The 69,429-nt window shown below is 39.8% G+C and overlaps 4 protein-coding genes across 5 annotated transcripts in view; 3 read left to right on the top strand and 1 right to left on the bottom strand.

Annotated features, from left to right (window-relative positions):
- Positions 1-442, top strand: part of LOC141940468 (cysteine-rich venom protein DIS2-like) — a 6,409-nt gene extending 5,967 nt beyond the window's left edge. Inside the window, exon 7 of the mRNA XM_074861367.1 lies at positions 52-442. Within this exon, the coding sequence (XP_074717468.1) occupies positions 52-179 (128 nt within the window). The 3' untranslated portion in view covers positions 180-442. The remainder of the gene's footprint in view (positions 1-51) is intronic.
- A 17,177-nt stretch (positions 443-17,619) lies between these two features.
- On the top strand, positions 17,620-36,175 carry RHAG (Rh associated glycoprotein). Of its 2 annotated transcripts, none has more exons than XM_074861372.1 (10): positions 17,620-17,817; positions 24,358-24,541; positions 25,783-25,933; positions 26,127-26,274; positions 27,024-27,190; positions 28,110-28,247; positions 29,070-29,191; positions 29,840-29,925; positions 30,559-30,632; positions 31,075-31,392. In XM_074861372.1, the coding sequence occupies exons 1-10, from the start codon at positions 17,682-17,684 to the stop codon at positions 31,081-31,083; spliced, it is 1,215 nt and encodes a 404-aa protein (XP_074717473.1). In that variant the 5' UTR covers positions 17,620-17,681; the 3' UTR covers positions 31,084-31,392. The 2 variants fall into 2 exon arrangements, with proteins under 2 accessions (XP_074717473.1, XP_074717471.1); XM_074861370.1 differs by lacking the exon at positions 31,075-31,392 and adding an exon at positions 31,444-36,175 and having other exon boundaries at positions 17,621-17,817.
- Positions 36,176-41,312: 5,137 nt separating this feature from the next.
- On the top strand, positions 41,313-54,228 carry LOC141940471 (cytochrome P450 2K1-like). Its single transcript, XM_074861369.1, has 9 exons — positions 41,313-42,756; positions 44,571-44,733; positions 45,831-45,980; positions 46,273-46,433; positions 47,298-47,471; positions 48,083-48,224; positions 48,913-49,097; positions 49,300-49,441; positions 51,212-54,228. The coding sequence occupies exons 1-9, from the start codon at positions 42,571-42,573 to the stop codon at positions 51,397-51,399; spliced, it is 1,491 nt and encodes a 496-aa protein (XP_074717470.1). The 5' UTR covers positions 41,313-42,570; the 3' UTR covers positions 51,400-54,228.
- Positions 54,229-61,025: 6,797 nt separating this feature from the next.
- Positions 61,026-65,177, bottom strand: GLYATL3 (glycine-N-acyltransferase like 3). The gene is given in 6 exon segments (XM_074864575.1): positions 61,026-61,254; positions 61,256-61,444; positions 62,338-62,464; positions 63,237-63,363; positions 64,547-64,654; positions 65,100-65,177. Coding segments are annotated over 6 exon segments (858 nt in total).
- Positions 65,178-69,429: the final 4,252 nt, after the last annotated feature.

The raw sequence follows: 69,429 nt of genomic DNA on the forward strand, positions 1-69,429 counted from the left end.
TTGTTTTATAAATAACATTTCATGGTTTTGTGTCTATCTTTTGTATTTTAGCCAATCCTTGCAAGTATCAAGACTTAGTTGGAAACTGCAGAAATCTGAAAAGCTTGTTTGGCTGTGGCCATCCACTGCTGAAGAAGAATTGTCCTGCTACCTGCAATTGCACCACTCAAATCATATAATGTCCTGGTGGATGTCATTATAACTGCTGTGAGACTTACTTATTAGGAAAGAGTAGAACTCACTGTGAAGTGTATTCACTTTCAGTGCAGCAGCTCAGATTGACCTATAGGTAACATTTTTTTCTGAAATCTCACCATTACTCCAGTCTTTGTAGAAATCATGCTTAAGCTACTAATGTGTTATTTTGTGGTTTTCCTTGCAGTGGATCTTCCACTGATGCATTTCTTTGTAATGGGAGACACACTTTTAACACACTTTAGTTTTTTTGCAAAATATGTTAAATGCCACTTAGCAAATATGTTAAATGCCACTTAACTTTCTTCTGTTACTTTTTCTTTGATTATCAATGGAATGTATTCCTGCTAAATAAATACATGATTTACCACTGGTTCACAAACAGAGCATTTCATTGAAGTTATTTATAAATCAGATTTTTTTATTTGGAAAATTCCTTATAGATATTTCAAGGCTCTTTGATACTTCATGTAAGTGGGAATGAGACAGGAAAAGAAAGACAATGTAAGAAGTGATGTGGGGGTTTTTTGTACGGTCAAAATAAGAGGCATGCGTTGAATCTGCCAAATTTTACTCTGTGACCTAAACATAAAGCTTCTGATACATCTGTGTATGCAGGTGAGAAATTTTTTTTTTTTTCACGTGGCACCAACAGTTGAGAAATATGAAGCTTTTTAAAAACATTCATACAAAGAAAGAGGTATATATATCCCTTCCCATCCTCTCTATAAGTAGATAAGGCCCACACTCACTTGGAATTCATATTACAGCATGTAGAAAAAAATGCTGCTGCCAAAAAATACCCTTGAAAAAGCAGTGGATCCAAGTTCCCAAAAACTTCCATCAAAATATCTGATTTATAGAACTTCCCAGGTACCATCTTTGTGCCAATTCCTAGCAGTGCACACCTTCAGGATCTCTCCAAGAGGATAAAGTTCAGCTGAAGGCCATAGATGTGCCTTCTCCCATCTGTTTCCAGGCAAGCCCCTATCTCCTGCCTAGGGGGAAGTTAAGCTGGATCTGCTGCACATGCTCACAGTAGCATGTTAATTTGTGTATTGCTTCTATTGATGCATTTCATTGAGTAAAGTTTTTAATTTCATATCTTTCCAGGCCCTTTGAAATGCAAGTCATCACTTCAAAGGACTGTGTATCTGTACTGACCCAGAACTGAGGACTTAGATACCTGTCGGTGGCATTGGTTACTTGGAGAAACTTTGTGACCCATTTAGTGAGGGGCATTATCACAATTATGTCTCTTTAGATACTGACAACATTATTACATTGATAAGACAATATTTCAGAATCATCTTAATCTTACAGCTTTTGGTTTTTACATGTTTTAGCTTTTACCTAATCTTTATATTTCTAACTTTAATAAAAAGCTAGATAGAGAGTATATAGAAGATCTTTGCCTACAGTTTATAAACTTTTATAGATGTTAAAAAATGAGCAGACACCTGGAACAGCAGCTTCTCTATGAATAAAGAAGTTCCTTCCACTACCCTTCCTCCTGACACATCTCCCAAGTGATACATCCTGGTGCCATGCAGGATGCATTAGGGTGTCCCACCAGACCTCCAGCTGCTCCTCAAGATGGGTGCTGGTCTCCCATAGGCCTTGAGTCACATATACTAGCCCTTAGCAGGACTGATCCCACTTACTACTTTCCCTTCCTATTTTAGACCAGTAAAAATCATTTTCTCAATAGGATTGCAATTCTGGTTAAAAACACAAGAGGGTGAACCATACCCAGACATTCAGCTGCATCAGTTTTTCATTTTGCTACCTGTATAAAGGGATAGTCCTACTATAAATTAAAGTTCTGGGCCTACCCTGGCCTGCTTTTAACGCTTTATTGCACAGAATTTCTTAGCTAATACTGGATAAATAAATAATCACTATATATAGAAACGATTTAGTAGCAGTTTCTTCCCCTCCTTTGTTTCATCCTGTCTCTGTTGGCCAAATTCCTATTATATTAAAGCAATTTATTCCATCAAATTAAGGCAATTTATGATTTCCAGGATATCAATGTCTAAGTCTGGTAGCCTTGATTTTCTACCTTCCTGAAGCTCAGTTTCAACATCATGACTGTGTGCCACTATTCAAGGCTCCTACAATCATAACAATATTTGTAGAAACTGTAATTCTAACCAAATCTGGGTGAAAATTTCCTGATAAACCTATGTTTTCCTCAGAAAATACTATTCTATAAAACCTCAGCTCTCTTACAGGGAGAACTCTTGGCAGAGACAGAACTTTTGGCAGAACTCTCAGGTGTTTTTTGGGATATTTTCCAATAGTTAAGTTCTGCTTATAAGCAAGGAGATGGGTGTTAACACTACTTCCACACATACACTTTCCTCCCTCTCTCTCTGGGACAATGAATATTTAAAGGGGAATGACTTTATTATCAGAGATTTCTGGGAGAGCTTCCTCTCCAAAGAGCCAGCTCTTGTGCTCTGGATATCCAGCATTTGATGGTGTTTGAGCATGGCAGCAGCAGGAGCTGGAAGAGATTTGCATCATGAAGTGCAACCCTGTAGGGTCCTGCATCTTTCTGGGCTACTGCAGGGTATCCAGGTGTTAATCTTCTTATTTTCATAGGGCATTTCAAAAGATTCTGCTTCCTTATTGATGTGGAATAGAAGAAATAGCAGGTGAGATAAAATGCTACCTGGATGATCTTATTTCTCAATACAGACTTCAAGGAGAGCTTGGGTAATTTCACTTACTTGTTCATGTCCCTGGAAAGGCTGAGATGCTTCTGAATATGAATTTCCCATATACAGGCAAGGTAAAAGCAGTATGACATTCACTGAGATCCAGCATGTCAAATAACATTTTTCAAAAAAACTTATTTTTTATACTGATGCCCTGAGAGTTAGTTTCTTTGTGGTACTAACATATGCTTTTTGGTATGTGCTGAAGTTACATCTATAGAATTTTTAGGTGTAGTTAGGACAAGAAGCTAGTAATGCCGAGAATTTCTTACAATTTCTGTTCTGGTTGCAGATATACTCACAAGAAGCACATATGCTGAGAGATGATAAGCACAGCTACCATGGTACAAGTCTAAGTCTTATCTGTGGAGAATGATGTAAGTGCTCTTCAGCAGTTAACTTACATAACAAGGGCTTTAAACACAGAGTGTTGAACAAATGTTATGAAGTAACTTCAATAGTCTAATGGCTTGTGAAGAAAGAATATTTTTGTTATTTAAAATGCACCAGCTGCAGTAGTTACGTTATCTAATTTGACTGTCTGAGAATCAGCCTCTGGGCTAAGCAAAATAGAAGGTCTTTCAGTATCACAAAATTTTTCTGAGAGTCATGGACCTAATTCTTCCCAGTTTTTCTTCATCTATAGGTATGATAGAAAGAACAACTCTTCCATGAATCTTGCCTCACTCATGTCCTTAACATTTCACACCTACAATAACATCAGGTTAAGCCGTTAAGGCTAAGTCTTTATACTAAATGGAAAGCAAGGCTTGGAAACCTTGACAGGCCATGAGAAATCCGTGTTGTCAGAATGCCTAATTAATGCCCAAGACACAAAACTATAGCAAGAAGCTTGAGCAAGACCAAACAGCAAAGGGCCATCAGAGTAGGGCCAGGATGAGGCCCCTGGGCTGTTCCTGGCTCTTCTAGGCCAGGTTGCAAAAACTGGATTCCTCTAAGTGTAAGGGCCGGAGTTAAATTGTGAAAAACAGGAGACAGACTTTCTCATTAAGAAGCTACTTGACAGCTACTGCCTCTGCTTCAGTCTGCAGGCAAGACGTTTAACCTCCATGCTTCAGACTCATCAACTACAACACAGATAAACTGACATAGTCAGGGCAAGGAAGATTAATTATTGAACGCTGAGAAAGAGCCTATGAAGCACTAAGACCTGTTAATTATAATATCACATCTGGTAGCCACACCTCCGGTATAATTCTATCTCAGTTCAACCACAAGTCAACGGGACAGAGGGCTCCAGGAGATAGAAGTGAGGAAATGCCACTCCCTCCTGCTCTGACCCTCTGGTGATGTCTGAAGGTTCACGGGCTGGTCACTGGCCTCAGTCCTCTGGTCTTGGGTCTGTGCAATGCAGACATGGGTCTGTTCCCTAGGAGTAACAAAGATATTCTGACACCCGCATCAATAACAAGTCTTGAAGAAAGGCAGTTCTTAGGAAAAGTTGAGGTAACAGATTGACATGGAAATACTCTTGCTGTCATTAAGGAAATGGTTCATGTTAACTATTCATTCTGTTACTGATGGGCAACCCAATGCTCAGAATGTGTAACTGAAAATGACTCTTTAAAAGGCTTATCATCAGATTTTTGTTTTTTTTCCACAGTAACAAAAATGATCATTTCAAATCAAATTGCATTTTTCTCTTTCTGTTTTGCATCATTAACACCCCTCTGTTTTCTTCTCTTCTCCCACTTCTGCATAAAGTAATGAAAGTAAAGGAGGAGAACCCAAGATACCAACCTAAAATCAAATTAAGGCTTTTATTTGTTTTGTTGACAAATTTGTTTTGTTGATGAAACACAAGTTTTTTTTATTTTATTAATTGACTTTAAACCACCAATTTTTATTTTAAGGCATGCATAACCATTCACCTATCTTCTTTAAAAAGTCTTTTCCTAATATAAAGATATTCCAGAAACCTATACTGAAGAAAACAAAGGAAGTATATGTTAAACCATGTTATTTTTATTTAGTGATATACAGCATTCTTTGTGTAGGCACATATGGTAACTTAAGTTTCCCACAAAGTGATTCCTGAAGGGTTAAAAGCAGTTTATTTTGGCAAAAGTTGAAATGTAGCCCTTGTGATTTTTGCATGGGATTGAAACACTGGTGAGTAAGGGAGAGTTTCTAAGCACTACTGTTTCTGAAGCAAAAAAAAAAAATACACAAAACCAGTAACTCAAAGCAAGAATGGATCCACCTCTTGTGCAGATGTGGTTGTGCAACTCTCGCCACATGATGAAGGAGACTTTCCTCCCTCACCCAACAATATCAGAAAACATGAATATCTTTCCCATTTATCTGAAGTAGACTCCTAAGTTAGTGCTTTGTTTTTAGGAGTGGTTCCTGTGGAGGTGTCACTGTTTCTTATGTCAGGAGATGTTCTTCAGGATACTGGTTTTACCACAAGTGACAAAACTGGGGATTTTTTCCTTCCTTTTTTATTGTACAGGGCACAACGCATTAGTAATGCAAAACTGTGTTTGATTAAAAGGAATAAATTTGAAAGAGAATTGAGCTTTCACATGAACATTTAATATCCTGGAAATATATCACATGGAACAGTTTAATCATTCAGTTTAAACACAAGTTCTAGATGTCCTTTGCAGCATCCAGCCCCAACTTGTGGCTTTACAAGCAAGCCCCCTTGAAATTTTTTTCACGCCTATGCCTGACTGCATACATATTTCCTCAGCCTGATGAGGACCACTGTTCAAGCACTGTGCAATGTTAGAATTATTTATGGGAATATTTCTGTCGATTCAGAGGCCTGAAGAATTCTCACCTTCCAACATTTCTGTGTTGGCAGAAGTTTTACTTCACAGAAGCTTATATCAGCAAAACATGTCTTTCATCAGAGGTTCTTTTTTAATATTGGAAATGTCATCAAAACAGCTCTTTTGTTACTAAAAGCTGTGATTCCAGCTAGGAAGGACTTGGCAGCATGCTCCACTGGTATATGAATACAAACTTCTCTGCAGATAGACTACCTCAGTCAAGTTCTGTTTTCACCACCTTGATCCATAAGGCAATGAAAGTTTAATGATACAGGATTCTAGCCATAACACTTCCAGTAAGTAGAAGAGCCTACTAACTGGTTGTGACAACAGTGTATGTCAGAGCAAGTCAGTTCATATCTATCAAGATTCAGATGAAGATCTGGGAGCACCTAGTTTGTGCATGCTCTAACTCTTCTGGAAGTGTAAGGACAGCATTCTTTCTCTTGGTTCAAGACAAAATCTGGGTAACCAAAACAATGGCAGGAAATGAGGCAAACATCTCATGTCTGAAAGTTTGGTAAATCTGGACACATTTTAGTCACAAGCCTTTCCAGATCAAAATCAGGTTTTGAATCTCCTCCCTGCTATTTTTTCCAAAGCAGGCACTATTGTTGCAACTTGGTGGTTATCTGGCAGGCTTTCCTGGAATTCTGTGGTTTTGTGACTGTCTGGAGAACTATTGTTTCAGGTTAAACAGTTTTATTTACCACTTTATGTACACAGAGGAGGAAGCTCAACTCTTTACCCTCTCTCCTGTCTCAGGCACCTATACTAAGTGGATGGTTTGCATGCAGAAATGGTGCTATTTAGTATGTTGTTGTCTCAGCTAACCTTATTCCTAGGAGAAATTATATCAGCCCTTGTTTAAGATACCTATTTATTTTTATTACATATTTGTCTTAGTCTATAAATAAGAGGCACAGGACCATGTGATTATCTTCAGGATGTGCTAGAAGTATTCGTGCCTAAAAAGCTTTTTCCACAGCCCATTGGAGACCATGGAATGAGTGGATCTGATTGACAGCTTTCATTGACACAAAAGATGGGACATGTTTCATTTACCAAAACACACACCCAAGCTTCTCGCTGTCATTCACAGTGAATATTCTGATAAGTCTCCTTACTATTTTAAGAATGGTACATGACCTTGAAAACATAAGAGTAACCTGACCAGTGTCAGGTGTCCTGCAGTCCCAAAGGATACTTCTCAAAAGACAGGTTGATGCTTTGACATCTCTTCATATCACTCTCATCTCAGACAGTTGAGGACAAACTTTGTGGTTAAGGCACTGGTGCTGGACCATAGCAGACAGGAGTCCTGGTGTCAAACTTCTTGAGTCTCCCATGGAAAGGATGCTGGAATAAGTCAGGGCCTGATCCTCAGACTCCAGAGGATTCTTTGCTTCAGTTCCTCATTCTTGAAACAGAAATGATGTTTTCTCAAATTAATAGTCTGCTATGCAGCTAAATTAGTTAAAGTCTGTGAGAATTTCAGGTTTGATTCATCTCACCTGACTTTAAAGGCCTGTGGAGTTAGTCTTTTTTATATTTGAGAGAGAGGTAGAAAGAGGATGAAAGAGTGTTAGAGAAATATGTCATTTTTACCTAATTTGGGTATTAGGATATGTTTAATTACACCCCTCAGGCAGCTTTCTCCCTTATCTCTAATAAAGTGAACACCAGCTCACTGGGATACGTGTAGACATCTACAATGTAAACACTCATTTCTGCAGATGCCACACGGAATTAAAAGCTAGGAACTCCCCTTTCTCCCTTTTAGTAATACAGGAAATGTATTATCGCAGAAATCTTAAGGATATTTGAAGAGTGCTATTAGGTGTCCTCTTCATCTTCTCTTGTTCTAAATAAAAAGAAAACTTTCAATTGTTCTTTCTGGGTCATTGGGTAAAAGGCATATATGCTTCAGGTGGGCAGTGTACCTTCTTTAGATGATGACAAGTTATTTGTCCAGTTCTAAGCAGCTCAGTCTGGAGTGTTTTTGTGGTCAATGCAGAGGAGGAGAAAATAGCTCAAAACTAGTAGGATGAAGCATAGGCCTGGAAAAGCCGCAGGCCATAAAGGGAGTCATGATGATTAGTTTAGACCAGATGCTTAACTTTTGCCCAGTTTTCTGTGATAATGTGGGAGGCAGTCAACATGAACCAACTCTACAAGGGAAAACTTGTATATATTAATTGCAGGATGACTGTTAACTATGAAAGTGAAGTTGTAATCAAATGTCATCTTAGGATGTAGCACGCAATTCCAGGAAACAGAAGAGTTAATGCTGATTTACATGATATTGTTGACAATTTATTTGAAATTCTGTTTACAGCTCCAGTTATTTGTCATTAAGTGAGCTGAAATTAAGCCCCAAAAGAAGAGATCTTAACATATTCAGGAAAACAGACAGTCTGTAATATCAGAGAAAAGCAAAGAGCCCACCTGATTACAAAAAGAAAAAGCTGGAAGGAAATATGATTGCTCTCTACAATCATCAGAAGGGTTAAAAAAAACTGTAAGAGCTACTTAAAGTACCAGATATTTTTATCACAAGAACAAAATATATACACTGTACTAATAAATTTAGAAAATAAATGAGTTTCAAAGTGTTAAAACTGGAAACATCAACAACAGCCTTCCAACTGAACGAAGAAGGACATAAAAACTTTACAAAATGGAAGGGATTATGTGATAACCTACCTATAATTCCAGGAAAACTCCTCAATGACCCAAAACCCCTGTGTTTCTAAACAGACAAATGCTGGGTGATAGAAGAGGTAAAAATGTCAGTCACAATAAATAACGTGTTGGAAGCAGCCAATCTTCTTCCACAGATTGTAGCATCTCAGTGTTCATGAGGAAATCACCTTATAAATGGGAAAGGAGAAAGGAGACAATGGGAAAAAAAGAAATGTATCAAGAACCAGGAGCAAAAAGTGAAATGAAAGTAAGCAGTAGAATGTGAAGGCAGGGAGACAAACCATGAGATAAGGTAGAGGCCATCCAAAAATGTAGAAAGTTTGCTGAACAGGTAAAAATCACCAAAAATATGTATGACCATATAAGCCTAGTATTTAATAAGGAGCATCAAGGAGGTTTTAGGGCACTGAGGGCACTCACAGGCTTTAATGGCCTTTACCAACTTCCCTTGAAGCCTTTCCCACCATCTGCCCATGGCCTCAGGAGCCCCATTTTGGCTCAGCCTGTCTCATCTCAGTGTACCTGTCTCTAGTCTTGGTTTTTGCCCCGCCTCCTAGATAGGCCGTAGAACATCCATTATGTAATCAATAAACATACAGATGGGTGCTTTTGAAACACAACAATCCAGATCATTTTGACATAATGTTGACCATGTGTCATAAACCAAGTTTAAATCTCTGGAGCTTAGCTTACTCCAGTAACCTCACACTAACAGTCGTTGCAGATCTACCTAGACAGATCAGTTGAACTAACCTCTGTAAAATATTTTTATCCAGCTTTATATGAGCTTTTTAATGCTGGTAAGCATTTGTTTTAGATCCACCTAGAAAGTGTCTAAGAATGTGACATCTAGTGAGCTATGGCATGAAAACTTGTATCTTTCACAGGTTGGTATGAACGCTTCAAAGACTGGACTTTTCCACTGAAATTATTTTTCCTTATATGGCCATATTTATTTGCTCTCAATTCATTGTAGTACCTCCAGAGCTGGCTTGTCCCGGAAGGGGTGTTGTATTTTAGATAGTAAGTTGGGTTGCAGTTGTTCATTGAATTTGTGCTTGGCCCATTGCAAGGAAATAATAAATTCATCTTGTCAGTTCAATAGCACAGGACTACTTCTGGGTATTCAGTGATTTAGTACCTACTTCCTGGTAACTAAAAAACAGTAACGTAAATTAATTATGAAGGTCACAAATCATGTCTTCCATTTGGTCAGCATTCAAGCTACAAACAAAGAAGTCCCTACGTCCCTAATATTCAGACGACTGAAGGAGATGGTTGTTGTACACAGGAAAAACAAATATAACAGTTCCTTGTAGGAATTTTTTATGTACTGATTGTTCTACCTACATTTGCGACTTGTGCCGAGGTTGTACAGATTAGAACATGTGGATCAGTGTTAACACATGTACAAAGTGCACAGTTTATGTTGGGTTTTAACTTGTGGTGTGGCTCAGAGTTTAGAGCACTCATTGAGTCATGAAAATCAGATATTTACAACATCTCTGTCTTGACAAATCCTCATGTAGATCAGACCAATTATTTCATGCAATGACACTAAATGGCACCTTGCTACTGTGCCACTAAGAACATTACAGCTTGGCTTCTGAGAGGCTGATGTATATATATAAATGATGGAAGTGCCACACATAGCAGGAGGTCTTCAGGGATCAGCTCCCTGGAGCCTATTTCCTACAGTCTCAGTCTACAGACACCCTCTCCAATCTGTCTGGTATGGATGGATTGTTGTATAAAAGTAACACTAGGAGCTATATTAGCTAGAGAAACTGAAGCTAACACATCTTATCATTGAGGAATATTCCCTAACCACCCTCTTTGACTCTTCATGCATACATTGCAATTATTGCAGCTAACTTAGCATTATGTAGCTCACTTAGTATTTCTGTACCATTTGTGTACTTTGCAAGATTTAGTGGAGAGAGGAGTACTTAACCTTCTCAACAGGAGGGCACAATGAAGTGGAAGGGATGGAAACAGGCCCTCTTGATGAAACAGAAAACATACCAATTTTCCTGTAGTCATCACTCCAGTGATGTGGCCTTTCCTTACACAGGACCTTTGCAGGAATAGCACAACTGAGCAAAATTGTAACTGGGAGACACCATCAGTGGCAAAAAAAAAAAAAAAAAAAAAAAAAAAAAGAGGATTTATAAAGCTGAAAGGGTTTATCTAGTTTTCAGCAAACAGGGAAATAGAAATCATACACAACATTTACAAGCAGCGGAACAGACACCTTAAAACTCAGAAACAGAGTAAATTGGTAAAAAACATGATATGAGGAACAAAAGTCCCTGGGCCACAACACAGGGATTGTAAATCAACTTGTCACAGACAAGGCAAAGAGATGAATACACACCATTGCAGTTGCATCACCTAATATCATAGCTCTCTAGAGTCGCTATTTCTCAAAAGCACCTTTTTTTTCCATTATTCCTCACAGGGAAACAGATCCCCACACATGTGCAAACTGAGACACCTAAGTTGATCGTTTAAATTATTAAAATGGTACCTGTGATATGTGCATAAGCCCAGAAAAATATCTTGTATATGTCTAGAAAATACTTTCTACAATGTGGCATTTGGAAACAAGGGAAGCAAGGAGAAGAAACAAACAAAACACTGTAAATGAAATTGTTAGGGAAGAAATGAATTGGTAGAAAATATTCTTATTACTTGCTAGAAAGGGTGAAAATTGTAAGGGAAATCAGCGTGCTACAGACAATCAGAACTTTTACCCAGAGCTGAAAGTCCACTTAAATTTTATCTCAGCTCCATGATGCCAATAACTCTATAGCTAGCACAGCTAAGAAATCCTGTAAACAACATTGAAAAAGAATTATTTTTAAATGCATCTTTCCAGTTTTCTTTTTTAACAGCATCCCCACTACTGAGCTTCTACCAGAGCCTTTGCTTTGCTGGAATAAAACTTTCTGTTTCCATTTAAATATTTTCCTATGTTTTGGGAAATTTTTGTTCTGATTAACATGAATGTGACAATAACACATTGAAGGCAACAAATCTAAATCAAGTGATGTTGCAGAGTATCTGCAGCCCAAGAGAAACTTGGAGATTGCTCAGATTGACGTGCACGTGCATTTGCTGATGTCAGCAAGGAAAGCTGTAACATGAAAGGTCAGTGAGGAACAGAAGACTTCTCAATTTCCCTGACAAGTGCTCTTCTGGCAAGGTGTAAACAGTGAACAAAAATGCAGGGGTATTCAGAGCTCCAGACTGGATTTTAAAACCTAGAGGTTGTCCTCAGTAAGGAAAGACAACTGAGATGATACATTGCCATGTCTGAAGCCATCTCCTTGTGCTTTTTCAGAAGCCTAATACCTGCTTGTCTTTAGAGCAAGACTTAAATAAGGTACTTCACACTGGCAGGAACAGCATCTCTGTAAGAGCCACCTCAAATGCCCAGAGGCATTTAATTAAGCACAGAGGACTGAAGGGAAGCAAGAGAAACACATTAGCATAAGAAAGGACATTAGACATACATGATTTATCACTAACATCTTTTGCAAGTAGCATCGAAACTTAAAGCATTCATCTCATTTATACTATTACTGTTTTATCAGAATAATAGGTAGAGCTTTAAGGTGCATGTAAAGCATCCATCTTCCCTGCAGTCCCTGTGGTAGTCCCTTTTTTATCACAAGAGCAGTACAAACTGGCCCTTGTGTAAGGAAGAACGAACCCTGTTATCTCTTGTAAACAGCTTTCCTGCAACTTTGGGATACACCTCAACTAAAAGCTGCTTCTTCTGAATTTTATTCCTTCTTTCCAATACTCATGCAATAAAAACAGAGCATGAAAGGGTGAAGTTTTTAAGCCCACCATGCTCCTCTTCAACAAGGTATGCTTTAGCCAAACACAACTTAACTGGATGTAATTCTCTGGCCTATTTTATTTAGAGAGGAGAACAAAAAAACTGAGTAATTCCTTCTAGTCTTAATCTCTATCAGTCCTCTGTGTACTGGAGAAAGGAAAAGCATTGTATAGTAATCAAGCAAGGCCTTCCATAGAGAAGAGAGTCTGTGTGATTTCAAATGGAAAAATAAAACACAGTTATCTCAGCAATAGACCCCGTAATAATGAATTAAACTAAACCATCATCTATCTATTAAGCTGTGATTGCTATTTGTCCATTGTGTTTCCTCCCTCTTCTGATGGGCATGTTAACGTTCCCTGTAATAAATTTTTAGTAGTGCATTAGTGACCTTATTTTCCCCACATTTGTAAGAAATCATATAAGAGGCTTGTGGGGGTGACATGTATCAGGTCAAGACAATCTTATTGTTGCTGTGCAGAGTCAGAAAACACATTTATTGTTACTTCCCTCTTCAAGGTGAAGGAGTCTATTTAAGGACTGCATGGACAAACTGTGTCTACCTGGCTGAGCTTTCAACTTGAAGCGAGGTGGGTGTCTGCTGACTCAAAGCGTTAAAGTTAATGTTTAATGAAAAAACTCTTCTACCGTGACACCACAGAAATGGGATAAATGTCAATGTTCTCAAAAAAACTTATTCAGCTCAAAGTTCAGGAGATCTAAGAAATATTTCTGTCACAGCATGCAGGCTAGTTGCACCTTATCCTACCTTTCTGGTCTCTGTAGCTATGTCCACAATAAGAGCATACACCAAGTAGTAGCTTAAAGATTGACATGCACCCAGATCATGCTCCATAAATCCACATCATTGTCAGAGGGATATTCATAGCTCAGACTTCAATGAACTGAACTCAGAGTTTTAAATAGCATCACTCTCTTCAGCAGACCACAGGGGTTCTTTTCTAAGAGACATCCTGAAGCTGATTTGAGCCTGTGTCAGCCAACAAACATGACTAAAAATGCAGAGTGCTAGGTCCTTGCATTCACCTGGCCTATTTAGGCTGTTTGAGGTATCTTCCTTTACGATGTAAAGAATTGCTCTTGGAAGTTTCTATTTCTCTATTCTGACTTAAAAAGGAAGCATTACTGCTTAGATCAGATACAGAAATGTATAGCATATGTCTGGTCAGGTGAATGCCACACATTATTAAATGCAGCTTCTTTCTCATTCTTTAGGTAAGGATACTGCTAAAACTACTCCTTTATCTCCTATTTTTATTTGTCTGGAAACTTGAAAGTCTGCCATAACATTTCACATCTGTTTACATAAATGCTGTGATACCTCACCACCACCATATTTTTCTATCAGATGAAAAAGTAGGATGAAAAACTCAACGGCCATTTAAAAGACAAATACCCCAAATCAGTTAGTAGATCCAGGTGTGCAACAATATTTACCAAAGAACACCACTTCTCCCATTGTATTTATAGCCATCATGATTGGGCTGAAGCTAATAAGGAGACACAAGGGAATTTCCTAGACACTAAAGACCGGCAGCTCAAGACGTGTGTATTTTTGATTGCCCTATGCAGCAGTTGCATGGGCATGTAAAGGCTGCTGGCTTTTGAAATGAGATGTTGCAGGTGGCTGTTCCCCATCACCTGGCAAGCTTATGTCAGAAACAAGACAATCAGGAACAAAGATGGGAAAGACAGACAGCCATTGACATGGCAGTTGCTTCAGCTGGTAAATATATCAGGCCAAAATGCAGGACCTACTGACTTTCTCCTATGCACAAAGTTTCCACTGTGATGCAGGGCTGCAGGATCAAGACCTTGTTTTCATTATTTAGCAGGATAAACATGTTGTACTCTCCACAGATGGTATGATCGAGGGCCCAAAGACATCTGTAAAAGTTTTTCTATTTAATAGGGAGCTTCATTCATACACAAATTACCTAAAAGAGTGGGAATAATTTCTTTTTCTCTAGAGAAATTGTTTCTGTTTCGAGCTGTGTATACAGAGGACAGTGTTTAAGGATCACTGCCTGTGTGCAATGTTTCCCCTGATTTCATTTCACTTTTTTCTTTGAGAAACCTGCCCAGTGCACAGCAGATCTGGCAGACAGGGGAGTCCGCATGCTGCAAACATGCCTTTGTCCTGTCTGGTGAAATTCTCAGCAGGTTTGGATGAGCTACAAGGAGTTTAAAACTGCCATTTTTAGTGCTCAGGGTAGAGCAGCATCTTGCCACAGTCACAAAGAGCAATCCAAGCTTTTGCAGAGGAAAGCTGAAACTGTTCTCCTAGTCACTGCTGCTTCAGGCTCATGTTATGGCTATTTACCTTTCTTCCCTTGGAGAGGCTTGAGGAGAATGTCTAAATGACCTGCTGTTTCCAGACCCAAATGTGATACAAGCCAAAGCCCATCTCAATGGGCAAAAGGTGAGGCAGGGAGTCAGGCCAAACTGGGTTTTCCCAAAAAGTCCAGCAAGCAAAAAAGTCCAACTCCACCCTCTGGATAAAGCATGTTCTTCCTCCTGGCAGCTAGTGTTGTCAATCTTTTTTGCTTAATGTTGGCAATATGTGAAGTTAAATGTTGACAGATTAAGCCTCGTTAATGGTGAGAGACGAATGTTTAATTTATTTAGAAGAACAAATATTGGAGTACATAAATATTGAAATATAATTTCTTCCAAGTCCCTGTTTGCATGTAAATCACCGGTACATGTATAGCGGCCATTTGTCTGTGGCTGTTGGATATTAGTTCACCTCACCAGGAAAATAGCTAAGTTGCTCTTTCTGTCCAAAAAAAAAAAAAAAAGAGAGAGAGAAGAAAAAGGGGGGCCAGGAGGAGGGAAAGCTAGGCATTGGGCAGTCTGCTAAGAAGGCAATGTGAGCTTTGCTGAGTGTAATTCTTAAGGACTGTGTATTCCAGCTACACTGGTGCATCAGCTTTCTGACACATACATGCTGGAGCACAGCTTTTGTTTGTACTTTCAGGTAACAGATCCCCATCTCGTGCACTGCACAGGCCACGTGAATTACAGCAGATCAAATGAGCACATTTGGCAAGCTCTTGAAAATCTTGGGTGAAAAGCCTTGTCCTGAGTCAAGTTTCTAGAGTTTGGATGCTTAAATCTGAACTACTCACCAAAAGCTTGCATTATAATCAATGAAGGGAAATGAGAATCTCTAAAGTATTATGTACCTTTTCCTAAGACAACTGTATAAGAGAGTTAAGACTAATCATTTTCTTGAGATGTACATAATTTTGCATTAACTACAAAGGCAATATTAAAGTGACTAAGATATGCATGAATACTCTTTCAAGACATATTGTGTGCCTGCGTGTCTGTGTTTATGTACCTGCATGCAATTTAAGATATAAAGTAATAATCTCAGAGAAAGTCCTGATTGAATGAACTTGACTTGACCCATTTTAAAATTTAGACATTTATTGAAAGGTATTTTCCCCAATAAGATTTCAACAAGAAGCCTTTTCTGCACCTCTGAAAGGACTTAATATAACCATTGCACATATGTTATGTGGGATATTCACTAGGGAAAACACTGTGTAATGAATAACACAAGATATTCATGGCTGAGGTATGGGTGAAAAACAATGAACTTTACTTGTGATTTTGCTCTTTTTAATCACTTCCTGCACAAATGAAGGAGCTCACAGGTCCTCACAATCAAACATTGCCGTCTGTCTTATCCTGTGGTACAGCAAGGATGAACAATAGATTTTTAACAAAGCTCTGCTTCCTCTCTTTGAGCTGTTCAAATGAAATACAGTTGCTACAAAGAAAAAATATGTATATACTTATTTTAGCTTTGCCACTTTCAAGTTTGAGTCTGTGATAGACTGTTATGTTCTTCTTGCTAAATAATTTGATTTTCATTCCAAATCCATAGACCCATTTTCAAGGAGAAAAAGCTGAGATAATTTTAAACTTAGTTTGGACAATGGTCTAATCCTACCTTTATAATAGAAAACTGAACAGTGCCGGGGCTCTTCTCCTCCCTATCCTCCCACAACAGCAGTGTCAAACAGACTTAGTCCAGGAGTTACCGTGAACAGGGCACCATTCCTAAAAGGTGCCTGGTGTCAGCCACCCTGCTTGGCAAGCTAAAGATTGACAAATATGTAAATTGTCCTCAGGACCAGAGAAAAGGCCATGGCACTGCCTGGTCCACCAGTATAGAAGTACCCTAAAAAAAAGCTGAGTTCTTTAAATCTCATAGCATGTGAGCCATTCTCGAACAGTAGTCTCACCATGACAGCAGCCCAATGTAGCATCACCTCCCAGCATCTATAGATTATGCTGATTTTTATACCCAAGGACTGACACAGCATTTTATTGCTGTATCCTAGCACTAATACTTCACGCCCAATTAGTCTGCTACTGTAATATCATCTCTTTTTTAATAGATACCATTTTTCATTAAATAAAGGCTCCTACCGTACAATTTTGCCCTATCTTCTGAATACTGGATTAACAGAGGCCAAGTTAATATCACATCAATAAAATATTTTATCCACAAGACTTTTAAGAGTCAAAACAAATTTTGACAAGCAATGTGTGTCTCAAGAACAAGTGATCACCCAACAGTAATCTAAGTGAAATTTAATTTGCTCCTTCATTCATGAGAAAGTTTACAAACTGAGCTTTTTTAAACCATTTAAAAGAGATTTGATCTTAGACCTATTTTCATTGCCTGAACTACGGGAAATGAAAAAAACTATAATTAAATTAAAAAATTAAGCTGTTTCTTCAAACTCCTCTTTCAATAATCTGCAGCTTTATTTTTTAACAACTAGGAATACCGGGTGTTTTTTTATGAAGAAGTATAATTATTTTCTTTTTAAATAAGAGTTCACAATGAGAACTTATGCTCTGCGTACTTCATTCACTGTGAAATAGGGACGAGTACTTCTGCCTGCTGAAAGTTTCTCTTTGCTTATCATATCCTATATGAAGAGATAGGAGATTATCCATGTTTCAGATAAGATGAAAACTGAAAGCTACAACTTGAAGAAATTCTTGACTACAGGAAACACAACTGACTGTCACTGTGTTCCTTACGATGTGCAGCAAACCAGTCTCTGTGAGATTTACTTTTAGCCTATTTCCTTTTCAAAACATGTATAAGACAGTGAGAAGCGTATCTATGGCTAAATGAGCTGGTTTGCATTACAAATTGTAAAAATATGTAAGCCAGCATTTCATGCACAGAAATAGCCTGTGAAATAGAAATCACTATATTAACCCATACTGTTTCCCTCCCACAGTGGGTGTGACAGTGTGTTCGCCTGTCACCCAGATCCACTGAATTAGGCAGCTCTGCTGAAGGCAAACATCCTTTATCAGGCTCTGACAGCCTCCTGCTCTCCTGAGATGCCTTCAGCCCTTGACACCAACATGAGGTTCTCGTTCTCGATCGTGGCTCTTGTTCTGGAAGTGATCACCATTGTTTTGTTTGGGATATTTGTGGAATATGACAACAGCGATGACTCTCAAATTTTATACCCATGTAAGTGTTGCTGTATAAGGCTTATAGAAGCTAGAATTTCTTTAAAATAATCCAAAGCAAGATTTCTGAATAACTTATGAGACCTACTGGTATAGCTAGAAAAGAAAGGCATGCTTTGGGGAAAACAAACTTTTTCTGAGGTGTGAAAGCAGCAGGCTTCAAAGACAAACTCAAGTTGAGCACATATAAAATTCTGAAAGTGCCTAACTGCTGAGAAGTTAGCTGTTCTGGGAGAGAAGAGTCCTGAAAATAGTTCTAGTGTTTGCATAGCAGGTTAAAACTCAGAGAAATATGAATTGCTTTGAACAATTCTAGCATTTTCCAGAGATGGATGGTAGTGCTTCTTGCCAGACCTTCTATCTTGATTACTGTATCAAATAATGAAAATGAATGGAACATTTAATTATTATCATCCAAGTTTCAAAGGGTTGTCTTATGAGAACATGGAAATTGGCCAGTGTATTCATCACCGTTACAAAATATGTTTGCAGAAATTGGACTCCACAAAGGGCAATAGTCTTTGTCACAAGGTGGATAACCCCCTCCTATCTTTCGGAGCAGTGGCTCAGCTGTAGACAGTTATGGTTCAGCCTGCAAACGTTTCTGTTGATATGTTGTTCTGTAAATGCTTGATGAAGTTCAGGGAGAAAGCTTTTGACCGGAGTTTCTGACTTCTCCCACCCTCTTCCTCCTCCTCATGGAAAGATCAGACTATTGCAAATAAAAAGAAAAATAAGTCTGCAGAGGAGCAGCCTGTGTCTTGTTGGCAGTATTGAGGGTCTGTTGTTCATTTTCTTGGCTCTGATGTCTTATTGACCTGTAGCCCTGACTGCAATCCTCTTAATAATGATCATAACAGTACAGAACTCCTTTCCTGTATGTAGTACCCATGTAATTTTGAATGTATCCTTCTTTTTGTCTCATTCCAACTGGCCTTTCAGTGACTGTTACAGGGGAATGTGATCTCGGGGTCACTTCACTCCCTCACAGTCTTTTGTGGTGTATTCTCAGACAGAGCATCATGCGGTTGAGAGAAGGATGAATGCATGGTATTATTCAGCTCCAGATGCAAGTCAGTGTGGGTGCACCTGTCATGGTCAGCTGATGAACAACAGGGGCTAATTACTCACATTTGGGTTAACTCCACCAAGTTGCAGCAGTATCCTTAAGAGATAGTAACTTAGACTATGCCAGAGACTGCTCTCTTTCTAAGACACAACTTGGCCATGTGCATGATGTTGAACTATCCCAGTTCCTAAATGAGGTGGTCTTATCTAGATGGTGTATTGGGAATGACTCTTGGTCCACTGTTACCCAGGAGGTAATAGTTGGCCTAGGCAAAAACTATGTCAGAGACCACACTAATAATTTAACAGTACAGATATTCTACTCTGGCACTGTTACTTTATTAACATAGCTATCGCCTAAAACACGTGTCCATCTACCTCTTCTCTGACTCTACGCCAAAAGAACAGACACAGACACAGAACAATAGTGTTTTGGGCATCTTTGTATAATTTTGTAAGCCAGGAAGATGCTGTCTAGGACATGGATCCTTCAGACTCAGATTAAGCTCTGTTTGCCCTGCAAGAACAGAGATTAATTAACTTCTCCAGTCTGAATATCATACATGCTGTCTCTGGTACTAAATTAACCTGCATTTTCTTGGAGTTCCCTTATCAAGGAAAATGAAGAAAGGTTCATGGGATCCTCATGCTTATGCCAGTAATTGAATAGTCTTCAGTGGCCCCTTAAAGTAAGTACAGTGGTGCATTTCATAGTAAACCTCAAGTCTTCTGGATGGAGATTGCCTGTGCCACATGCATTACCATGGGTACTGTGTTCTCTGGGGAGCTCCTGGCATAGGCTGTTCTTGCACTTAAAAAAAACCCTCTTCCAGCTCTGTGTGGAGCCCTGGTTTTTTTTATTTAATATCTCCATTTTAAAAAGGTATCAGAGAGAGGGCAGGAACCTCATCAACACCACAAAGAAAAGGATTCTTCTCACCAGATGTTAACAATACAATATAGGTCTTTAAATGTAATCTATCCAGTTGGGGATCACCGATAGTTATTTCTTCCCTAATATCAGTGTCTAAAATATGTGGGAGAATTGCCTGCTGTCTCCCAAGCCTTCCTGCACAGGCAGTGTATGACTACGCTATACCTGCACACTGTCCCCTAGCCGTCCACACTATTGTACTGCTAGCAAGCTTCTGGCTTGGTTTTGGCTCATGCAAACTAGCACCTTGACCTCCTCCTAGGTATGGCTTTAGGCATAGCATAGATAAGGGCCTACTCTCAATAAGTAGTACAGGTGGGAACAGCATTTTGGGAGAGAAGAGCATGTAGCTGTGCAACTGTGAGTCAACCTGTGCCATTTGCCTTTTGGCCAGGCTGTTCAGTTTACCAGTAGAGATATAAACTAAGTAAACATTGCAGATGTAATGTTGGACTTTTAGATGCTGACCTAAGAGTTGATGGATCTCATTCACAGTAAAGAACTGGAATAAAGGCAGGATTTCCTCATACCTGTGCTTTCACTTTTAGGCCCTCTTCCTCTCAAACTTCCCTGACTACAAAGTGCACACAAGAGCACAGTTTGCCTGAGGACCTGGCAGAAAGTTAATGCTATGGTTGGATATGTATATTAGTTCATATCCTGAGCCAGAACTTCCTCAGAGTTCACAAGATGATGGGTTCAAACTGCTTCCCATGCTATCCCAGGGGTGTTAACCCATCTGTACATCATAGATTTAGTTTTTTCATCCAGGAGCCAATATATTTTCTCAGAACTTCAGTGCAGGGCCTGCTTTTATATGCCTTAAACACCTCAGCACTGTGAATCCAACCCGTTTCAGTATTTTGGGACTGAGGAAAGATGAAAATAATAATTGAGGATCACCATAGTTTTGCACTCAGGTAAGGAGTGCTGAGTTGAGATCGTTCCCAAAGCACTATTTTGCATTATATTTATTTCTGGTGGATGCAAGTACAGGCATGGCAAATTGGATGGACAACTTCAGGTGTGCCATGTCACTGGAATGGGAGGTCAAGGGCCCATGATGGCTTTTCAAGCACTCCTAGAGGATTTCTTTAGTACTGGTATCCTGTATGTAATGTCCTGTGATTGATCCATAACTCATGGTTTAGGAAAGCTTATGTGCCCCTCTTGTTCAGGGTTCTATGGCTTACTCTTTTAGGCAGAGCAAAATCACTGGTTTAGTACAAACCTAGATGGTACAAGCATCTTTGTGTTGAGACTGACCACCATGTGGAGACCTTGCAGTGGAATTAATATGTTGCTCCTGGGCAGCCTTACAGAATCACGGGCAGTGTTTTTGTTCAGGATCTGCTAGAGTATTTTTCCTAATCTTTATGTTCCTGTCTCACAGAATAGAATTGTTAAACACAACTAGATATTGAAACAGTCTATTTTTAATCATCCTGTTTTCTCCATCATTTGAAATAATTCCAGATCTACTTTTCTTTAAAAGGATGTGTAAGAAGTAGTTAAAGCACAAGGTATAGGCTAGACTAGTTGAAATTTGTCCTCAACATCCATGAATTAACCTAGATTTAACCAGGACTTTTAATCTCTTGTGTAAATAAATCCAGACAGCTTTAAAACATTTATATGAATCCTGGGTAGCCCTCAGGAGGACCCAGGATTAAATGTCAACCAGCTGCTTGTTTCAAACAGAATTGGTTCTAATCTTTGGGGCTGGGGTAAGATTTCTAAAAGCAACTTTCAAAAGAGACATGAGCATGCAGAAGTCCTATTGGTGGACACTGAGAATTAAACTCCTCAGTCATCAACGTGCTTTTTAAACCTCTTCTTTTGGTCACATGTAGTCAGGTTACTTAAGCAGTAAAGCACCTTCTACTAATCTAGACATGATTTACTGAGATGTTGTGTACATGAATGGGACTGTTTTGATGAGAACAATTTACTTGCTTTGTCTGCAATGATTTAACCAGAAGATTGCAAATAAGAGCAAGTAGTACACTTAATGCTAAAAAAACATAATTTCCTCTGGGAGACTGGAAAAATTTTCTTACCTAGAGCTGACTACCCCGAATGGGCAAAACTAAAACTTTATTGCAAAGTCCATGATGTAGGCTAATTAAATAAGAAAAAGAGCAGAAGTAGGTAATTTTCAAATGTACCCTTCATTTTGTGCGTGAAACTCAAGTGGGATATAAACTGAAAACTGTTGAAGTCATATATCACTTTGACTTGTCATACTGTTTATTAAATATATTTATTAAATAAGTTTCCATTTTCATCTTGTAAAACAAAAAAGTTACTTTTGTAGATGCTGCTGTGCAGCTTTTATGGATTTGCCCTCTAGCTCTGCATTTTTTTTTTTTTGTAACATCAACAAGGTTTTTATAAAATAGTTTTATAAGAGCTAGACAAATAACATGGGCCACTTCTCACATGTGAAGGTGCTGATCCCACAGTTTACTGGGTGAATGGTCACTCATAGAAAATTATTTTTAAAAGGGGAGAAAAAGGCTCGTTCAGCATCCAGTTTCCACTTATTCTCCAAAAAGAGGGAAAGAGATCTTGGGTTACTCCTTCCCGTATTTGAAAAGAGCCTTCTCACGTGACCTGCCAACATATTTTTGTCCCACTCAAAAAAAACCCCAAAACAGTGGGTGATCACCTGTACCTGAAATCATCAGGACGGTGTTAGAGGAATGCTGGGAAGGCTATCCACTCTCAGTCCTACCAGCATTAACCACTGCTACATGTTTTCCAAGACATTTGAAGGAAAGTTGCTCTAGAAGTGCAGTCCACCACCAGTCAGGTTAGGTGTGAAGACACAGTTTGTGTTGCTGTGGCACAGGCTTCTGCAAGCTGGGAGACTGCACAGAAAGAGGTACCCATCAAAGGATCTTGTATTTTAATATCCTTTTCCTAAACACCCCCTGCTGACTCCCTCTGACATAGGAATATGGACAAACTAAGCTGTGTTTTGTGTTCTGCATCCACAAAGACGCTAAAGACTTTGCTGCTGGTAGGCTCAGGAAGGTCATTTTAGCATGGTTTGCATGGTCCCCAGCCAGATCTTCTTCATCTCTTGCCAGGTCCTCTGAAGAAAGGGAATACATTTCTCTATCTAAACAAGACTTATTTTTACACAGCATTGCAATACAAAATATGCAAGTATATCAAAAGCAGAAGCCCAAATGGGGAAGTTATGTTAATTGGTGTATCTTTTAAAATAAGTAGTAAGCACAACACAAGAGTTCGGATAGTAGTTCTGGAAATTAAGTAACGTGGATGAAAATGGGAAACTTCCAAAGGACTGCAGGGGCCTCAAAAATCCTATCACTGACTGTTGAAGTCAGGAAATAAATGAGAAAATGTCCAGCCTAATGAGGAAGCAAAAGAGTTGGGATGCCTGCAAACCACCTGCATCTCTATGCTGTTTCTTTGACGCGTGCAGCCCAATATAAAGGATCTCACTGCATGAATGTATGTATTTCAGTGCTAGGTCAGGCCTGGAATATGACAGTGCAAATATAATAGAGTTTATTAGGAATCTCCAGTAACTTATTGTACTTCTGGGCCCTCTTTTGGCAAAACATGGTAATGCATATAGCAAAAATAAGGAATGTTGAAAGTATGTAACTGGGAAATGTAACTTCAAGCCATATTATTATACTAACCAGGTCAAAGGTTTTCCCACATATTTGCATGTAAGAGGCATTGATATAGAAACATAAAGAAATAGTTTCTCTATACTGAGATTCTTACCAAAAAATCAGATAAAAAACTTTAATTACAGGACCCAAACCTGTTTGGCATAGACTCCATTAAATCACATCAATCACATCAGCGTAACAAAATATTTTAAAGTGTAAAATATCCATGTTGTGATGATAAACACAATTTTTATTAAAAAGCCTAAAAAAGGAAATTAAAAAAAAAATTAAAAAGTAGAAAAAGTACTAGCCATATTTTAACAAAATTCATATTTTTAAAAAACATATATGAAGGAGGGCTAAGTATATGCTGATTAGCAATATTAATTTACTAGTTTAATGCCTTGTTATTCAACACAGGGAAAGAAATCAATCTCTTGTACAGTAATTTTTAAGGATCACAACCATATCTTTGCACTGGGCCAACTAGCACTCTACCAGACAAATCCCATGTACAGTTTTGGAGTTAGCTAGAACACATTGGATGTGACAATCTTTATTTGAGGGGGGAGAGAACTTTTCTGTAAGGACATAAAGCTGTGATGTTCCAGGTAGCTTCACAGGCAAAGAACAGTTCCAGACACATTAAATTTGCCAGTATAGAGGTCTAGTGTTCTTTCCATAACAAGATAGCAAGGAATAAAATCAATAATCGGGTCTTGCATTTTCCAGACACTCAGTCTTCAACTAGTGGACTGGTCATGAAGTAGGGAAAGATGGATAACACTGATGACATAAATTTGGAACTCTTTTCTATTAAATCCTCATTTTTCCCTAGTTTTCCACCCTTCATAGTCACTACACAGACATGTTTTCCCTTCAGTCTTTCAGGATGTCCATGTAATGATATTTGTTGGATTTGGTTTTCTGATGACCTTTCTGAAGAAATATGGATTCAGCAGTGTTGGTATCAACATGCTCATTGCTGCCTTTGGTCTCCAGTGGGGAACCCTGATGCAAGGATTTTGGCACTCCAAAGGAGGGAAAATTCATGTTGATGTTAAAAGGTATATGTGAATTTACCAAAACTGATATTTCTATCTCTTAAGACATCAGGAGAAGCCATAAACTACATCTGTGGTGTCACATTTCTAAGTTCACTGAAACTTAATTGAACCTTCCCATCCACCTCTCAACATCCATCTGCCCTTCACTTCTAAAGGGGCAACACCTGGTGCACTGGGCCAAGGGAACCAAAGGGTAGGATGAAATTTGAGGTGCTATGTTACATGTGGGCCATAGGTCATATAGAGAGACTGCTTAGAATCTTTGGAGCTGTGGAAGCTGGAAGATTTCCAGCAGTAGCTCAGCATCTTCTGCATCCAACAGGCATGAAAGGATCTGTCCTTCCATGACACATAGGGTCACAGAAGAAAGCCTGGCTCAGTGTGTCTATCCATTCATGAGGTTTTCTCCTACTTCTCAAGGAATGATTTGCATGAGAACCGTAGCACAGTAGGTTTTGGACCCCATGAGCAATGTCTCCAGATACTTTTAATCCCCCTCCCATTCAACTGTCCTGCTTCTACAAAAGTCTCAGAGTGTTTTCTACATCTGCAGTTCTGTTTTCTGAGACAACTTGTAGACAATTTTGAAAGGAACAGCATCCAAGCATTACTGAGGAACAAACAGAAATAATATAAGTAGCTCTTTAATGCTTACAGACAGGAAATTGTAGAGGGACCCATAAGTTAGTGCCCCTCTGTACTGCAAATTTTTGACCAATTTGTGGTTTTATTTATCTTGCCATTCCCCATAACCTGTTAACACTGGTCCTTCCTGACAGCTAGTGCAAACGTGATGCACAGTGTTAGAAAGGCATGCAAGGCATTTGAAATGAGATGAACCATCTGACCAAATCTAAGAGTTCCTTGTCATCTTTGGAGTTCAAATGACAGTCAGAGCTGGAAATATCCCTGCACATCTGCAATACACATCTCATCTGACTTTTCACTATAATTTCAACCAGCTAAGCACATATATTATATAAGCAGGAGGCAATCTTCCCACACTTTTTCTTCAGTAGCTGGCAAGATCCTTAGAAAACCCATCTGGAAAGGTTTGATTTAATTTTCATCCACAAAGATGATCTTGATAATTTTATACCTGAAGAGTTAAAGCTCTATCATTTTAATAATACAACAGGTTTGATATTACAGCCTTATTTCAGATCTCTTTAAACTGATTTTCTTTTTTCCTGTGTTTTTCTTTTGCTTTGTTTTGGTTTTATTTATTTTCTTAACTCCAGCATAATAAATGCAGACTTCAGTACAGCAACTGCTTTGATTTCATTTGGAGCAGTCCTGGGGAAAACAAGTCCTGCTCAGATGCTGATCATGACAATTCTGGAGGTCACAATCTTTGCATGCAATGAACATCTAGTTACAGAGATACTTCAGGTATTCTTTAGCAATAATTGTTTTCTGTTTATAACAAATGTTTTCACTTTGTAATACTTTCAGTTTACATATTCTTGATTCTAGTTTCTACCATAGAAAATAAACCATTAAAGTCATCCAGACTTGTCCTTCATCAAATCCTCATCTTTATGCTCTATAAAATCTGTGGCATTGCTTTGGGTCCCTATTACAGGCCACAGATGTCGGAGCCTCAATGACTATCCATGCTTTTGGAGCTTACTTTGGTTTGGCTGTGACACTAGTCTTGTATCGTCCTGGTTTGAAAAACAAACATGAAAATGAAGAATCTACCTATGATTCGGACATGTTTGCCATGATTGGTAAGTGAAGTAATTATGAGTTCTGATCAATTGTTCATCCTTCTTTCACCCCTCTGTTTTAATTATTACCCATTATTACGTTGCATCCATTTTCTTAAGTACACTCCTAGAGGCATACTTTTTTTGTCTGATGCATGCACAACGTTTTCAGTGACACACATATTTTTACAGTTTTTACTTGGTTAAAAAAAGGAAAGATCAAATTAAAGACACATTTCACTGTGCATGGTGACTCCCTTTTTGTTAAACTTTCTGTTATAAGCAGCATTTCCATAGAAATTGGCCATAATTAAAAGTACTGAGCTGTGTCTCCCCTGCTAATGAATGCTAGAAACAATACATCTATCTGTCCATGAGATCTATTCATAGATCAATTTACCAGCTAAACTGTCAGTTATATCAATAGATGATAAAGGATTTGCATGTGAACCGTCTTGCTAATGTCTCATATTCCAGTATGGTTTTCACATGGTGGAGAGCTCTGACAGGGAGTGGGCCATGACAAGGAGTCCAAACATATTAAAGTCTTCCAGTAAGATTTGACAGGGACCATACATCAAAATCCCACGTGCCAGTGTCAAAAGCTTCTGCATAATCTATTATTTCTTCCAGCGTTTTGGCTGTTTCATCTTTCTTATTGATCATCTTCTTCATTTCTTGTAGCTAGTTCTGTTGTGTTGGATCTTTCACATTGAAATATCCCTCTTGACTGAATAGTGTTTGTTCTGTTTTGACTTATATTCATCCAGGTACCCTGTTCCTTTGGCTTTTTTGGCCCAGTTTTAACTCTGCCATTGCATCTGAACCACGTTACCAGATTAAAGCAATTGTCAACACTTACTATTCCTTGGCTGCATGTACTGTCGTAACATTTGCCCTCTCCAGCCTGGTGGATCAAAGAGGCAAATTCAGTATGGTAAGAATCACATTGTAACCTCTGTTAAATCAAATAACCTCCCTATAATAAGGATGACTGGGCAGATTCCCAATATCCATGAGCTATCTGGAGCCTTTGCTCATATCGTGGACAAAAATAGAGCTATTATACTTCTAAAAACTATAATGTAAGATTAGGCCCTGAGGCAACCCACCCTGCTTTAGATATGTGCTGATTCCTCAGTGGGGTCACTACATCTGGAGAGTGAAAAGCTCTTAGACATTATAGTGGTGGTCCTGCTCCCTTGTTCTCTCTTGTCCACAGAACCTGCTGGACCAGAGAGACATTAGTCCAACATTCAGGTGGACTTTTGGGTCTTATTTGAATCTTCTCAAAGAAGATCCCATGTCAGTTACTGTATTGCAAAAGCCAAAGTAGTTGTCTCAAGGCAATGACCTCTTCCTTGGCAATCTTACAGCGCAGCTGCACAACAGGCAAAGCCAAACTGGGTTGACTGCCAGACTGTCAACCCTTCATCAACTTGGCCTAAAATCCAGCCCTATGTTTTCACCCACTTCTTTCCAGCAGTTGCAGTGTTTATCTAAGCCCAGCGTGAGCAGGCACAGTTCAATGACCTTGCAGAATTTGCTGCAGTTGTAGGAGACAGTCCTCACTGGTTCAGCCTGGCTTCTCAAGAGGTCATATGAGTTTAGTGACTTTGCAAAAGTTGGACTCCATTAAACTGGCCTCAGTTAAACTGGCTTAGACCAGCTTTGAACCAACACCCTGAACATGTAACAGGGAGCCCTGTTTTAAATTCCTGTTCATTCTTCATTGGAAAAATCCCACCTGAAGAACAGAAAAACTTCTGTGTGCAAAAAAGCCTTCAAAGTCACTCAGCCCTAAAACAAGGCTCTGTTCCACGTATATCATCTCCACTTCTGTATACTCTTTGCAGGTTCTCATTCAAAATGCCACCCTGGCAGGAGGAGTTGCAGTGGGTACCTGTGCTGACCTGTTAATCCACCCTTTTGGTGCCATGTGCATTGGGGGCATTGCTGGAATCATCTCTGTGCTTGGGTTCCACTTTCTGACTGTAAGTGTTGAAGCACCACCTCTGCTCTCATTTATTTATTTATTGTTTCATTGACTTTACTGGAGTTCTCTTTGTTTGCTAGAAAGGGAGTTTAGAAACTGGCTGATACAGTATAAAGAGTAAGCTCTAGATAACAGTTATTTTTAAATCAGTTTGATTCAAATATATGCTTATGCACTAACTTCAGTCCATCACCTAGCTAAAAATAGAGAAGGATCACAAAATTAGAGTTCATTAAAGTTGGGATTTCTGTTCAAAGACCTGCCAGAATTTTGCTCCAAGCCCATGGTTCTGTGAAATAACACTAATTACATTTCAATCTTCTAAAATTTCTAAGTCAATCTGTAATCAAAAAATATTTTTGAATTATAAAATGGAATTGCTTCATATTCAAAATGTAGTAAAAATATATTCTGACTAAAACTGTTTAAACTGGCATTTTCTGATTGATGGAGAAACTTTCTGGAAGAAAATACTTGACTAGCAGACACAGAACAGGCGTGTCTGTGTTACTTAGCCACCTCTTTCAACATTTGCTGCAGTGCCTGAAATGATTAGGAATATCAGTGGACTGTTTTGTACCATTATACATACGATAGTAGCTTGGACATTTGTACCATTATATGTATATACTTGGTTTTCTCTGCGTATAAACAATTTCACCATGAAGGGAAAGATAGCAGGTTTTATAGCTAAACTTTGTGAACATGAAATAAGTTAAATTGTTTCTTGTACTTCTGCACTACTTTCTTCTGCATTTCATTCTAGAGGTGATAGAAGACTATAAAGTCACTAAAAACTTTGTATTTCCCCTCATTTTAGCCTTTTCTGGCATCCAAGCTGAACATTCAAGACACTTGTGGAGTTCATAATTTACATGGTTTACCTGGAATACTGGGAGGTATCGCTGGCATCGTAGTAACTGCGATAAAAGAGGAAGATAGGTGAGTTATAAAGAGAAGAGAGAAAAGCGCTTATTGCTTTTTGAAGGTCTATCCTAATTTCCTGCCTTCTTTGGATGAAATTATGATTTTTTTTTTTTCAGAAAATGCATCTTTGATTTGATGTCAGAGATCATGTTCTGGTTTAAATATGAGCCTTCTTGATATCCTGCCTTTAACACACTGTTTATATGCCAGGCTTGTTCCAAATTAAAAGCTCAAGTAAAAATAAATAAATTAAAAACACCATAAAAAACAGCATAGAGAACCTTTCAAACATATAAGAATCTTTATTATGATTCTACAATTACACTGCTGGTAACTGTTAGATTTCCAAGAAAATTGGCAAAATGGGCTATTTCCAATATCTTAAAGATTCCGAGAAGATGAAATGTTGATCTTTTTGACAAAACGGAGCATTCTTTAAAGGCCTACGAGATACTAATAAACTTTTCAAAGGACTTGTTTTCATCGATAGTCTAAAACAAAACCAGAACAAAACCATGATTTCTGTCTTGTACACAGCAATGACAGGACATTTTCCTATGAGTCATCTTGTCCAGCAGACGGCAAGTACAATGTTATAAGACCAGTTAGCAGTCTCAAAGTATGACAATTTTTTGATTGCCAATGGTTTGTTCTCTTTTTCAGGCAAGGTGTCCTCTTTACTCCTGGCATGCAGGCTGCTGCCCTGGGCAGTACAATCGGAATTGCACTGGTGGGCGGAGCATTGACAGGTCAGTATGGTGCATATAGCAACTGAAATATATGTGAATTTAGAGGTTTACCCATGGCGAACTTCAAAGTATCAACAATTTCATGTGAATAATACAAAATGAAAAATAGAAATAATGCATGATGACACACTGGAAGAAACTTATATATGGAAAAGCAGTTTTCCAATAATTTTGTCTTCAAATTAAAACTATATATCTTACTGAATGAGTGCTTCAAAGATACTGGGTTGTATATATAGAAATAGTAAGATGTTGTTCTGGATGAAATTCTCTAGATTGAGACACTAAAAATTCTGAACAGAAACTAGTTTGCGATTAAGACATATTCATTTAGGTATCACATGTTTCCATGTGATTGTGGATACTTTCCAAACAAAAATTCAGGCTGAAATAGAAAATTCCAGTCTGAAATCTGGGAAAAACCTGAGCAATTAAAAACAAGATCTTATTCATGTCAACATGAAGAAACATGCATCACCTCTCATGAGTGACCTGATGTCCCAAGATGGTTGGGCATTTCTGTAGACTAGGAAACAAGTCAGAAAACTTAGGTGACTCCCTAGAGCACATCTGAGGAACACTTATTTGGGCGTTTTGTTCATTTTTTAACCTCTGATGCTGTTTTTCCTCTAGGTGGTGTTCTAAAGCTGCCCTTCTTGGGACAAGCATCTGACGAGAATTGCTTTGATGATTCTGTTTATTGGGAGGTAAGATACAACCTCCCTTTATTTTCATTATATTGCAAGATGTACACTGCAGTCCTGCTCTCCTGAGGTTTGTCGTTTGCACACATAAGTGAGCTTTCAGAAATGTTGTTCTGCTCAGGCTGTGAATTTATCAAAGCCACATTCAGGATCTTTTCTGGATTTGGTAGTTAGTCATGCATTTACATTGGACTAACCATGAACAAAAAGCAGAAATACAGCCAACAAATTGAGACCTTAGTGAAGCTCTTTATCTCTTTTAATTGCTTGCTGTGTCAGGAATCCTCTTTCTTTTTGTAGTTCATATACATGATATTTGCATTTTTAGCTAAATGGTACTTTCCTAGTGTCATCTAGAATTTCATACTGAATTAAATTTAGAGCACTTCTTCAGCATTTGTGGGTTGAGTCTCCCTAGGGTGAGCAGAAGCTCTTCTGCTTCCAGGTTGAATGATCTGACCACTGAGGTTATCAGAAGAAGATGGGCCTCTGGCACTATTGTTCTATGGATGAAGACACAAAAGAGGGGCTGAGAAACAAGTACATCTGAAATAGCCCTGCTAGGCTCCCTTTATGCTCAGTGAAGAGATGACTCTATACTGCAGTTCATTTGAATCCTTCCAGTTATTAAGAAAACCCTGAATTCATCCCTCAGAATTCATAACTGGTGGTTTATGTCAGGCTGGGTCAATGTTAATAAATAGACACATAATATATACAAACAGAATGACGTTCTCAATGTACTTTAGTCTCCTTTAATGGCAAAGGAAGTCTATATCTCATCAGCTGAACTCTTCTCTGATTTTTATGGCAGGTTCCAGAAAAGGAGAATCCACATGAAATTCACTCCAACAAGTATGAGGAACACAGCAGATTTGATGCCACTATGTAGAAAAATAATTGTAATATTTGTCCTAATAATGCTCTTTTCAGTTTATAATGCTAAAAACCAACATTAAGATATTGTTCTAGCCACACTAGGTTTTCAGGAAAGAGATGTAGATAGATATATTTTTGTAATATAAAACAAGCTTGTTTTTAGAATACATAGTCATTATGCCAAGCTCAGGTGAATTAATTAGATTCTTCCAATATATTTGTTCATCATAAAAACCCACCACAAACTGATCTATAAAATTACCTGTATTTTACCTTTTGTCATCACTGAGTCAATATATCCATTGAAACAACCTTTGTGTTTCAAGCCTATTACAGGATACCATATTTGACTGTAAGATTTCTGAGTTACCATCACATCCTTCAACTGCACAGGGGTAATCAAGAAGAAATAGTGTGATATTGTTTATTTGGATTCTAACATGCTTTTCACCAGAGCATCCCAGATTAACTTTTTAAAAAAGTGTGTTGTCCTGGTTTTGGATGGGGGAGAAAATGTGCTGTATTTTGAAGATTGGTTATGACAGGAAACAAAATGTTGAAATCATTTCCATGGCAAAGCACAGAATATAGTGATTGATGAGGTATACTAAGTGGTAATATGAGTATCAAGATTCTTTGTTAATATGTTTATTGAAAGGGAGAGGGAAGTGAATTCATAGTGAAAAAATTCATTATTGGCATAGATTTTTTAGACTGTTGACTGTTTCAAGGACACAATAAGGGAATTGAGTAGTAACTATGACAAACAGGTAATTACGTAATATGTCTTCTTATGTCCAACAGTAATAAGTGGTTAATAGCACTGTCAATAGATATAAACTGAACTAAATGTTAGCTCCAAGGAAAAGCGTGAGTTGTTAGGAACTGGTCAGAGAGCAACTATGTTCAAGCTACAGAAGACTCAGTGAGGAACTTCCATGTGGTGAGTCACTACCTTTGAAGTCACTGCATCCTAAAACAAGAGAAAGCAGAAAGAAAAATACTAAAGCTAAATTAAGGTAAAATAACTCCACCTGAGAAGTGATGATAAAGGCTGACAAAAACAGAGACCAAAAATGAGGTATCTGAAGGAACTCTATGAGATGACAGTAGCTAGGAGCAGAGTCACACATCTGTACCTACCTACATGGAGTAATCCATTGAGAGGCAATGGATGGGAGATGAAAATCGAACACAAAGATGCCTCTAGGCTTTAATCAGATGCAGAAAGCTACCACTCTTGTGTCAGAAGGTCAAACTACAGTGGATAAACTTTCAAGACTTTTTTACATTAGCACCTTATTTAGAGTCTTAATTATCAGGTTTAAGGGGAAAACTCCCATATAAAATAGCACCAATAATTTCAGTTCTGCTGATGTATTTTTCGTTGAAAAACGTCAGAAAGATACTAGGCAAGGCTGTCCCATATGTTATATCAACTGTATACTGCTCTATGTGTCAGATTTCTATCTATGAATGAAAATACATTTGTTGTAGCACACTTTAGTTCAGATATGCTCTTTTGCAGATGTGCAATGAATGACTCTTTTCTACCTTGTTGGCTAGAAGACATCTTTTATTCTTCACACAATCATTTTTGTAAAAACTAAGAAGGTGTTTAACAATGTAAATATTGCATATGTAAACATTTTAGAAGTATTTTGTGCATAATATACAAGCACAAATATTGAAGTACTTGAAAAAGATTCCATATGTAGACAGACTGTAAAAGTCTTATCCTCAATACATGGAGCTTACCCCTCAAAATCCTACTTGGGGATTCAGAGGGTCTTTCATTCACCTACAGCTGCGAGGTAATTTCACTAATTGTGAGTGTTGACCACAAAGGAATACCTGAGTCAGAAAGTACCACTCACTGTGAGTAAATCTTTCAGAATGATGCCCTCAATAGTTATCTTTAGTTCTTTAAAACAAAAGGGGGGAAAATAAACTATGAAGTTTTGTTCACCAGTTCTCCTTATAATCTTTCCATAGTAACTTAGACCCTCATACACTAAGTACTCATTCTTTTCTTCTGCCTTTCTTTGGAAGATTGCTGCGCCAGAGAAATCAGTCCTTCAGGTTCTCTCAAAAAACAGAGCATGAGATGAACCCCTTTGCATGGAGATTTATTCTACCTAACCTAGCTATCATTTTCAGGAATTTATTTGTTTTCTTTTTGACAAAGAAGGACTCTAGAAGTAGGACCTGTAGCAATAGCGCAAGGGACCTGTAGAGATAGTACAAGGGGTAAACTGTTTTAAATTTAAAGAGGGTATATTCAGACTAGATACAAGGAAGAAATTTTTTATGATGAGGGTGGTGAAACACTGGAACAGGTTGCCCGGAGAGGTGGTAGATGCCCCATCCCTGGAAACATTCTAGGTCAGGTTGGACGGGGCTCTGAGCAACCTGATCTAGGTGAAGATGTCCCTGCTCATGGCAGGGGGGTTGAACTAGATGACTTTTAAAGGTTCCTTCCAACCCAAACCATTATATGATTCTATGATTCTAAGTCTAGCTTAACCTGGGAAACTATATTTTAGATGTCCAAAATCATGTGAGGAGTATATGACTTTAACAAATAGAAGAGGGATTACAAATGCATCTCTGAATATAACACTCTGACAAGAATTACAGAAAATTAAAAGTGAATTATATGAGAAATGGGCTAATAGCACAACATAATTATAGGGGAGAGAGAATTGGAAACCTCCTGAGGAGCATAACTTTGAAAAGCCAGCAGTTCCCCTGTAAGTATAGCTGAAATACCAACCTCAGGTACAGATGTAGCAAATCAGAGACCAAAATTTAATTAGGAGTGGGCAAAGATGGGGAAGCCAAAGAAATAGGAAAAGGGACAATGAGGCACACAAAAAAACCCGTAACGAGAGCTGTCTGGGATATCTGTCAAGCAGTCCTGAGATAGATCACTGTAGCCCAGAGCAAGACAATAAAACAGATTGCTTGTTTTGATCATCCATGTGTTTTTGATTTCCTCCTGTGGTCTCCACCCTGCTATGGTGAAGAGCTGCTGATCCCGCACAACCCAAAATTCATTCATTCGGTATGGTCAGAAGCCTTAGACAAGTGCCTCAGCTGAAGACAAGTGAATCCAGGGCTTACAGTTTGATCACCCTGTATGAATAGATTGGACACAGAATTTGCCTGGCATCTTTTGGACTTTTTCCAGCATGTTTCAGATGGCTTTTCACCCCAAATAGACTCTCTCTGTGCAACAGACAGTGCACAATGATGTCTGTGATGGTATCATCAGGAAATTAAATACAGCAGTTGTTGGCTTTCTAAATAACATTTTTTTAATCAGAGCTTTAAACATTACTTTCTTTTCAATGTACCTGTGCCCTTGAAGTGTATGATTTGTTTCTGCTAAGGTTCTTTACCCTAATCACTCACCTCCATACTTCACATGTCAGTGGCATTTGGTTCTCTGTCTTGGGGTATTTTCTTTAGTTGGTTATTTCCCAAGTAAAGCTCTGAATATGCTGAGTCAGTAGAGCTTCTTTTGTATATAGTTACAGTTTCTGTGTAATATGTTACTGGACACTATGGAGAGGTGTCCAACCTTACAGAAACTTAAAATGTTTTGCTGAGAACCGTTTTGCTTGTTAATGAGAAACAGTGGCAGTAAAGGAAAGCAAGGAGTTAAACTAGACACAGGGTGGAGGATAAGCTTTGAGGATGGAACTGAAAAGTAAACTAAAGTTAAAGTACAGATACTTTAAATTTGAGGTTCACAATTACTAACATTTCTTTTCTTTCTCATAAAAGACTGCCAATGTTTTATCCTCTCCAATAACCATTGAACACTCTTTCTGTTTTATCTTTGTTCTCACCTTGTTTTTACACAAAAAAGCTTAAATAAAGCTTATTTTTTTTAAGTGAGTAGAAACTCATTGAGTATTGACATTTATTAAACTGTGCATACAAATAGCTGAAAAAGATGAGTTAAATGGCAGCAACTGTGTGTAACTTTCCACTTGAAATTAGATTCCACCATCAGGATGCTGAAAGTTCTTTCTTAGATTTCTGTCATTCTCAGAAGAAACCTTAAGAGACTGTTCATATTTTTTAAATTAGTAGCATTTTGGAGGTTAGGTCAAATATCCTTTAAAAGGCATTTTCTATATCCAGTCCTAATCAGAAGACTATTTCTCTGTAAGGGTCAAACTGACAGAACCCACTTGGGATTCACAGTTTTCTAACTGAAAACTTCAAATTTAATGTTTCTAATGCAGTGCATCTCTTTTTTTCTTTTTTTTTTTTTCTTTTTAAGAGATTAAATACAGAGAGATTAAATTTTAATGAAATTAAACAAAGGAGTTAGACTTAAATAACTAAATAAATGGACTTAAATAAATAAAAAGTTTTATTCCCCTTTATTAGCAATTATTTCTTATTTAAACTAACCAAAGACCAAGCTTATTGACACTCAGCCCATTTCCAAAACACCTGTGGATGATTATAACTTCAAAGACTGTGTTACAGATATTCAGTACTACCTCTTTCAATATCTTTGTATTTCATAACTGAAAGGCAAATTTATTTTAAAGCCATTTACTGAACATTTACCTACAAAGTTTCTTTTAACATTTGTAATCAAATCTACTGCTGATTAAATGCACAAATTAAATGATCAGATTATCGATAGTATTGTTTTGATATTTCTTGGGGACATACAGTTTTCTCTCTCTCACTGGGATCAACCTGTTAACAAAGAATGTATGGTGAGGCTCCTACCAAAAGAGAGCTCTTCTTCACAAGCATCCTGCAGAAGTTCACCTTTCACCCTCCCCTAGGAGTTTCCATCTCAGACCTGGACCTCTTCCCCTCCACTGGGTTTTCTATCCACCCAAAGATTTATAAGGTCTACACTATACCATCTTTCTAGAGCTTTTCTCAGATGTATTTCTGACTCAGAAACTAAAAATACATACATTCAGTACAAAATATATTAACAGTCCACTGCCACATATGTATCCCTACACTTATGCATCTTCTCATCAAGCAAAGAGGCCAAGGGTCAGTCTCTGGTCCTGCACAGATCAGATACCCACACAACAAAACTTTCTTTTCTGTGACCTTCAAGGCAGGTGTTGGTTCTTTACACATTACTCCAAATACAGACACATACACAGAGATGCATACAAATACTAGTACAACCTACTGTGAGAAAATGATAGATGTAGTCCTGGTTCAGAACCACTGTGCAAACATGTTGAAGAGTACCAGAGGAAATCCTATACTTGGAACTAAGAACTAATTTACTTCAGAATAGTATGCCTATGAATGAGATCCACTGAACTCTTAAAAAAAACCCAAACCCAACTTCCCACCTTAGAATCAATCTGTCTCTACCATTGGCTTTAAAGATACAAAGTTGCTTACTTTATTATGAGTGACATAGCTAATATGATTAGATTCTCCAATTTTCCAGCAAGTTTGGCCAATGACACCTACGTCTGCATCCATTTTGCGTATTTTTTTCCTGGGTTCATGTTAGGTGAGGAGAATTGGGACAGTGAAAATAATGTCTCTTGCTCTATTGAGTTTTGCTCACTGAGATGACTAAGCACCACAAGAATTCTCTCCGGTTCCTAAAAGGACCTGGCCAAGTTCTCCTCATGCATCGTGTAAAACACCATAGACCAGTGAAGTATTTGACTATCATAAACTTAACAAATGCTTTAGAAACAACGCATATGGTTCAAGACATGTGTCTAGACATTGCCTGTCAGACTTTGGAGGAGCCACAAATATTGTCCCAAAGCAGGATTTTGAATCTCCACTTCAAAATAAGGCCAAGTGGGAATGTGTGCAAGCAGGGAAGAAACATTCACAGCGTGTCACTCATGTCTATGACCATCTCACCCTGCTCGGCTCACTCACTACCTGCCAGGATTGCAGGAACCAGAGATCTGCTGGAGGAAACCAGCAGGACTGGGCAGGCAAGGGCAATGGGGTGAAAGGGGTTGCCTCCTTCTCCTAGTGCACTTCAGGAGGTGCCCCTAGTTCCCACAGTGTCCTTCCAATAACACGGAGAGTCTTGTACCTGTAGGTACCTAACCCTAGGCTCATCTCTTGGGAAACAACTTAGAACTGCTCCTTCCTTTCATATCTCAGGAGTCAGTATCTGACTCATTCTTTGTTAATAATTAAATCCCAGATATATGTGGAAAGAATTACATTCTCAGTGCCTTTTTACCTCCTTTGGGGAGGTGGAGTAGGAACAGGCCAACTGACACACAGCTGGAAATAGGCCCTGGACTTTTTCCAGGACACTTTCCAGGTAAGTGAAATGTCTCCTCCAGAGACCCCAGGGGCAGCAGCAGAGTCGGGGCAAGCCAATACAAGAGCAGGTTTGCTCTAGCTCCTGTTCCAGGCTTCTGGCCAGATATCGGTGTTCTTTGCTCCAAGGTATCTGCACCCTCATCCCCTGAGGGGATGTCTCATCTCCCATGCTTTTGGTCATGTCTCTGCAGGGATTCTGATGCTTTAAAGAGTCAAGGACAAGGCCCTCAGCCTGGGCACCTCACCTCACACAGCCTTCATGTTCTTGCCTCAAGGTCATGTATAACTTGGTTCTCTACACTTCTGCTAGAAAGCTCTTCCAAACACTGTTCTGAAGGTTGACATTCATCTTTTCTGATCAGTGTCAATGAAAGCCCTGGATGGTTTCTCCTCCATGGTTTCTTCTTTTAACAACTCTTCTGCTGTTTACTCTCTTAGCCTTTAAGACACACTGTACCTCAGCACTCTTTCCTCAACAAACTTTCCTCAACCATCTTTTCTCAATTTTCCTCTCAGGTTTGGCTCCCCTTCAAAGATAATCATACAAGCTCTTCTCTCCTTCTCTCTTCCTGAAATGGTTACAGCTGGATATCTAAGGCAATAGCCACAGCTGAAGATACAGTCCTGACTGTACAACTGGCTCTAGGATGCCTTGCTTAAGCAGTAGTGTTGGATCAGATGACCTCTAGAGTTCCCTTCCAGCCTCAACCATTATGTGAAAATCAGGAACATGTAAGGCATGGATTATCTGACCAGTTTCAGCTGCTGGTTTTGAAAGAGAAGGTGCCCCTTGCCCTCTATTGACTTTAAAGGAAGCTGAGGCTGTCAGATCAGCGCAGACCTCACCATTTGGCCAGAACGGTCTGACCCTACATTTCACCCTGTTTGGACTCCTACTAGAACAAAAACGTGTGTACCACAATAAATTATTCAGCTAGCTCAGAGGAGCTTGGCACTGACTCCTTCCTCTTCTGAGTACTTCTGTTCAATGCAGATTTCCACTATAGGACCCACAACACATCAAGGCCATAAATCCACATTTAGACTACTCAAAAGGAATCTCCACAACTGTCTCAAATACCTAGTCAGCTGAGCTTCTGCTTTTATCAAGATTTGGTATCCGCAACATCTTCCATAAAGAGAGAAGAGAAAGTCTGAGCAACCAGTGGAACTTCTTCCTTCTTGTTCCACTTCCTCCCAGTCTCAAAGTTCAACGTAGTGTTTGAGTTGCTCTTTCTAAATTGGACTTATGCCCACAGAAATCTCTACCAACTCACAGGACTAGTTTAGACATCACCCATTAAACAGTAACTAACATAGGGTAAAGGGAATGGACACGGTCTTGAGAGTGCCTAGAAGGGATTCTGCAAGGGTAAAACCCCCAGATAGGCATTTCTACCATTTCTTAGAGATTAAGCTTATACCTCTGCATGTGTAGAAATGTCATTAACGCTTGAAACTCTTAATTTCTGACAGGAGATTGCACTCTTTGCCTGAATTTTCATCTTCTCAGCTAAGCTTTTGCTGAAAGACCATGGATTGGGTCAATCTTGCTCCTGTAGGGTTACTGTTTATACCCATTCGCCTGCTGATTCTGAAGAGACATGTCTAGAAGAGCCATGCAAGAGAAGACTTCCCTCCAGGATCCAGGCCTTTACCCATCATTGGAAATCTACACATCATGGATCTGAAGACACCTTACCTGACAATGCTAGACTTCTGTTGATTCTTTTCTTGGACCCCTCTGTCTAAGACAGTCACTAACCCCCCAAAAGGGGTATAAATTTTTCTCTGGACAGGTAGACGTAAATGCAGCAGAATTAATTATCTGCAGTAACTGCTCTTCCTATCATGTGATCTTGTGTCAGCGCAGGGGAATTGACATCCAGCCACATCAAGAAGATTGACCTATTTCTGTGGAACACAAGAAATGCTGGAGTTCTCCAGACAAGGGTAACTAGAAGAGAGGGGCCCTACACCTCCTACAGCACTTCCATCAGGGGTTGCTGGAAACATTTAGGGAGGAGACCAGAACATTCTGGAGGCTGTTTGGTGGAGTCAGACATCAGGGAACTGGCAGAAAACACTCTCCCTTCATCCTCACCATGAAGGAGGAACTTTCCTGGTTTCCCAAAGTGAAGTAGGAAACAAACAAACACTGCTTATTCTTTCATATCTGGTGGCAGTAGACTCCAGGACTTCAGGGAAAATGGCATGTGATAGTTAGATAGTGTATGATTTTTGGGGTCCTCTCACTGCACTGCTCCTCAAGGCCATGAACAGGAAACCTGACTTTCAGACAGTTCCTGTGTCCTGGTGTACTACCAGCTTGAAAACCAGTCTCTTTGTGGGTTGGTGAACATTTCCAACATATCCCCTATGAGTTCTCAGCTTGTCAATTAAAAGTTACCTACAGAGCCTGTGTGGTGGACACAGTTACCTTGTAACTCAAAATGAAGCTATTCTTAACCTGCTTTCCTGGATTTCATTCCCCTATGAGCCATGCAGTCTATTCCTACCTGGTTGTAGCTGCGGCTCTTGCACCTTGTCACTAAAAGTAGTAATTCCAGATGCACCTAAAGGCATAACTCCAGACTATTTAAGAGTTGTTACTCATGATTCTAGCTGATTTGTACTTCCCCAGATTTGTATACCAGGAACTGAACAGCTCAACCTGAGACAAGGAAACATAGGATGTTCACTGGTGCAGAACTGCAGTGCAGATGCATAGAGGGCTCTCAGGTGATGATATGTAGTTATACACTGGAAGTTAAAATTAATTTAGTTTACTACAGAATAATGTGCATATTAATGATAAAGATAAAAGCACAGAAAAATTAAAAGTCCTTCTCCATTTCAAATAAAACTGTTGTCAGTGTTGTCTTCAAAGCTGGAAAGATCTTCTTCCACACCTGAAATAGTTTCTGGGGATGCACCTTTGCCTGGAACAGACAACCAGTGCTGTGCTCCCAGCAGGAACTGAGCAAACGAGCCCTTCTGTGGCACCTCTTAGGCCTCTCCAACTTCTTTCTCATACACCTCTTATGTGGCTCCTTAGTCACAAGAAAAGTTGTCTTAGTCACAAGAATAAGTCTTCTTAGACTTCAGTGAGGCTTTTGACACTATCTACCATAAGATCTTCATAGACACATTGTTGATGTATGGGCTGGATGAGCAGAGGTGGGTTGAAATCTTGCTGAAAAGCCAGGCCAAGAGGCTAATGATCAGTTGTGTGAGGTCCAGATGGAGGCCAGTAATTAGTGGGGTACCCCAGGGGTCAATACTGGGTCCAGTCCTGTTTAATGTTTTCATTAATAATCTAGATTATGGGGCAGAGTGTACCCTCAGAAAGTTTGCTGATGATGCCAAACTGGAAGGGGTGGCTGACATACCAGAATGTTGTGACACCATCTAGGGGTACTTCAGTAGGTTAGATAAATGGACTGACAGGAACCTCATGAAGTTCAGCAAGAAGACATTCAAAGTCCTGCACCTCAGGAGGAACAACCTCAGGCACCAGTACATGCTAAGGGGCCACCACCTGGAAAGCAGCTTGACAGAAAAAGACCTGGTGGTCCTGGTGGACACCAAGCTGAACATGAGGTAACAATGTGCCATTGCCGCAAAGAAGGCTATAGGTATCCTGGAATGCATTAGGGGGAGTGTTGCCAGCAGGTCAAGGGAGGTGATCCTTCCCCTCGACTCAACACTGGTGAGGCCACACCTGGAGTGTTGTGTCCACTTCCGGGATCCCCAGTGCAAAAGAGATATGGACATATTGGAGAGAGTCCATCAAAGGGCCTCAAAGATGCTAAAGGGGCTGGAGCATCTCTTATATGAAGAAATACTGAAAGAGCTGGGACTGTTTAGCCCAGAGGAGAGAAGGCTCAGGAGGATCTTATCAGTATGTATAAACACTTGGAGGAAGGGTACAAAGAAGACAGTCAGACTCTTTTCAGTGGTGCCCAGTGACAGGACAAAAGGCAACAGCCACAAACTGAAACACAGTAGGTTCCCTCTGAACATCAGGAAACACTTTCTTACTGTGAGAGTGACCAGGCACTGGCACAGCTTGCCTAGGGATGTTGTGGAGTCTTCCTCCTTGGAGATATTCAAAAGCCATCTGGACATAGTCTAGGGCAACTGGCTCTCAGTGGCCCTGCTTGAGCAGGTAGGTTGGACCAGATGACTTCCAGAGGTCATTTCCAACCTCAAGCATTTTGTGATTCTGTGGTTTGAAATTCCCAATTAATTCAATGGAAGCAAAATTATACCAATTCTTAAGTGCTTTAAAAAAACCAAATCTTTGTGCACTAATAACTTGGGTATTGATAGTTTGATCTCAGTTCTCAGGGTACCAAGGCTGTGCCTGTACTAATGATGAAATATGCCTACTCAATAATCTGAAGAACATGCAGAATTTATGACTTTTATGCCAAACACCAGGTCGATGACCTGTTGTTCTTCAAACTCTTGGACTTTCATGATTGGACAGTGAGCTACATGCTCACCCAGTCACACACTCTTAGCTAGCAAACATTTACTTGCCTCTGTACCATACTGAGGATTCATTAGCAAGCACAGAGGAAGAGAATAAAACCAGTCACCGATCACAATAAAAAACACACCCTTCACTGAAGAGGGGTTTATGGACTAGTACAAGCGTCTCACACAGAAAATTTTTGCAGGAGGACAGAGATTCAGAATCCAGATTTTCTCTTTTCTGTAGCAAATACTTGGCTGAATAGAGATGGACTGGAGCAACTGCACTTCCATTGGTTTAGTGTTCATCCTGACTTTTCTATACATTTTGAAAATGGGAGGTTTCTGGAACAACCACCGGAGAAAGAATTTTCCCCCAGGACCAAGAGCATTACCCATCATCGGAAATCTGCATTTGTTTGATTTGAAGAGACCCTACAGGACTTATCTACAGGTAGTCATTACCTTTTCTATTGATCCCATAATTGCACATATCACCAAGCCCCATAGTCCATGATTTCAGAGAGTTTCTCCTATTGCACCTGATGTGTTGCATGACCCTTAGCAAGGGACAGGAGATGGTTGTTTGAGCAGGAATCTTTGAATGTAGCAAGATTTGCTTTTTACTGTAAGACTTCCTCCATGCAACTTCATGCATCCAGGTTTCAGCCTTAAATAACTCTCAAATTAGCAAGTGCTCACTTATTTATAGCAATTTTTAGAATAAAGTAACTGAATAAGAAGTGATTCTGATGTGTGATCTAACTCCCTCCACCTTCCACTGATTGATGTGTTCAGGGTTGTGGCTGCAGTTTCCTGCCTTGACTGATTTAGCATCTCTCTTTCCTCCTTTCTTCTTCAAAAGCTGAAGATAACTACATACTCTTAATATTCAGGGACAACAGTTGCCAGAATACAAATCATAGGTCTAAGCAAATCAAAGTAATAAATCTCTCAGTTTTATTCTAGTGTTTTCTTTACCTAGTTTATTGTAGGACTTTCCTAATTTTGAGTCAGAAGACTTCTATGAACCTGTTCCTTTCTTAGAGTTTTTTCTACTTAGACATTGAAATTGCACATCCTTCTTGCTGATAATTTTAAAAGGGATGTTTGCACCCACATATCTGTATATATGTTACATCTACAAATCAAAAGACTGCTCAGATGGAAATGATCTGGAAGATCAGATCTGGAAAATCAGTGCAGCTATCCAATGCAGACTAATTGTGTTGGCAAAAGCGAGCTCCATCTCTTTTCAGGCTAACAGAACCAACATGTCTCTGCTGTAATTCAGTGAATCCATTCTAATGAAGGAGGTTGGTTCTCTGACTTGAGCTTAGCTCAAAGTTTAATATTTGCATATACTTAGTGTGTAAATGCAACTGGAGATCATATGCTCATCCTGAGCATCACCACTGCAAGCAGTGGAAGGTCCTTACTGGAGAACACCCTTTGAAAAAAATCATATTCTGCCCCAGCTACAGCAGTCTGGGATAACAGTATCACCATCAAAGCTACTCTTAATTCAGACACATGTCACTGCTGTTACATTATTTCATATAGTTGGCTGGACTTGCTTACAAATTGCTGAACATTTTGCATATTGATGCCAAAGAGTTGCCTCTGTTTCTCTGTGCAAACACACTAGAAAATAAGTGCAGTCAGGAAAAACCCCTCCTATTGTCAGGAGAATCAGGAACATTTAGCTACATGAAAATAAATCTGCCTGTACAAGCTAAAAAGGTACCAGCTTGGGCCAAACATGGTCTCTGAGACAGATTCATGGTGGATGTAGAAATTTATAAAACATTAGAATTTACCTAATGTTAGATCCTGGCCCAGAAACAGATTGGGGGGATTTTACAATAATGGTAGCAACTGTTTGAACAGGTTTAGCCTGTAAAGAAAAGAAACACAATAGCATAGAGAGAGATCAGTGTGAAAGCATGAATCAAAACCTGAATTTACAGGGGTTCCTGAGGGAAGGCAGAGATGTTAGCACAATCCTTGACTGACTTGGGGTTTCAGCTAACACTTCTGCTCAGTTTAGCACAATGGGACTCCACTCCTGAATGTGCCATTTAGTCATTAGCCATCATAATGTCTAGCACATTCACATTATTTAAATCAATTCTCTTTCTCTGTATTTAGGAAAACATTTAACATTTTAGTAACTTAGAGGTAGGACATGAAAATAGGCATCACCGAAAAGGTGAATTTCTTTGTAGGCTGTAAAAGATGTAAATCACTGTTATCTTCTTCTGACAGCTATCAAAAGTATATGGTCCAGTCTTCAGTGTTCAGATGGGGCAAAGGAAAATAGTAGTGATTTCTGGGTATAAAACAGTGAAGGAAGCTCTTGTAAACCATGCAGATGCATTTGCAGAGAGACCTAAAATCCCAATCTTTGAAGATTTGACCAAAGGAAATGGTAAGTTTGTTTTATTTTTCCTTATCATCTTGACTTATTAAAAACGTTTTTTTCCTATAGACAAAGCAGAAGCTGGCACAACATTTTGAATCAGAGATCATATGAGGCATTGGAAATAGGGAGCAATTTCATTGACTTCAGTGCATTTGTTCAAATTTGAAACTGCTGACAATGACAATAAAACGACCATAACAACAATAAGCACAGCAACAGATAATGGATAGTGTCACACTTTCAGGATCTTCCAGAGAAGGTGTTTCTAGCTCTCATGATACAGTTCTGGACTTCTGTTGTTTTGGGCTTATCATAAAACCTCCTTTTCCTGAAATGACTATTATACTGCTGCTTCTCATTTCAGTGGTGAATAGTGCTTTTAAAATCTGAATGCAACAATAGAATGAAACACATACAGAATTCGGGATTTATTATAATAAGGGAAATACTATATACTGACTGAGCTGGGTTTCCAAAGGAGAATTTCACACCCAAACTTCATTCTAAATTTCCATAAGAGTTTAATATTTATATCTCCAGAGAATCCTTGGACAAAATCAGGAATAATTCTGTGAACATTTGTGAATATTTTGATCACATTATTGCATGTAAGCTTTCTTTACCCCTTATATTTCTCCTTGAAAACAATATAACTAAAGTAATTAATCACTTGGTGCAACAATTTCAGTGAAAAAAAATGATTGAGGAGGTTTTAAGACGCTACCTAAATTTTAAAGACATTTGTGCCTAGTCAAGTTTCTCTTGCAGTCATCAGAGACATGAGATCTCAGTTCAATTCCACTTCCAAACTATGATGATCTGTGGTTTGAACTTGAATTTCCAATGCCCTCTTTCAGTGACAAATGTCTCTCAGAGATATATATTCTTCTTAAGATTTGACTAAATACCTCTTAAATAGTTTATCCTTCTCTTTTTGTGCAATAAATCTGTTGTTAAGGCCTGAAAATTCTTAAGGGAAAGTTTTTTTTTCCTCAACCAGATATAATTTAGTTTGTTTTCAAACTGACTGCTACTAGATACCTACATTATTTGTCTACAAACTTAAAATCTTCTGCCACCTTGAAATGTTCTCTTTGTGTCAGGGATTGTCTTTGCTCATGGGGAAAACTGGAAGGTGATGCGAAGATTTACTCTCACAACCTTACGGGACTTCGGAATGGGAAAAAGGGCTATTGAGGACCGAATTGTGGAGGAGTATGGGTATCTGGCAGATATCATTGGGTCACAAGAAGGTGGGTAGATGATTCATTCTTCAAACCTCTAAGGTTTTGTTCAAGTATCCAGAAGCTTGCCAGAAGCCTTCTCAAGTTCAGACATTTTTAAGAAATGTACTTCAGGCTGAACCAATTGGATGAATTTGGCTCCTCTGGCATTTTGGTGTCTTGACATGGTATTCTAACATTGAATAATAATCAATAATAGCAATCAATCATAACAAATAAATAGCAATAATTAGCATTAAATTTCCATTTACAAATTACATCACTTGCCACAATGTAATGTATTCTTTTGCTCATTGTACAGGAAAGCCCTTTGACTTTAGTAAAATAATTAATTCAGCGGTTGCTAACATAATTGTGTCAATATTACTTGGAAACCGATTTGACTACAAAGACTCCAGATTTATGAGACTTCTACAGCTGACCAATGAAAACATGAGGCTTGCCGGGAAACCTTTGGTTACGGTAATGATAAATATTTTTATGTTGCTGTTCCACTGGATGCCACAGGAATGTAATAATACTGGTAGTCAATTGTTTCTATTAAACAGAAAAATCTGAGACTCTGAGAGGTAATAGGTTTACAAGCACTTTCTGTGGCAAAACAAAGCTTGAAAAATCTTGAAATCTTGAAAGCATCAATCAAACCCCCAGTCTCTCAAAAACAAAATTAAGCTTTAGTCTGAAGAGCACTAAATCTGGACTGAAAAACCAGACCACTAGTGCATGAACAGCAAGTTCAGCAGTGCCCAAAAATATGGTTCATATGTATAAAGTGACCAGGCAAAGCAGTGCACTCTCAGAACAAGGGGCAGGAAGAAGCTATAGAGTATATGGTCTACCTGTACAAGGAGTCCTGATACAAAACCTGTTTTCCTGTGCTTCTAGCACAGTGAAATGTCTCAATGAGTAATAAATATGCTCTGATACTCGCATGTAATGATGCTGCACACCAGATTCACTTCTGTTCCTTTAGGCTTTGAAACAGGGGAAAAAAAAAATTAACAGAAGAGCTGGCTAAATCAATAAAAATGTTGCTGACCAACATTTCCAGCTCCCTGGTGGCAAGTTGCAGGTGTTTGAGTCTGACATCTACACTACTCCTGCAAAATAGTAATTTGGGGCTGAGAGTTTTCCATGTATTCAGTAGTCCTTGATGGATATTCTACCATGAATTAATCCAGTCAGTTTTTGATGTTCTAAAGAACAAAATATTAGAGTTAAGTCTTTGTCTTTGTATCTGCAAAACAGGCACAATATTATTAATTTGTTTCTGTAGTGTTTTCAGACCTCTAGCTGGTAAATTCTCTTTGTCTTTCACTCTTGTAGATGTACAACATCTTCCCATACCTTGGGTTCCTCCTAAGGGCTAACAAGAATCTGCTCCAAAACAGAGAAGAATTCCTTGATTATATACAAGTTACTTTTGTGGAACATCTCAAAACCCTGGACAAAAATTTTCAAAGAAGTTTTATTGATGCTTTCCTGGTTAAACAGCAGGAGGTAACTTAATCATTTCTCATTTATTCCAACTTTTATGGTTATAGGAAGACATTTACAATTTCCTTTCCATCCTTATAATTATAGCTATACTTCTTTAGGGAATCTATCTTTGACAAAACACATATAATGAACCAGTAGAGCTGAACAGATATTCCACTCTGTTGCAGTTCCAACCCCTTTTAATTAGCAAACATTTATCTTTATTTATGCTTTTTTTCAGACTGTATCAATATATTTACAGAGGCTGCATCTTTTTATCTGCTCTCTCTGTTGTCCTAGCCCTTCTGGCTCTTTCAAAAACAATGCATTACAGAACAAAAGTGTTACCTGGTCTTTACTGGGATCGTTATTTGGGGTCTAATATATCTGAGTTACCTTCTTCATAGAGAAACCAGCTCTCTTTGAACCTGGCCCCAGTAAATGCAGAGATCATGCAAAACATAAAACCTATGTCAACACTCTTTTCCAGGTACAAGCCTAAAGCTCTTCTTTATCTTTCACACTTTTTAAAAAAATATACTATTTATTTCTTAGTAAATGTTTAGCTGCGTAACTTCCATTTTCACATGCAAAGCTTTTTTTCATCCTTTTATTTCAACCACTTCTTTCAGGAGAAATCCACTACCAATGGGTATTTCCATAATGACAACTTGTTAAGCTTGGTGAGCAATTTGTTTATTGCTGGTGTTGAGACAATTTCCACCACACTAAACTGGAGCTTTCTGCTGATGCTAAAGTACCCTGAAATTCAGAGTAAGTGGGTTTATGACAGATGTTGTTACACCCAGTGCATTAGGAACTGAAGGGGAACCTGGAGGGTCAACATATCTGTTAATACACTAAAAAACAAGATTTCCAGCTAATTATTGTCTAGGTATCACTGTGCCCTGTGGTTCAGATCCAGTGAGGGGCACGCCAGTCAGCCTACCAGTAGATTATAAACAGAGTTCATATGGGTCAGCCAAAGGTTGCTCAGTAAAAAGAAGAGAGCTGTCCTCTGCTGGCCAATGCAATTGTTCCAGGTTTCCCTCAAAAACAGGCTGTTGATAAACCAAAGGCCTGTGCAGATGTTAAATGGACTGTACTGAGGTTTTAAATACCTGAGAAGATTCAGGGAACTTCTCCTTGTCTGACATCTCTATTCCAGTTTATAGTACGGGGTTGTTAGGAGTCAAGTGGGGTTTTTGAGACACCTCTTGGTCAGAGCAAGAAACTTTAGGTAGAAGAGAGGGCAGAAAAATACAAGTCTTTTGGTTTCTTATTGGTTAAGAAATAATCACTGTAGTTCTGTCCACCTCTGATTATTTCTGAAAGGAAAAAAGATTTTGGGAGAATTTATGGTTTTCACTCAAGGTCTTTTATACTTTACATCAATAAAACACAGTATGTCTCAAGGATGAATGCATCCTTGTCTCTTTTTTATAGTTGATTCTTTCCTCAGGAAAGGTCCAAGAAGAGATAGAGCAAGTGATAGGGTCAAACCCCCCACGGATTGAGCATCGAACTCAGATGCCATATACAGATGCTGTCATCCATGAAATTCAGAGATTCGCTAATATCCTGCCATTGGATTTGCCTCATGAGACTGCTGCAGATGTCACTCTCAACGGCTATTTCATTCCCAAGGTGAGATGCTTACAGGATCATTTCTTTCAGCATTCCGTCTTTCTCAAACCTGGTTAATGTGACAAACATGAACTCTCTAATGAAGTCACATAACAGCAGTCAGAATGATCTCTTTCTCCAGGCTGACAATCTTTAAGTCTCTTGGCCATTACTGCCACTACAATGTCTGCCCACGGATTAGTTCCACTGTCTTATTTTGCAGGGAACCTACATCATCCCCTTACTGACCTCTGTCCTGCAAGACAAATCTCAGTGGGAGAAACCAGACGTGTTCTATCCTGAGCACTTTCTTGATGCCAATGGAAAATTTGTGAAGAAAGATGCTTTCATGCCTTTCTCAGCAGGTACCTTCTCTTTCCCATTTACTGCTGTTGCAAGTACAGATCTTAGAAAAGAACTGCTTGTACCAGTGGGCGTTTTTGTTACTGAAGTCTGGCATCCACACTGTCTTTTTCGTGGGACCACTCCACAACCCATATTTCACAGATTTCTCAGGACACACCTCTGATAAGAGAGAGTACTCACAAATGTCTGTTAATTCCTCCAGCCTCTGGATGTTGTTGGTTTCTCAGTTAGTATTCAGTGATTATAAATGAGAATTTATAATGTCTTCTTAAATATAAGGGAAGTTTTCAGTCAATTCCATGATGGTTTAGGTAACACATTTCTGCATTATAATCTGTAGCTCACAGCTTCTCTATGGCCTGGGTTTCTTTGTCTCTGACTCTTACCATGCCCAGCTACGAGCACACACAGAGCACACAGGGGAGATGGCTTCTGTGTCTTTCCTCTTTCATTTTTGCATATCCCTTTTAAAAAGTCACAAATAATGTCAGCTGGGATTAAGACTTCATATACTGTACCAACAGAGAGGAGTTGCCTTATATAAACCCCTAAATTCTGTGTAAAATCAAAGGACAGAAAGGGGTTGTCTTCTGAGGCTTCCACAGAACGTGGCCTTCACCTAAGCTTACACACCTGCACCATTTGCCAAAGCATGGGAGATTCCGACTGCCATGATGACTGCTCCTTCTCTGGCATTTCTTCTGCTTTTCAGGCTCTGTCATTGCTCAATTAAGTTCTATACGTCAGTCTCTGTCTAACTTGTCTATCATACCCACAACACACTGCATTTTTTTATAGACCCCATTTGTGTATTTTTAATTCTGCATGATATTTGAATAAGGTTTTTTTCCTGTCATACTCATCATGCAACATAGAGTAAATAATTTTTTTTCATAGAAGGACTTATGATACTTCCAATTCACAGTCTTTCTTTTTCTGATTTACATCTAGATGTCCTAGCTGAAAGCACAGCCAGGGAATGTCAGGTCTGGGCATTCCCTGGAGGGCTCATTTCATAGCACAGCCATACCATAGCTCTTTATTTTCCACTTTCTGTCATACAAGGGAGTTAAAATCAAATCTTAGTTCAGGTTTCTGTTAGTTCTGGCCTCAAATCATCATGCTCTGATTAAGGGAGTTTACAAGCTGCTGAATTTGTCCAGGACTAAAAAAAATTTATATTCACAGCACTTTTGAAGAAAGGCTTATATTAGGGGCTCCACAGAATATCTCCACCACCTTCCTCCTCAGTCCCACTCCAGCCAGCATTTGTGAGTTTCCAAGGTCTTTTCTGACAAGTTTTAATATAAAAAAGTGCCTGTGACTAAACTAATAAAGCCAAAGTCTAGACTAAACCAAACAAAGTTGGTCTGGGATCCAAAAATTGAACCAAGTAGCAGAAAAATCTGAAAATGAAGAGAAATACAAATTTTCTTGAAAACTGGTATTAAGGAATTCAGATTACATTTCCATATATTTCTCCCCAAATGCAAGCATATAAACAAAGGAAAAGAAAAAAAATCACCAGGTGGCTTTGTTATCATACCTCTGAAGATGAAGTATCCTCTCCCTCAGATGATTATTGCACTCAATAGACTTTTAAGAGCTACTGTGTTCTTTATTCATAGCTAGGATATGATATTTCAAGTGTTCTGGATTCTCACTGATCTTCCTCAAAATCAGAGCTGCTCAGAGGTTTTTATTTCTTCCAACTGTTGAAGAAGCAGCTCCCACTGACTCTCTTATGGCCATTCTGCATTTTGTTCCAGGGCGGAGGATCTGTGCTGGTGAGACTCTTGCCAAAATGGAGCTCTTCCTCTTCTTCACCAGTCTCCTGCAGAAGTTCACCTTCCACCCTCCCCCTGGAGTTTCTATCTCAGACCTGGACCTCAGCCCTGCTATTTCATTTAACGTCATCCCCAAACCCTATAAAATGTGTGCTGTAACACGTTCCTAGAGCTCTAATCAGCATCAATTTGTTTTTAAAAAAAATTTATATTAATTTTCCATTATATCTGCCTTAATTCTTTGGCCAAAATAATTCACAACATTACATCTCAATGAAAGTTTCCAGTGCTTCTAAAACAAAGTGGTTTATCTTTTTATTATTTATCAGGGGAAGGCAGAAGTAGATCAGAAGTGTGGACTAGTTGATGATTAATGGATTAACCTATTAGATCACCTAATCTGGGCTAAATAATACAGACCCTCAGCTTGCACAGTCTTACTTCAATTTTCACCTGTTTGTTGAAAGCATATCCCCCAGAAACACGCCCAAGTTCAGGTTTCTCCAAAGAGACATACAGACCATGAAGCTGTGCCTAACTTGTACTACCCTCTTTAAAGATAAGCACTGCAGAGCCTCTGTGGCAAAGGTGGAATGTTCAGAGCTTCAGGCCTTCAGAACAGAAGGGCTGTTTGGTCTTGGCAGGATGATAGATAGGTTTGAAGTTGGGTTGGATGCACCAATGTTCCCCAATACCTCATTGCAGCTTCTCCCCTTGGCTCTTCTTCCTAATCCTTCCCGTCTTCAGGAGCATTCAGTCCCTGCCTCTGTCTGGGCAGTGGGATGCCTTCAAGCTCAGCTTTTCTTAGGTTGGCTATTTTACTTGGCACTAGAAGGACAATATTCCTTGTCCTGCCATTTCTCCTGAGAGTAGGTGTTGAAGCAAGACACTCATTCCTTCTCCTGAAAGGAGACACTCCTCTGAACATTCCCTTTCATTTGATCTCACTCCCTTGGTTTGGGGGGTTTCATATCAAAACTTCTCCATATGCCTTTGCCTCCTTACCCAAACAAGATTCTTATCATTAGGCTGTAAATAATTGAATAATTATGAGGGGATTCAATCCACTTTAAAGTTGATATACAGAGCACAATTCAATTGCTTTAACCCCAAGCCTCTAGCACCATTGCAGATACCCTGGGATCTTTTGCTTAGCCTTCAGCTGCTAGGCTAGGGGGACAGGTCCTGTGCCATATAAGCCCCATGTGCCTATTTCAGATAATGTAGATACTTCAGACATCTATGAGTGTTCAAATGTAGACTGCCTGACAGAGACCAATGATTAAGGACTCAAAAGTGAAAATAATATGAAAATCCAAAAATTACATGAGTGGTTGCATCATTTTTATTTTCAGGAGAAAGTTTGTCCTCCTCTTAAACTCTTCTAATGTAATAATTTCCTTTTCATTTTAAGGAAAATTTTTACAAAGGAGTAGTAAACCTCTCATTTAGATCTGTTTATTTTAGTTTCTGGATTCACAGAGCTGTTAGATGGAAAGGAAATTTAGCCTGAGATTTTTATTTGTTTCCAAATTCCAGAAGCAAAGACTTTTAAAATTTGTGTCTCTCCTACTTTCCAATCCAGGTGGCAGAACAGGTGCAGGTGAAAACCTTGACAACATGGAGCTTTTGCTGTTCATTACAAGAGTTCTGCAAAAGTTCATGTTCTTTCCTTCCCCTGGAGCATCCATTTCAGGTCTGAACACAGTAAGGTGTCCTAGCCTTTTAGTAGGAGGTTTAGGATCTGGCCTATGACTTGATAGTCTTTTTTTTGCAAATACATAAATCCACACACTCCTGTGATGACAGAGGATTGTACAGGTGTAATGGTGACAGGAGTCTATTTTTTTCCACTTTTTGCAAACATTTATAAATGTCTCCAAATGAGTCCTTCAGTCTGGCTATTTTAAACAATACACAGTTTTTTCCAGTTCCAGTAGAGGACAGACCAGAAAACCAATGCCAAATGATGGTTAAACTTGTTGGATACAATAGCAGATACTCCTACTTATCTTCATGGTGCTTATTAAGCTGTCTATCCTCATGGTGTTATCCCCCTGATGCACCAACTGTGCTAACTCTGCAATCTTATTACTGGGTACCATTTTGTATCTTGTGGGGGAACAACTTTAAAAAATCAGAGCTGCTGCACTGGAAGTTGTAGTACTCCAGATACTCACAGCCTCTGTTGCTATTTAGCCCAAGGATCCTGTGAGAAAAACTGATGTAACTTACAGGACATTTCCATTGCAATCTTATGTGTGTCTGTCTTCTGAGCTATGTTTGCACTTGGAGAAAGTGACGCTTTTCATCAGTTAGATAATATCTGTGAAAATTACTATTTAATTAGTTTTACCAGGAATAAAAATATTTTTTTCATTATCTGCCCCTGAATTTTAAATGTTAAAAACATTTATGAAAACATGGGAAGTTCCTCTGAAGGCAAGGTTTGAAAAAGGGAATCACTGTAGGAAAGGTATTAGAAGTTGGTGATCACATTTCATTTTCTGAAGCTATTTTTTCTCATATCATCACAGTACTCAAAACAGACCAGATGTTTGCATTTCTTGCTCCTGTTGACCTTTAAGCAAAACACATTTATCTCAGTAATACAAGAAATCTAATGTAACAAGAGGTTTTGCATTTATCTTATAAATGAAGATTCTGAAGCCGTTAAGAATGTGATAATTGAAAGCATGATCGCAGTGCATGAAGAGATGGGAGATGATACGATTGCACTGTGTTTTCCTAAGAGAGTGTTTCTGTATGTACAAATCAGCTAATCTTATCTAACCATCTCTGTACATGTTGATTCACATTAACCTACTGAGACTGTTCCATGTATTTATCTTCCAGTATAGAACCAGATCAAAATGGATTTTGTAGTCTTTTTTCAGCTTTAACATTTCAGAAGAAAACCACCTAGTTTAATCACTGTTTTTTCACTTGGTGGGTTGGAAACAAAGTGATGAAAATAAATGATTTTTTCATGAGCAAAACAGACCCCTATTCTTTACACTACTTCTTGCCAGGAGCTACCATCAGCCCTAAAGAGACTAAACCTCCGTTTCTAGGTCTTTACTACTTCAGAAGAAGGTGGACATCATCTGAAAGAGGAAAATGCCAGATTGTTCATGAGTTATGGAACAGCTGCTGGATGTTTGCAAGATCACCAGGATGAACACTGCCACGGAGGCTGTAACTCCTCCAGGCAAGACCCACACACTTCAGAAGAAGGCAGAACCCAATTGTACCAGAAACAGAACATTCATTCACATCTAATGTTCACCAAAAAGATCCAGTTACAATCACAAGTTTACTTAGTCTGTTGATCTGCCCAGTTGCCTTGGACAGTTTGGACACACTACTGTCAGACACACCAGCTGACTGAGTGCTTCTCACCCTGAGAAGAAACAGAAACTCTCCCCCCATCACATGACAGTTGTATCTGTAAAGAGGTAATTTCCTCTTTAATCATTATTTCTCTCTCATTTCCCTGCTATTTTCTGGTGACCTTCTTCCAGTGATGAAAGGCCAGTAATGCTACAAGTAAGACAAACAGCCCTGGAAATTTATTTCACTAAAACAGATGTTTCTGACACAGCCTACTATATGCAAAAAAATAACTGTTGTGGACTTGTTACAGCAGATCACTTCTCAGGAAAAACTTTAATCCAAGTTGACCTGAGTCCAGAGGGTCATTAAGATTTTTCCTGAACAGTCCGTAACTGGATAACCTCAGTAAATACAGTACGCACCCATGGCAAATAGCTGGTGCTTTTGTAATGAACTCTCTGTCTTGCTCTTAAACATTGCATAAATACTGTCTGCAAATTCCAGCTGGCAGAGGGCTCCCACCTCCTGGCAACAGTAAAAGGAAGTTGACATGTTCTCAGAGCTGAAATAGCCCGAGGTCAATACTGCTTCAAGCCTCTGTGTCTGCTCTCTCCCCATAAGCAGCATGGGAGTTGAGTGGTACTCTTGGTTCAGGCCCAGCATCCTCAGTGTGCCACCCAGAGACATCACAGCTCACTGGCCAAGTGCTGGCACAAAGAACATTATTGTTTACTGAGCGATCATGACGGGGTGTGTAGGGGACCCTTCCCTCACAAAACATGATGATGGTCACCTCTTCTCTATGCACTTTTCTCTATCCTGACTTTTCTATTGACTCTGAAAAATAGAAAGTGTTTGGAATAGACATTGCAGAGAGAATTTCCCCCAAACCAAAGTCTTTACACATCACTGGAAACCTGCTCATCAAGGATCAGAAGGGGCCCTCCTAGATATTGCTGGTGTAGACCTTATTTTTCTTCCTACTGTCCCACCATGCAGTCAGTGACAATTTGTGGTGTCTAAACTTCAACCCAGGTGCAGAATAACATGTATTAAACCAAAATCCACCTAAAAGTGCTATAGGAGGAAAACTTCAAGTACTACATTGTTTATTCTCTTTCCTGTAGATGCCTTTATCACGCTACCATATAATTTCTGATTTCTCTCAAAAAATATTTTTGGCAATTAAAAGGGATCACCTATGATGCATTCATATCATTTTGGGACTAATATACAAAGGATGACCAGAAAAGAAGGAGTTACGGACAGGCACAAGATCTTGTATGCCTCTATGAGAATCTGTTGCAAGGACATCAGAATGTCTACACTGTGGCCACAGCCTTCTCTGGTACTGAGTCTATAGACCCCAGTATGTTACTTTTTCTTTCATGAATGAAAAGCCATCTTCTCTTCACATGGCAGAGGGCTCCTCATGCTCTTCCATTAACTGAATACTTCTAGGAGTAGGTGAAGATAAATCCACTTACATGAGAATTTCAAGTTCTTCTCATCAATACCTTTCTGAAGGCAAGAAGATAGAAGCAGCAGAACTCATATTAGTGCTTCAGTGAGTTCCCTGTACTGGCTATACATTGAGGCTTTTCAACCAAAAAGTCAGTCTTGTCTGAACAGATCCTGCTCCTTTCTCCAGGACATTTATTTGCCTAGGCAGCCTGAAATGCTGCTTTCATACGGCAGGATCCTATATCGCATGACCACCTCAGGCTTTGTGCTGGGGTACCTCTGTTTTATCAGATGGTTATTTAGTGTCTTCAAGTCAAACAACCACTGGATGTAGTTACCTGGAAATTATTCCACCTCTCGATAAATATAGAATCCCCACAGCTTCTGTAAAAATGGTCTAATTGGGCTGAATGAGAGAGAATCTAGAGGTAGACATCTGGCCCTACCAAAGGCAATGGCAGAATTTACCTGGACTTGAAAAAGATAAGGATTATAATCTTGATATATTCCGTTATCCTAAAATACTGGGCTGCCTTAAACCCAGATTGGTGTTTGAAACAGGAGTGTATCCATCTGTGCCCCTGCTCACACACTAACAAAGCACTATCGTTTCCTGCAGTTCCCACTTTTCTGTGGTCTTGCAGACATTCTCTGTTGTATGCTAATAACCCCCTCCTGCCAGGAATCCTTGCTTTGCTCAAAAAATATATTCAGTTTTTAAAATTTGATGAAGTAGAATCATAGCTTGGTTTTCTGAAATGAAAGCTGCCAGCCTTGTGTGAGTGCTTCAGATACACATATTGTATTTCAAATGGAAGTGCACATACAAGTGACATTCTTATATCTAATGTAGTATGAACCTGTATCGGGTCTGGCTGAGCCAGAATTGGTTTTCCCCTGTAGCAGCCCTCATGGTGCTGTGTTTTATGCTGGGAGCTGGCAGGGTGTTGATAGCACACTGGTGTTGTGGCTACTGCTGAGTAGTGCTTACACAGCACCAAGGCTCTTTCTGACATTTCCCCCCCACAGTGGGACGGGGTGGGCAAGATCTTGGGAGGGGACACAACCAGGACAGCTGACCGAACTGACCAAAGGGATATTCCAGACCATATGACGTCTGCTCAGTATAAAGCTGGGAGAAAGGAGGAAGGGGGTGGGGTCACCCTTGGTCCTCCGAGGCAACCACTACGCGTATTGGAGCCCTGCTTCCTGAGAAGGCCCGACATCGCCTGTTCATGGGAAGTAGAGAATAAATCTGTTTTCTTTTTTTTGCTTCCGCGCGCGGACCTTTGCTTCACTTTGCTTATATTAAAACTGCTGTTGTTTTACCCACAAGGGTTGTTTTGTTTTCCTATCTTATTTTCTTTCCCTTCTTTGCCCTATTGAGAAAATAAGGGGAAAGGGGGGGAAGTGATAGAGTGACTTGGTGGGTACCTGGCATTTAGCCAAGGTCAAACCACCACAGAACCTCAGAAAGCTAAAACAATAATGGAATCTTTAAATATTAGTAAATTAAATGCTTCAATCCACCTTTTTGTCCTCCTTTTAGAAAATTGTGTCATTTTTAAGTCCAGGTGATAATTCAAAATCCTTTGTGCCCTAAAAGGCTATGTGTCTCCTGTGCTCCAGGCATAGATTTAGCAAGGGGAGGTGCCTTCCATTAGTACTATCCTATCAGGTACACACTGCAAGTCAAGTAACCCTGGAGTCAGCCCATGAATGTGTCCGGCATCACCTTCTCAAAAACCTGCAGGCATCCAGCCCTGTATCACTCTGGCCCTTGCAAAGGTCTGTGTACATAAACTATTTACCTTTCTCACTCAGCTGTTGTTAGTTAACCCATTAGATCACATTGTTAGTGATGCCAAAGGACACAAGAAGGAAAACTAACAAGCCAATCAGTTGGGTACTATGTGAAGCTTTGAAACTGCATAAAGCCAGAACTCGTATTATTTGAATTTTTAGCAGCTTGACAGCTGTTGTTCAGAGTCTCCCTGGCAGTTGTTTGGCCAGCGATGTGCCACCGGTATGCTTCTAGTCCACATTGTCTGAATCAAAGGAGATCTGAGTGACAGTGTTGACGTAAGTCAAGCCAGTAGCTTAGAGGACAGGCAAACCTTGGAGGAAGCAACAGTCTCTTCGGTATTAACCAATCTACTTTTTTACTTGAATCTGTGTAGGATGCACTTCTTCCTCCCTTGCTTTCTATAATACACCTCCTGGGCATATGCTGTCTGCATTAAACCTTCACAGCAACTTTCATATAGGACTAAGGATACCTTTGTGTCAGTACCAGAAGAAATAGGTAGAAAATATAATGAACAGGCCCATGTTTCCTCCCCAGACCCTTAAGAAACTTTCAGTAGGCTTGCTTCTCTAAGGTCCTTCCCCTGAAGCTCATTTTCTCAAGTAGGGAGACTGACTTAACCTTGTTTCTCCAACAGGTTAGCCCCTCAAATATTCTTTCCATTCCCCCCATGGCTTGTCTCTTTCTCTCTTTTGCTCTGTTTCCCAGACAAATTCAGGAACAAATCTGCACACCTTTACAGGTGGACTCTGTTCTACCTTTGTCTGTCCTCCATTCTGCTCTCCTTCCTTTGCCAGACAGGACTACCAAAACTGGTTCTCACTCAGGCTTTAGTTAATCTCCTTGTCAAAAGGAAATAGGACTCCTTTTATACTGGACCTGACTCCTATGAGGTGCTGCAATCATGCCCCCTTGCAGTTCAGTAGATAAACACAAGGCTAAGTATTTAATGACTGACTCATTTCAGGTCTGTGAGGAACCTTACTAGCAGTGTTAGGTACCTGTTTGCACAGAGATATCCACAATATACAAGATACATAGCAAATTCCCCAGAAAGCAGCACCTGTAGACAAACATCCCTTTCACAGTCACATCCCACTTCCAGTCACACCCCTTCAAATCCAAGAGGTGAAACTGTGGTGCAAAACTGTAATGTCAATAGATTCACAGGCTCACAGGACCACAGGATAATTCAGGTTGGAATGGACTGCAGAAGGCCAAAGAATCAACCAGGAGGTCAGACCAGACTGCTCAGGGCTTTATCCAATCTGATTTTGAATCCAGGTGGATCTAAATACAGTTTTGGATATACATAGGTGTAACAGAAAGTACAGTACCACTCTGGGTCAAAGTTAAATGCCAAGATGGTATAATAATCCTCCCAGTATTCTATTTTCAAGTGGAGATCTGATTTTGATACACTTCTCAGGCTGCGAGCCAGGGTCTTCACATGAGCTTGCATGGCATGATGCTTATTGTTCTACTTTGCCATGAGCAGAAGGCACTGGTGCAGTGGAAGTAGTCTCCACAACAGAGACAAATTTCTCACAAGGCAAATTATCACCAGAAGACCACCCCTGCATTACCACTTGGCTTTTCTCTGCTTTTCTCTCTATTGGAAAATTAACATGCTATAACATGGAAAGCTAAGAAACACTGACTAAATAACAAAGTCTAGTAATCCTTAAAATGTAAAAGAGAATCAGGGTACTGGACCAGATACCCTGTGAAACAAGTGTCCTCCCATTTTAAACTATCTTCTGCAAGGTGTTGGAAGAAGTGGTCCAGACAAGTAATTTATACAATACCAGGAACCAACACTGGAATCAACTGCCTTAATTAGCAAAGGACGGTGACCTCCAGCAAGAAAATCATTCAGAGCTGCTCCTCCCACGGTAGTGTCAGCAGTACCTCAAGACACATGTTGTTAGTTAAAAACACATGCAACTGGCAGGATTCAACTACAAATTCAGGTACATAAATTTATGTGTCTGACTATAAGTGTCTATATGTGCCCTTGTGACTTCTGTCTAGATCTTGAGTGTTGTTTGAGATGCTTGTGGTGGGTTGACCCTGGCTGGATGTCAAGTGCCCACCAAAGCTGCTCTGCCACTTCCCCTTCTCAGCTGGAAAAGGAAGAGAAAAAGTATAATGAAAATCTCGTGGGCTGAGATAAGGACAGAGGGAGATCATTCACCAATTACTGTCACAGGCAAAACAGACTTGACTTGGGGAAAAAATTAATTTATTACCAGTCAAATCAGAGTAAGATAATGAGAAATAAAACCAAATCTTAAAAATACTTTCCTCCCACCCCTCCCTTCTTCCCGGACTTAACTTTATCTCTGATTTTCTCTACCTCCTCCCCACCAGTGGTGCAGGGAGCAGAGGATGGGGTTTGTAGTCAGTTCATCACATGTTGTCTCTGCTGCTCCTTCCTCCTCAGGGGAGGACTCCTCACATTCTTCCCCTGCTCCAGCATGGGGTCCCTGCCACGGGAGACAGTCCTCTACAAACTTCTCCAATGCGAGTCCTTCCCATGGGCTGCAGTTCTTCATGAAATTCTGCAGCGTGGGTCCCTCCCACAGGGTGCAGTCGATCAGGAACAGACTGCTCCAGCATGGGTCCCCCACGGTGTCACAAGTCCTGCCAGCAAACCTGCTCCAGCGTGGGCTTCTCTCTCCATGAGGCCACAGGTCCTGCCAGGAGTTTGCTCCAGCACGGGCTTCCCATGGGGTCACAGCCTCCTTTGGGCACCCTCCTGCTCTGGCGTGGGGTCCTCCCCAGGCTGCAGGTGGAGATCTGCTCCACCATGAACCTCCCTGGGTGCAGGGCACAGCTGCCTCACCATGGGCTGCACCACGGGCTGCAGGGGAATCTCTGCTCTGGCACTTGAAGCTCTTCATCACCCTCTTTCCTCACTGACCTTGGTGTCTGCAGTGTTGCTTCCCTCACATATTCTCACTCCTATGTCTGGCTATTAAACATAAAACCATTCCTAAGTCTTTTGGATTTTCCATGCACAGCCTTTCCTGAGCAGAGGAGTCATGAGCAGTTAATACCTCCTATTTTAGGCTTATACAGGAATCTCTTGTATGATTTCTGATCTCATTCAACTTATCAAATTCCACCAAAGTGCTCCTGCTGTGCACAGAAGTTGATCTGAAGGTAGAGGTTTGTGAGGTTTGGCTATAAGTGAGATTTGGTTAAAAAGTGAGAAGGTGTATGAATCACTCTGAAAAATGAGCAGGGAAGAAACTGGGCATTCATGCTTTTCAGTAACGTTATTGATGGTATATTCGTCTCCAGGACGTTGCCCTGTGCTGGAATGCCACAGCTATGTAATTTCTTAGCTAAAGTGGTAGCCACAAGCCTGCTATAACCCTTTCTCCGATGCTCTGGAAGAGTATAACCATGTGGAAAACTGGTCTGTCAGGCTCCAGGAGAGGGGATACTTGTTGTCATCCAAGACACAGACACTGGGGAAGCAGCAAATGAGGTTAGCAAGGTACTTCTGGCACCGTGGATTGCCTCCCCGTGACCAGGTTTTGCTGAGCAGGCTGGCATGGGAGATGTCCAGGTAAGCCAGAGTTAATTTAGGGTCCATCCTAAGAGACAGTACAGAAAGTGTATTAGGCAGAAAGCTGTGCCTCATATTCTCCAAGCAACTGCGGTAGATTTAAAGATGTCTTCTCCAGCCAAATAGATTTCCAAGTGTATATCAGAAAGGGGAATCAAAGATAGATGAATTCATTAGGGTGGAGGTTCGGGAATAATTATGGAGGGCAGTGCCTCTCCGTTTTAGGTCTTTGTTTATATAAACTGAGTCCACACAACACCCTTCAAAGGTACCTTATTCCTTACAGAAAGAGTGGAGAATACATTAAGGAAGGCAAGGAGCCCCAGTGACATAGTAGGTGGCAGAGGAGAGTGGAAAGGATTTGATTTCCAGTCTCTCATCCTCCAAGGCTGATAGATTCTCTCTGGATTTTGAATCCACTGCTGAGAAACTCATTCCAGGAGAAATGGAGCCTCTGGTTCCCCTACTCTTCTGCTCTGGGGTCAGACCAGTATCTTGCCAGCAGAGGGATGTTAGAAAAGGCTCCAAGCAGTTGTGTAAAGCCCCCTTGCGAAAAACAAACTTTGCAGGAGGTCCCAGGTCCACTTATCAAATATGAGAAGCTTTGACACAAGAAGGTCAAAGGAGATGGAAAGCAGACCTCTGGATTGCAGAGAGGAGGGGATGGGGACTATTCTGGAGTATAAAACAGTGATAGATTAAAGAAAAATCTTGGTAAGTATTTAAGGGGAATAGTTCCTTTTCCTTAAGCAATTTAAGGGAATAGTTTCTTCCTTACCAAGTAATTCCTCAGACAGGTTTTTGACCCAGTCACAGAGAAAGCCTAGCAGTCTTCCTGATATGTTTGATGTAACTGTACTTTCAAGAAATATATTGCTATAGTAAGGACATCGACAAATGACATGACGTGTTTAGACATACTGAAGTCTGACATCTCGCAGCGTGTCCGGGTCTGAATGGATAACCATCTGGAAAGAGGATGTTTTCACATCTACCTGCTTAGATAAAGCCAGTGTTTTGGATATTTCATGTATTCCATCCTGATGCCCTGTGTATACAAAGATAAATACTGAGGCACTTCCAAAAGAAAGCATTTTTTCTTAAATTAAGTCCAACGGTACATTTTAATGGAACTACCCAGGTATTTGAAATTTCCAAAATTATTAACTAGGTTGTCTCCACACTTTGGCTATAGGTTTACGTACGTGAAGGTCAGAAGGCACTACATTTTTCATCTAATCCAGTCACCAGAACAATGAAGACACACACCGTGTTCAAGTGACCTCCCCGCTATCTAACTCCTACCCTTAGTCTGAGCCACAGTAAATTACCCAGTCATAATACAAGGATTTCAGTCATGGAGAAATCACCTATTCCATAAGCAAGTTCTTCTACTGATTGGTAACCATCACCATTAAAAATGTGTATTCTGTTTCCCATTTAGGTCTTGGTCTAGGTTTAGCTTCCAAACGCTATCTTTCACTAAACCTCTAATTACTGCATTAACTACTGCTCAGCTCAGTCTGTGTGTTGCCTACAGAATCCTATGGCCAGTAGCAAAAAGATACATAAATAAACATGCCTTTCTGCCAAGGAAATAGCTCCATCTAATTGAAAGCCGAATTTGAAATGGTAATAGTGAATATGATATGGATGAAATTCAAAAGCTAGAAAAGCCATATCCTAGATCTTATGTTTTACATAAGTACAAGAAACCTTTCTATAGAGCAGGATAACAGGGTCTGCACTCCATTAAGACTTTTTAAACTAACTGGTTTATCTATTTTGTTTCCTCTAAATGAAGTAAGGCTGGAGCGTACCTTGTATCTGAAAAATTTGTCCCCAGTTGATGACATTTGTGTTTTCCAGTAGCTCCTGGTAAGCTTGTAGCTTCTTGTAGAAAACTGCGTGAGCATTGGTGTAATGGTCAAGGTCATCCATCTCATTCTGGGGAGAAAAAAATCTGGAAGAATTAAATATTCTCCCCGTACCCACACACACATCTTTCACACTGGAATCAAAACTCACTGAAAGCCAGCCCCAGAGATTTAACAAATGTTTGGAGCTTCACGGTGGCTTCTTTTAGGACATTTTCAGTAGTGACTCTCAAGCAAGACAGCAGAAATACCTGTTGCTCTCCATAGTGTCATATTAACAGAAAGCAGCAATGGTAGTAAATCCTCATGTACTCAAGGCACAGTAACCCAAACCTGGCCCAATTCAAAGCTCACCTCTACTACTGGCTGTCCTGAAAACCATGCTGTGTTATTTGCTTGCGAAGGTCAACGTGTTTAGAACACATCTCTTCTGGTAAACAAAACAGTATCAGTGCTTGTTCTCTGCCCCTGAGCAGAAGTCTGGCCTCATCAATACTATTAAATTCTCATGGTCTCCAAAACAGGTTGGAAACATCCAAGCTGCCAGCTGGGTATTGTCCATGTCCTGTGCTGACTCCTGCATCACTGGCCTAAGAGAACTGGTTGTGCCAGAGAGCATGCCAAGGATTTAACTGCACAGGTAGTACTTGTAGTAACCCATATGAGACTACACCAACAAGAGCTTGTCTCCTAGCCTGGAGACACAAATCCATGCAACTCAGAGGTTGCTTTATCATGGTGGACAGAAGGGGCTGAGGCAATGACCCCTCCCAGTACTGCCTGTTATGGAATAAAAGACTGCAGAAGGACCCTTCTTTCAGCTTGTAGCCCCATCACCAGCTCACTAAGGCTCCTTTTTCTGACTACATAAAGAGAGAGACCAAAGAGTCCTGGGAAAGTTCAATCTAGTGGCATGATTGCAGGCATGCCTCTGCACAAGCTGTGCAAGTTATTCTTCTGTCAGCGCAACCAGGAAAATTACAATCAATTAGAGCATGTACTTTATATGTAAGCTTGGTCAGGCTATAACTGCTAGGCAGAATGTTTCAGGAAAGAGCAGTGCTCCTTACAGTGGGCTCTGTGCTGGTACCCCGGGGGATGCCCCATTGCATTTTACAGTTCCCACCCACCCGTTATGTGCTTCCCAGATAAAGCTACCCCCACCCACAAAGCTCTTAGAAAGCTGGGAGGAAGGCCTCAGTCATGTTAGATCCACCTCTCAGAAACAAAGATAGAAACCCATGTCAATCTACCTCCCTCTGAGGCCAGGTGATAACAGCTTTGAAGTCTGGCCATGAGTCCACCACCACTTCCTTCCTGAAGGGGTTCCCTCGGTTGATGTTCATCACAGCTCCATAAACCTGCAGCATGAATAGCCAAGAGAAGAAAGACAGTTTGAGACACACAAACATGGCACCTGTGTTATAAACCAGAGACTGAACCAGTGACACAGAGCTGAAAGCACACATTTAGATTTTCATACACACACACATATTTATCACATAGGTTGATGCCTACACACTCACCAGTAAGGCATATTATCATGAAGATAAACCATTGTCTAACTATGCCAGCCCTAAATAGTTTGGAGAGGAGGCAACCAGTTTGCTTCTTTCTTTTCTTAAGCATGTGGATTTGGGTTAGTAAGTCGGGCCAAATGGATTCCTCAGATGTAGTCATCTAAACAGCAAATATCAGTCAGTGCAGAAGAAACACAACCCTCTCCCCACAGCCTTGATTCCCCGACAAATGTCCTGATTCACCAATGGAAATACCACAGAAAACAACAGGTCAGCACTGTGTTACCTTGAGGGACTTGGGGAAACTTCCCCTTAACATTTTCTCCAGCACCTGCAGCTTCATGGAGCAGTTGAGGACCAGCATCTTCTTTACTGGGAACACACACAAGGTATAGAGAGTCACTCAGAAAAGCCATAATGTGGAAGAATTGAGTGGCATAATTGTTAATTTCATAAAATATAATAGCTCCCACAAGTGCCCTGATTCAGCATTTTCCTATGGAAAGCTTTTTAGGAATAATTTTTTTTGCAACAGATGAATGGGCAGAGAACAGCAAGACAGGATAGTGTTTGGCAGACCAAGTTGGAGTCAGAAAATCCTGAGCTTAATTTGAAACCAACACCAGGTTTCTGGTGCAACATCAGACAGGTCACTTCTAGATAGGTTCAAAAAGAGGGTTTTCTCAGAAATCATGTTAGTTTTTGCTGATAAAAACTGTAAAAATAAATTCTTACCATCAAATTCTTTAAGCCTAGCTATGACTGACCTCTCTTACTGGTTAGTAACAAGTAATTTGTACTATGTTAATTCAACCTTTAACTTTTTAGCCTATGATTTGGGACAGTTCATCCCCCAGGGTGGCTTTTCAGCAGAGGAGTTACTGCAGGAATGACAGCCACAAATCTTATTAGTGAAACAGCTGCCTTGCCTTGGTATTTTTGTTTTTCTTTCTACCTTTGCTGTCAATCCAAACTAGCCCATCCAAATCAGCATAGTTATGGTCTGCCAAAAAAAAAAAAATCAATCCCCCCTCCCAAAAAGGAATTAAACCAAAAAAACCCCAAGAAGCAATAATAATGTATCTTCACTTAAAAAGTCAAGGAAGGAATTCAAATCCTAAGGTTTCTCAGAAGTACCACATCCTTCATCCTCTCTTAAATGTGCACTAATTATTCTTGAAAGCATTTCCCTTTGCTACAGTTCATTATAAATCTTAACATTCTTTACAAATCATTGCAGCCATCAAGTATCTACCTTACTAGTAAGGAACATATAAGCAGCCACCTCTCAGGATCACAGATGGAGCAACAAATCCTGTAGCAGGGGGCTCCCTTGTTTGCTTATTAGACATTATATGGCTGCTACAAAGGTACTGATCCAACAGACAGATCACAAGTAAGACAACAAATCAGGTGTCAATCTGATTTTCCTATGTTTTTAAAGGAAACAAAAATCACCTGCATACTACAAATGTTGAAAGGTTTTAGCATTGATGACTTATCTTGTCAGTACCATATATTAACCTTGATCTTTTACTGCAAGGAGTCTTTCCAAGATCACTTCTATGACTGATCTATCACCCCTAGAAAAAGGCTTCTATTCACTTATTCTTAATACAATGACCCCATCTGGCTATTTTCTTATTTTGTTTAATTCTACAGATTGCACAGCATGTATTTTTTTCTAAAAGCTTTTGCATCTCAAAACTTGAAACTTCTTGCCAGGCTATGTTTAGGTTTCAAACATTTAGTCGGGTTTCTAAGTAACAAGGCTTTAATGGAGAAACAACACAACAGTCATCACCAATTGCCTTTTCTTGTTGTCCTCAGCAGACAGATTAAGGGTTGAATAAACCGTACCATTAAGCAACACACCTACAGAGGCAATCTGCTCCCGAGGTCAGGGTAGAAATATGTGAACAGAGCAAGACAGTGAAGCTCAGGCCGCCCCACTAAGACACCTGTGCCTTAGATAAGAAAATATCAGAGAGGGACCTGGGGGTGTTGATTGACAGCCAGCTGAACATGAGCCAGCAGTGTGCCCAGGTGGCCAAGAAGGCCAATGGCATCCTGGCTTGTATCAGAAATAGTGTGGCCAGCAGGGACAGGGAAGGGATCTTACCCCTGTACTCAGCACTGGTGAGGCCACACCTCGATTACTGGGTTCAGTTTTGGGCCTCTCACTACAAAAAGGACATTGAATTACTCGAGCGTGTCCAGAGAAGGGCAACGAAGCTGGTGCAGGGTCTGGAGCACATGTTGTACGAGGAGCAGCTGAGGGAACTGGGGTTGTTTAGTCTGGAGAAGAGGAGGCTGAGGGGAGACCTCATCGCTCTCTACAACTCCCTGAAGGGAGGGTGCAGAGAGCTGGGGATGAGTCTCTTTAACCAAGTAACAAGTGATAGGACAAGAGGTAATGGCCTCAAGTTGCGCCAGCGAAGGTTTAGACTGGATATTAGGAAGTATTTCTTAAGTATTTCTTTCCAGAAGGGGTTGTTGGGCATTGGAATGGGCTGCCCAGGGAGGTGGTGGAGTCCCCATCCCTGGAGGGGTTCAAGAGGCGGGTTGACATAGCACTTAGGGATCTGGTGTAGTTGGGATCTGTCAGTGCTAGGTTAACGGTTGGACTAGATGATCTTCAAGGTCCCTTCCAACCTAGATGATTCTGTGATTCTGTAATGCACCATCAGTCTCCAGCCCTCCCCTTGTTTCTTGTCTTGCTTCACCAAACAGAAAATTAAAAAAAAAAAAAAGGCCATTCTATGATCACACGTGCATATTTACCTTTCTTGAAGCTCATACTTCATTTTCTCACCATTTTCAAGGGGAAAATGGCCTGTGTCACAGCATACCGGTATACATGCAACTAAATCTAAAAGCAGTATTGATATGTGTTTGAATACACAGCTACTTTTACTTAAAGACAGTTCTTACACCTCTGTGCCTGGAAGTATTTTCAGACTGAAAACAAATATTGCACCAATAGACCACCTGATTACTCACCTGCTTGCAGTCTTGTAGCTCGCCTTTCCAAAGTGCAATGATAAAGTTGAAGTTAGGAAACAATAAAAGCCATCCACTTTGTGGCTACTTCTGCATGTGGAATGATAAGAGTCCTTGTCCAGAATCTTAAAACTACAATTTTATTGATCCAGATGATTGTTCTAAACTGCTACACTGTTCCTAAAAGCTTTATTCTTTCTTACTTTTGAAGAGCATGGAAATAAAAGCCAGAGCCAGGCACACCTTCAGAAGAGGAGAGCCTCTGTGAGCATAGTTTATTAACTACTAGTGTCAGAAGGCTTGTTCAAGAGTGTAAATTCTAGCAAGAATTTTTTCATTAAGACATTTAATCTCTTTGCATTCATACCAGTGAATGATCTGCTTTGCACATACTTATGATTATCCTTTTTCTTCTCAGTGGTAGAGAAATTAAAGCAGTCAAATCTCACTCTCAGTGCCAAGCTTCATACCACAAGGGAATTAAGAGCCTGAGATAAACTGCAACACATTCTGCCAAAGAAAAAACCAAGTCAGCTAAGCAGCCCCAAGCATCATTTTGAGGTGGCAGCCCTGTTCACCCTTCGCCTGATTTTTTGGTTCTCGCCATCAGTCCAGTTTGATGATGCTAATTCGTGTTGTCCTTCTGATTTGGACTTGATAACCTATAGCACAAGGCAGAAAAGTCAATAAGAGAAGGAATGTTGAAGTGTCATGGAGAGCACATGCAGAAAGGTGTTTTACTTGAATGCGAGGAGGGGTTGATATGGGACACAGATTGATATTCCTGTTATATCTGAAGAAATCTGTGGCTTGTAAGCTATCTACTTGAAGCCAAGGTCTGTGAAACTGAAGTTTCACATGCTCCCAGGTCAAACCACAGAAGTTCACAGCTCCACACACACCAAGCAACCATGAACCTTCTCCTAGAAGAGTCCTCTAATCTCATGAGAAACCACAATCTGATCGTTCTGTAACTCTGGCCCAGGGTATCTACGATCACAATAGTTCAGCTAAAACCACCTCCTGAAAGTCTGGATTTATGTTCCTGTTTTTTGCTGTCCTGTTCATGTGTGCATGACAACCCCATAGTAACAACACCCACAAGCCAGCCAGCCGATAAATCACCCGATATCAGGAAAAAAAATAAAAAATAAAATTATTATGTCTTGCTTCTGTAACTATCTAGCCCTGTAATGCAGTATCTCCATTGTACTGCGTTTACAAGGGCTCAGGGTTGAGGCTCTTTCTGAATGTTTACCTTAGGTGTGTAATTTAGCACTTCCTCTGATTGACCAGGTGTCTGTGAATAATTTTTTGTTATCTTTGTATGTTACAACCACAGTTTTATACAGACGGCAGTAACAAGCAGTTATTCTACGTCAAATGAGATATTTTTGATTAATATAATGATGCACTACAGAGAAATACAGAGTATGATGGCAGAGGCCTTCAGAAATGGGAGATACGGGACACGGTGCAGCGTACAGCTATGGGGTGATAGCGATGGGACACGGGAGAGCAATGAGGATGAGAAGAGAAGAGGCTTGGCATAGGAGACCCCTCAGCTACAAAGACATCACCAACAATCAGCTCAGGAAATAAAGTCCCAGAAC

The sequence above is a fragment of the Strix uralensis genome, chromosome 3, assembly GCF_047716275.1.
Source record: "Strix uralensis isolate ZFMK-TIS-50842 chromosome 3, bStrUra1, whole genome shotgun sequence".
NCBI lineage: Eukaryota > Metazoa > Chordata > Aves > Strigiformes > Strigidae > Strix > Strix uralensis.

Excerpts from the sequence above, each read along its gene's own strand:
- RHAG (XM_074861370.1), top strand. The coding sequence starts at position 17,682 with ATGCCTTCAGCCCTTGACACCAACATGAGGTTCTCGTTCTCGATCGTG. Across the intron at positions 17,818-24,357 it reads CTCTCAAATTTTATACCCAT|TCTTTCAGGATGTCCATGTA; the intron begins GTAAGTGTTGCT and ends TTTTCCCTTCAG. Across the intron at positions 27,191-28,109 it reads AAAGAGGCAAATTCAGTATG|GTTCTCATTCAAAATGCCAC; the intron begins GTAAGAATCACA and ends TACTCTTTGCAG.
- LOC141940471 (XM_074861369.1), top strand. The coding sequence starts at position 42,571 with ATGGACTGGAGCAACTGCACTTCCATTGGTTTAGTGTTCATCCTGACT. Across the intron at positions 44,734-45,830 it reads AGATTTGACCAAAGGAAATG|GGATTGTCTTTGCTCATGGG; the intron begins GTAAGTTTGTTT and ends TCTTTGTGTCAG. Across the intron at positions 45,981-46,272 it reads TATCATTGGGTCACAAGAAG|GAAAGCCCTTTGACTTTAGT; the intron begins GTGGGTAGATGA and ends CTCATTGTACAG.